General features: G+C 39.9%; 1 long non-coding RNA gene and 1 pseudogene across 1 annotated transcript; one reads left to right on the top strand and one right to left on the bottom strand.

Moving 5' to 3' along the window:
• Positions 1 to 2,613: 2,613 nt before the first annotated feature.
• Positions 2,614 to 18,586, bottom strand: LOC140846821 (uncharacterized). The gene is made up of 4 exons (XR_012126264.1): positions 18,448 to 18,586; positions 14,709 to 14,857; positions 11,119 to 11,243; positions 2,614 to 3,910 (listed from the first exon to the last, which is right to left on the bottom strand). It is a non-coding gene; the product is annotated as an uncharacterized lncRNA (long non-coding RNA).
• On the top strand, positions 7,566 to 11,110 carry LOC140846862 (interleukin-17 receptor B pseudogene; annotated as a pseudogene).
• Positions 18,587 to 60,948: the final 42,362 nt, after the last annotated feature.

Here is a 60,948-nt window from a genome sequence, read left to right as displayed (position 1 = left end):
CTAGATATAATTAATATTAATCTAATATTATTACATGATTGTGATACATATATCATGACATGTTATATCACATTAACTTTTATTAGTATGTATTTAATTATTAAGAACTAGACCACTCCAAGATCTCAGGATCAAGGATGTATTTGAGTTGGAGGTAGAATGACCACAGCTGCATTTTAACCTTGGCAGAGTCAAAAGGCGCATCAGAAATTATTCCCCTAGTTTCCATTAACTTGATGACTGGATTCTGGCGGGAAAACGTCTAGTTCTCCTACATTAGGCAAAGCTTGTGCCAGGCAGTCAACGCGAACACACTTTTGCACATTTTCAGACACCCTTGTTGGCTCCAACATTGGCAGCACATGGCTGGATTGCAGCAATAAATGTTTGGCAAGCTACCAAGCACATGTTTTCCTCAGACCCAAGAAAGGCAGAGCTTTATGATCACCAGCCATAATCTGGAGACTGTAATGTTGACACAGTATATAGTCAATTCCCCAATATGTTGGAGTGAAGCAGGTCATCTCAAAGGCATGGCTATTTGCTCCACAAGGCACTGTGTATGTGGAGGGGGACACATTCTTACTTGAGTTGTTTTAATTTTTGTTTTTTTGCAAGTTAGCCATCTCAGTTAAAGTTTGCTTGGATGAATTATAAATTTAGGCTTTGGTCCCTGGTGCTCTGGCTGAAAGATGGAAAGAGTGGCCCAAAGCTAGCCCCAAACTGATGTTAGATAAAGAGTAGAAACCAGTCCTTCTGACAACCAAGACTTGGCTATTTAATTTCCAGGCTGAGTTCTCCAAGGCAAGGGTAAGAGTTTTATTTTAAGCCCACACATGTGCCTAGGTGTCAAGCCTATCTAAGTTTTACAGGTTTGCTGAATGGTAAAACTTTCGAAATGTTTAACATTGGGATACAGGTGAGGATCGTTTGTTTAGAGTCAGCAATAGCACCACCTTTCCCCAGGATAGGCTATAGTGCGTCTCTCTCTGATGCGTCCCACAGTGGGACGAAGCAGTGGTCCCTGCCTGTGACTGGGCTGTCACTACTGTGGCAGGAAACATGATTTTTGGAAACTGACATCTTTAAAAGTAAGCATGACCCAGCAGCCGACCTTGGGACAATCATTTTTTTCTTATTTCTTTTGGCTCAATTTCTAATTGGCTCAGTATGACTGGAAATGTGCATAAATAGCACAGACCAGGTTGCAAACATACCCACTTCCCTGTCCCACCAAGTCCCATCTATTCAATACCAAACCAAAACAGAATCTAGCTAAAAAACAAATTCTATGATATTCAGTAACCAATTACTCTACCATTCTTAATTTTGTTTGTTTTGTTATTGTTTGAGCTTTAGTGGAAGAACCTCTCCCTTGAATGGCAGGTCCTTTTCCTTGGCTTCTCTGGGGGGCGCCAAAATCATTCATCTTTAACTAGTTGTTTTTTCCCCACCACTGTGGTGCTAATGCAGGGACTGTAGTGGAAGGGGCTGTAGGTGTTGATCAACCATGAGGTCTTTGGTTTATTCACTGTCCTTGGGTTGGAGCGAGAGAGGGCACTCTGGGATAGTGACTAGTGCAGACATTGTGGAAAATTGTGGGGTGACCTTTGTAATCACTCCCAGATTCTTTACAGTGGTGCATTTTGGAGATAGGAAAACAAATAAGGAAGAAATGACTATATCTGAAGAGATAATATCAGTGTCCTGGGGCTTCATGAAAACAACCTTGGGGCAAGCAGGAGCTCTGACTCTCTGGGCAAGTTCCTGTGAGCACCTGTGAGAGGTGAGAGATCTGAGCTCTCCTTCTCATTCCCTTTTAAGGCATCCCGTGCTAAAAAAGTCTTTCAGTACCTTGGTATGTTTATCCTGTTTTTCATTCCTTTTTATTGTTTTCTCCTTCAACTTTACCTTCACTTCAGTTCTGTTTGGTGAGAAACTGTTTGGAATTATGACCCCAAAATGGAGGAGCTTCCTATGTGCTTTGTTCTGGGATCAAAGAAAAACATTATGTGGCCACCACCGGGAGCGCTGGTTTGGGGTCCTCCTGCCACACTCCTTCCTTCTGTTTTCTTCTACTCCCTTCTCACATTTGTCTGAAATTCTGAAACAAGGAGCTTGCATTTCCCTATCAATTGTTCTTCTGCCTATTTCGTAAATTTCCCAAAGTCAAACCACATTATGCTACCCTTCCTTGAGGTAGTATCTGATTAAATAACTGTGCCCCTGGAAGAGCGTCCTCCTAACCTCTCTGGGTTGGCGGCCCCTGCCCTTTCACTCAGGGCCCACATCTTTTTCCTCATTAGAGAAAATGGGGAGATCCTCCTTTCTCCCCATGCACAGATGAGTCAGAAGTCTGTCACTGTTTTCACTCAGCTCCCAGTATTTGTCCAGCAGTATCCATCATGTGTGTGTGTGTGTGGTTGTGGAGGGGTGCCAGCGAGAACAGACATAATGGAAAGATATCATTGTCTTTGCCTTTCAAGAGCTTATGATTTAATGGGGGCAGACAAGGTGGCTACATGAAAACTGACAGGGAAAAGCTGAAATGGAAGAATAAGAAAAAGCACCGCAATGACAACCATGATTTGTTGAATGATTATTTATTGCCAGACACTGTTCTAAGCACCTTGCGTGCAATATCCCATTTAATTCTCTGTATGACCTTTTAAGTTAGATACAATTATTAGTCCCATTTTACAAATATGACAACAACAAAGCCTCTGAAATGTTAAGTAACATGGTCCAAATTGTACAGCTACCACTTACAGGTGCCTGTGGTGCTGGGGCCTGAGCTAGTGACCACTCTCGTGGCCTTGCTCTGTGGATGCAGTGGACTCTCAGGGCAGATACTAGTCAAACAGCACACAAGGCAGAGATTGTAGAGCTGAGCTGTTCTTTGAAAGACACCCAGTCTTCCAAGGGCAAATAAAGGGCATTTTGTGAGGCAGACAGGGGGATGAGCGAGTGTATTATGAACAGGAATAGCAGGTGCCAAGGAGGGTACGGTCAGGAGTCTGGCACAGAAGGTAGGTCAAGATGTGAGCCTCGTGTGGTAAAGGCTCCAAGCCAAAGAGACAGGGGCTCAGGAGGCCCTGGAAGCCGCGCGTGCATCATCCTGTCCAGGGCTCGTGCCCTCAGGATGAGGCATTGGGGAAAATCCCTGGTGTATTTCAATTTTTCTGTCTAGTTTTCTTTTTCGAAATACCTTTTCTTATACAATAATCTTGTTCAGTTTTGTGAGCTATGACTTTGAAATAATGACTCAGAAAGGTCAGAGAGAGAGCCGTGTGGAGGGGGACGTCTGCCAGCAGAACCAGGGACAGAGCTGACACGGAGAAGGGGAGAATCAAAGGCTTCCCGGAGGCCGTGCTCTGGGTGTCTGGAAGTGTGGTTCTACCGACAGAAGAGGAAGAGGAGCCAGTTTGGGGGAGGATGACCTCAGTTTTGGATCATTTGAATCTGAGGTGACATCAGAAAAGCCAAGTGGAGCTGTCCAGTCAGCAGCCGGGGTACAGGAAGAGGTCAAGCGTGGGGATGCAGACTTGTTCTTTTCTTTCTTTTCATTTCCAAGAAGTCCCATATTTCCACCCGCATGCCTTGTTTTGTTTTTCTGTTGGATATGGCTACCACATTTTTCCAGAGACATCCAGGCCCTGGGAGACTCCCAGCACACTTGTAGCCCTGCCTGCTCAGCCCTGTTTCCTCCACAAGTTTAAAACTGTCCTGCTAGGAAAATGCTGCTGATCCCTTGCCAGAATGTCTCTCCGTGGCAGCTGCTGGCGGCCTTCATGGTTTGGAAACATGTCTCCGCTGGATGGTCCGTCCGAACACGGCTCTCTGCAGCGGGACCCTGCCTGCTGCTATGTCTGCAGGGATGCACCGTTCCGCCAGCCACGGCTGCCAAAACCTGAGCAGAAATAGACGGTGACTGTTACCACTCACAGATGATCTTGCTGACTGGAAATGTGGGTTCTGTCAGGCACACTGAACTCACTCTAAAAACACGGCCACAATGTCTTGCTGCCCAGTTCTGCCAGAGGCTGGGCCTCAGTCCCTGAGGTGGTGGGAGCAGTGAACACACTGACCAGAATGGGGGCCTTGTCACAAACACATAATCCTTCAACAAACCCGCCAAGGCCTGGAAGACTCTGAAAGGGTACAGCCCTGCTCCGCATTTTCCCTGGACTCAGAACCGGAGAGCCCATAAATAAGTGTATCCTGTGTTCAGGGCTACCCGCTGTCCTCTGCAGCTGGGTGAAAACTGGGAGTCTTCTCCCTAGAATGGGTTAGGAAAGCATGGCGGATTTTATGGGGTGACCTGGAGTTGGAGTTTCGGGTAAGCGAGGCCTCTGTGGGTGACCCCTAAAGACCTAGACAGGGTGAGGCTGCCTGGAGAATATAAACTAAAAAATAGACTAAAAAAAATTAACAGACGTTTATACATCTGGGGACTAAAATAAAAAATATAACATTTGTGTCATCAGAGAAGATAAAGAGAGCAGGGATCAATAACTAAAATCAATATCAAAAATAATGGCTAAAAATTCCCCAAATTTGAAAAAATACATAAACTGAGATTCAAGATTCTCTGCAAATGCCTCACTGGGTAAACCCAAAGAAATCAAGACATATATCATAGCCAACTTTTGAAAATTTAAGGCAAAGAAAAAAATCGTGAAAGCAGGAAGAGAAATGACATCTTATCTATGGAGAAATAATAATAATAATAAATAACAATAAATCATTCAAATGTCAGCAGATTTCTCATCAGAATCCACAAAGGCCAGAAGGAAGTGGCACATTTTTTAAGTGATTAAATAAAAAAGCTCATCAGCCCAGAATTATATGTCAAGTAAAAATTCCTTGCAGGTATGAAGAAGAAATTAAGATATTCTCAGATGAAGGAAAATGAAGAAAATTTGCCACTGTCAGACCTTCCCTAAGAGAATAGCTAATGGAACTTCCTTATTAAGTAAGGAACAGGAAAGGAATCTTGAAACATCATGACAGAAGGAAGAACAAGAGAAAGAGTAAAATATGGGTACATATAAAACACTTTCTTTCTCTTGAGTTTCTAAATTATGTTTGATGATTAACATAGTTCTAAATGTATTTAGAAGAAATGTTTAAGACAATTATAAGTGGGGGAAGGTAAGGGGACATAAAAGGAAGGAAAGTCTCCATACCTCACTTAAACTGGGGCAAAATATTGATACCCACAAAGATATACACTCAAAACATAGGTAAACTGAAATGGAATTCTAAAAAATGTTCAAGTAACCCTACAAGAAAGCAGGAAAAAAAATGTAAATAGAAAAAAACACAAAACATAAAAACAACAACAAAAAAAACAAATAAGATGGTAGACTTAAGCCCTAACATATCACAAATTACAGTAAATATAAATGTTCTAAATATGTCTATTAAAAGATAAAGATTGGTGGATTGAATTTTTTTAATTATTATGCGTGTTTTCTAAAAGAAGCTAACTTCAAATATAACAGTGGAGGCAGATTGAGAATAAAATGGGAAAATATTTCATGTAAACATTAATCAAAGGAACTTAGGTGTGGTTATATTAATATCAGATAAAGTAGATTTCCAAGAAAATAAAATTACTAGACACAGAGAGGGACATTACATAATGATAAAAAGATCAATTCACCAAGGAGATATTGCAATTTTAATGTATGCACCAAAAAACAGAGCTGCTAAATATGTGAAGGATAGAACAAATAGAATGAGAATATAAATTGAAAAAGTCCACAATTATAGTTGGAGGCTTCAACAATACTTCTTTCTATAGTTGATACAGCTAGACAGAAAATCATCAAGGATACAGAAACCTTGATAACACTATAAACCAAGATCTAATTGACATTTATAGAACACTCTTCCCAACCAAAGCATCCAAAGAAACATACCAAGATATTGTAGGTCATAAAACAAAACTCAAAAAAAAATTTTAAATGCAGAGCATATTTCTGACCATAATGGAAGCAAACTAGAAATCAATAGCAGAAAGATAACCGAAAAATCTCTAAATATTGGAAACTAAGCAATAAGCTTCTAAATAATCCATAGGTAATAGAGGATGTCTCAAGGGAAATTTAAAAAAATATTGAGCTCAATGAAAATGAAAGTAAAACATAGCAAAATTTGTGGGGCACAGCTAAAGCAGTGCTAATGGAAATTTATATCACTAAATGCTTAAATTAGAAAAAGTCTCAAATCAATAATATAAGCTCACACCTCAAGAATATAGGAAAAAAGTACAAAATAAACACAAAATAAGCAGGTGGGAGAAATAATAAAAAGAATATCAATCAAGAAAATTTTTAAAAGATAGAGAAAATGAAACAAAAAGCTGGTTCTTTGAAAAGATTAATGAAGCCCTACAAAGATCAACGAAGAAAAAAGAAAGAAAACATAAACTATACCAGCATTTGAAATGATATGAATTATCACTAGAGATCCTACAGATGTCCAGAGGAAAATGAGATGATACTAAAATACATACAGTTGACAACTTAGATGGAATGGAGAAATTGTTGAAAAGCACAAGCTACCACACCTCAGATACCAAACAGATAATGTGAATAGTCCTACAACTACAAGGAAATTTAATTAAAAATTCTCCAAAGTGAAATCTCTCACCCCACATGGTTTCATTGGAGAATTTTGTCAAATGTCTATAGAACTAATGCTAATTCTATGTAATCTCTTCCAAAAGATAGAATACGAGGGAATACTTCCCCAAGTCATTTTGTGCAGCTAGTATTATCCTGATACCAAATTTAGAAAAAGAGTAAATAAAATAAAAATACTGATCAATATCTTTCATGAATATACATGAAAAAATCCCTAACAAAATATTAACAAACAAAATTCATCAGTATATAAAAACAATTATATGTTATGATCAATAGAGTTTATTCTAGTGATACAAAGCTGATTAAATATTTAAAAATCAATGTAATACACTATGTTAACATGTTGAAGAAATAAAATTATATGATTAAGTCAATCAGTGACAAAAAAAGCATTTGACGAAATCCAAAACTCATTCATGATAAAAATTCTCAGAAAAGTAGAAGAGCTTCTTCAACTTCATAAAGAGAATGTGCAAAAACCATACAGCTAACATTATACCTAGTGGTGAAAGATGGAAAGTTTTCCTTCTAAGAGCAGCAAGGAAAGAATGTCTTCTCTCTCAGCTCTTAGTCAACACAGCATTGGAAGTCCAAGTCAGTGTAATAAGGCCAGAAAATAAAATAAAAGGCATACAGATCATTGGAGAATACACAAGGTTAATAAAATTCCTATCAAAATTCCAGCCAGATTTCTTTCAGATATACATAGGTTTATTATAAATTCATATGAAGAGGCAAAGCAATTAGAGTAACTCAAAATTATTTCTAAAATAAAAATAAAGTGAAAGGAATAAATCTACTTATTTCGAGACTCCTTCTATAGCTATTGTAATCAAGACTTTGTGGTGTTGGGGGGATAAGCACCTAAATCAATGGAATAGAATAGAGACACAGAAATGATACTCATAAATGACCCGACTTATTTTTGACAAAGGTGTAAAAGCAATTAATGGTAGGATAGCCTTTTAAAAAATAGTGCTCGAGCAAGTGGCCATAGGCAAAAAGATGAACCTTAATCTAAATCTCACATTTTATACAAAAAATTAACTCAAAGTAAATGGGTCCAACTTCATCTGATGCAAAGGAGCTGTTGTGCTTTGCCCACAGGCAGGTCTCCCTCTGGAAAATAGCAGTACCATGTTGGGTGGCTGGCGGCTTCTCCTCTTTATTGCTCTGCTGGTGACTACAGGGATGCTGGCAGTTGGAATCTAGTTAAAGTGGAGGCATGAAAGGATGAAGGCTTCCTCTGCTACTACCACATCACTGCCCACCATTAAAGTTCTTGTGCTTTACCCATCTGAAATATGTTTCCATCACACAGTTTGTTATTTCACCACATGTCTTCAAAACCACTGCAGCAATGAGGTTATCCTTGCAGAATGGCAGAAAAAAAATAGCAAATATGGGCCCAGCACAGTGGCTTGTCACTCAGAAGGAAGCAGTGGATAAACTCATTTCCTTCTTTCCAATGATGTCAACACTGTGTGATGGTACCTGTGGCAACTGCAAGAGTGGCCCCTGTGAGGACTCCCACGGCCTGTTCTCCCTTGCCTTTAACCTCTTCTGCAGTGACCTGAGGAACCAGATTCATCCACACAAATACATGATAGTCTATTTTAGAGAAGCTGATACCAAAGATGGTCACAAAGCACTCAATTAATGTCTGCCCCAACTACGTCCTCATGAAGGATGCTACTACTTTCTGCACAGAACTTCTCCATGTAAGGCAGCATGTGTTGGTGGGAAAAAGGATCCAAGCTTGCCACAACAGCTGCTCATCCTTGTAGCCCACCCATAAGAAGTGAGAGACTTTGAAGCCTTCCTACACCTCCAACTGGGTAAAAAGCATCTGTGATCATTATTGGATGGTCTACTTATAGGGAGGATTCTTTTATATGCATATACGCAGCTGCTTTAGCAATAGGAATAGGGAGGATTCATAAGTGAATACATATGCCATAGACTACTAATTTTTATGCCAATAAAATTACTACAAATATTACTAATGACTGTGGCACTACCAGAAAATGGAAACTAAATTTAATTATAACGCTAAATTAATTTCATACATAAAACACAAGAATAGTTATAATGCAAAACTAACTATTCTGATAATGCAATGATAAGTCATCATCCAGTCTTCAATAGTCCATGCAATGCATACAGGCAGAACTGGTTAGCTCTGGAACATTCTAAGTTTAATGAACACCAAAGTTAAAAAGCCCTTGCTAATTTACTCAGTAACTTCATAGGTTGAAAACTCTTTATTACACACACATCTTTATTTTTATGAAAACAAAAATAGGAAATAACAAGCTGAACCCATCTTTGTTGACCAGATGACCTAGAAAAAATATGGGCTTAATGTAAAATTATTAAACATTTAGGAAAAAGCATAGGAGAAATTCTTGAAGAAATAGGGCTAGACAAGGTTCTTAGACTTGACACTAAAAGCATGATTAATAAAAGACAAAAATGTTAAACTGGACTTTATCAAAATGAAAACCTTTTGTATGTGAAAAGACAAGTTTTAGCCTGGGAGGAAATATTTGAAAACCACATATTTGTCAAAGGACAAGTATCTATAAAGAACTCTCAAACCACAACAGTAACAAAAATAAACAATCCAATTATAAAGTGGACAAAAGTCATGAACATTTCACTGAAGAGGATATAGATGGCAAATAAGCTCATGAAAAGATGTTCAACATCACGAGCCATTAGAGAGATGCAAATTAAAATCATAATGAAACATTACCATAGGTCTATCAGAATAGCTAAAATAAAACAAATCACTCATACATTGCTGGTGGTAATATAAAAGGTAACATAAATGATAAAGACATTCTGGAAGACTGTTTGGCAATTTCTTTAAAAAACTAACCATGCAGTTGCCATACAATCCTGCAGTTGCTCTCCTGGGCATTTATCCCAAAGAAATGAAAACTTGTATTCACACAAAAAACCATTGATGAAATGCTCATACAGCTTTATTTATAATAACCCCAAAACTGGAAACCACCTGAATGTCCTTAAATGGATGAATGATTAAATAAATTGTGGTGCATCCATACCATGAAAATACTATTCACCAATTTAAAAAAATCGATACATACAATAACCTGAATGAATCTCCAGAGAATTACAATGAGTAACAAGCTCAAAACGTTACATACCATGTGATTTCATTTACATAAAATTCTTGCAAAGACAAAGATAGAAATTGAGAAGCAGGGTAGTGATTGCCAGAGGTCAAGAGGGGTGGGGAAAGAATTGAATGTAGCTATGAAACAGCAATGTGAAGTATCTTTGTGGTGATGGAAATGTTCTGTATCTGATACTATTAATGTCAGTATCCTGGTTGTAATATTACACTATGTAGTTTTGCAAGATTTTACCATTGGGAGAAACTGGGAAAAGGTACATGGGATGTGTATTATTTTTTACAACTACATGGGAATCTATAGTTATTCCAAAATAAAAAGTTTGATTAACAAACAAAAACAAGTAAGATTTACAGTTTCAGCTCTGAGATGTAAAGACCTTGGAAGTCATCACTTCCATCAAGAAAAAGCTGAACAAACTGAATATCAGCTACTTTCTGGTAGCCATCAGAGAACTGAGGTTTCAGGGTAAACCACCACCCCAAATTCTGAAGAGATAGAGACATCTTGGGAGAACAAGCCAAGATCTGCTTATTAGAGCAAGAGCTGCTAGAGCTATGAACTAGTAAAAATGCTTATCTAAGTAATTTTGATGAATTACTTGAGGCTGAGTGTTAACCAGTATAAGAGTTGAGAACTGCCTGGGAGTCACAGTCTCACATTGGCCACCACACTTTTATGGGCTTTTTTCCAATGATCCCACCAGTTTTTCAGTAAGGATCCAAGAAATATCCCTTCATGGCTCTGGCATGGGGAGAAGAGCGATCACACTGAGATATGCCTAGAGCCTTCTCCATAATGCAGGCCTAATCTCTAGAGGAAACGAATGTGCCAGAGCCTTATCCTAGGTGGGGAAAGAAATTCCTCCCACTCAAATCTTTTTCAGCTTTCCTCTCCTTAAAGGGGGAGAAACATAGTCAACAGGGGTATAAAGAACAAATGTAATGAATACAGTACAAACAAGCATGATAGATACTGATACAACTATACCAATAATCATTTTAAATGTAAATGGTGTAAATACAGCTATTAAAAGACAGAGATTATATGTTTTGTGACCCAAAATAGAGCAATTTGGCAGTATAGAAACCTGACAAACACATTAGTTAGGTGATCAAGGTCAACATCACAGTGATAAACCAGGTTGACAACATGTACCCTGGATATGGTGTGAGGAGAATGACCCTTTGTTTTGTGGTTTTCCTTCCAAAAACACTGGAGTCATGCAGTCTAATCAGGAGAAAAATGTCAGTCAAAGCCCAGTCAAAAGGACTGCCTTGAAATAATATATAAAATACCTGACCAATATTCTTCAGAACAGTCAAGGTCTTCCAAAAGATGGAAAGTTGAGACACTGTCACCATCAAGAAGAGACTTAGGAGACATTATGACTGAAAGTAATATATGGTATCTGTATGGGATCCTGGAAGAGAGAAGGGATGTTAGGTAAAAACTAAGGAAATTTGAGTAATCTATGGCTATCAATGAATAATAATATATCAATAATGATTCATTAATAATGTACCATACTAATCTGAGTTGTTAATATAGGGGAAACTTGATGTGGGTTATATGGGAACTCTGTCCCATCTTCAGAACTTTTCTGTACATCTACTAGTCCATAATAAAAATTTTATTTAAAATTAAGAGTTAATAAGCTAGCCTAATACTTGTTTATATTAAAGTTCAACAATAAGATAGTTTTTAATGAATAGATGATTGCAAAGTTAATCATAAAGACATATCCTCTTATGCAAGTCAACCTATGTATCTGTCTTTTTTAAAATTTCTACCTTGAACTTGACCCTGAGCTCAGGCACTATTAATGCAAGAGTGAATAAGAAATTATGCCTGCCTGCAAGAAATGCAGATTCCCTTGGCTTTGCACCGAAGTTTCTAGAACTTCTGTTGTGCAGGGTTAAAAATGAGGCCTGCCTCTCTTCTTTGCAAGGCCATAGGCAGCACTTTGAGCCTAGAGTTTTGTGGGTGTTGTTTTGTTTTGCTTTGTCTTGTTTGTTTTTAATATATGGGTTGGGATTCCAAAAATTTTTAACTGCTGAGGCAGACAGCAGAAACCTAATACTGTCAGGGTATCACATTGGTCTTGGCGGTCAGTTCCCTGATGGACATCAGGCATCACAGAAGGCTGTAGAAATGTTTCCATGGTTTATAAAAGAATTTTATTAACCTAATGGGATTTTTATGTTTTAATCACTTTTCTATCTTTTTCCCATGTCTTTGGGACCTCAAGATTCAGTGCAGTAAGCCTGGCTATGCCTACCAAATTTTCACATTGGAAGTAGAAGAGTTTTAAAACCCTCTCTCGTGTCAGAACTCCTTGGAGTTCAGGGAAGAGGCTTACATTTATTTCATTTGAATAAGAGTTTGATTGAACAGCCCCTCCAGTTTTTAAGGAAGGGAAGGGACATGCACAGCTCTTAGAGTCCATCATGGCATTTCTTCTCAACTCTGCATTTAAAAGGCGTGCAAAGGAGTTGAGAATGTGTAGAAACCAAATGTCTGCCTTCTTTACAATTTGTGCCTGTAACATGGCAGGAACAGCCTGAGTAGTTCAAGGTGTCACCAAATGACCATTGTCTCTGGGCACTCAAACATATGTTTTTATTTTTGGTAAGTCTAAACTCCTATTTGAGGCTTATTTTGTAATATTTGATCCACTGCAATATAATTCGAGTAGAAAAGCATCTCGTTTTAGAACCGCAAGCTGGTACTGAAGCACATCATGCTTCCTACAGAAGGATGTGTGAGCAGGAGTTCCCACTGGTTACAACTGGACTCTCACCGCCACTGGAAGCTTGGAGCAACCTGTCCACACCCAATATAGCCCAGGAAAAGACTCTGGGAAATGTAGTCCCACGTACAGTTTCAGATTCCTGGCAACAATAATTAATTAGTGTCAAAATGGGAGCAACAAACACCCTTTGTTTGAAGCTTATTTCTTCATTCATTTTTCATGTCCCCAAATTAGGCATCACTTGTGGGTGGGAAGCACTTTTGCTTTAAGGGATTAGTTAAAAATAAAAAGATCATTTGCATACTGCAAGGACAAGCAGCCCCCCACCTCCAGTAATCAGTTCATACATTCCATTGCTGTTTGCTGGAATCTCAACAGATGATGCCAACTGGCAACCATGGCTGAGCATTTTTAACTCACTGGGGAGTGAAGCAAGGAAAACATTTTTGTAAGGCTGCTTAAAAATTATTTGCAAGGGAAACAATTAAAAAAATGTGTGGCCATTTTTCTGATGTTGAAGAAATGCTATATCCAACATCCAGTTCCAGGGAGCCAATTTTTCTCCTGCAAGATTTATGAAGCAAATGCTGCCAAGAAGACAGAAATCTAAATAGTAACATGTTTCACTTTAATAGAAGTTTAACTTAATAAGAATAATACCCCAAAATACCCTGACAGTTTTATAGCACTCTAGTCATAGTATCCCACTTTCTCTAGTCATAGTATCCCAACCCTCAGGATGATAAACACGTTCTTGCACATCACCACCAGAAGCTGTCTGCTAACCAGCTGTCAGGATGGCCCTGGCTGGGCCTTCAATCTTCCAAAATTATTTGGGAATTCCATTTCTCAACAAGCACACATATGCCCCATCTCTAGGTGGATACTATGGTTTCTGCTTGAAATCCCCACTTCTTGTTTGATAAATCTAAAGTTCATGAATAATCCCCTGTCTATACATTCTGACAAGCCACAGTTCATTTTCAAAGTCTTAGAGCAATGTGTGGGAAATCTTTATTTTTGTTTATTATTGTTCCTTGGGATAGAGTATCTAAACACAGCAGAGACCCTGTGTAGAATCACATCATGAGGGGGTCTACATGGACATCGATATTCTGATGTGTTACTGTCGCTGATTTTTCTTCTGTGCTTTTTATATATATAAATTTCTAGCACCAGCATCTGACTATTCTGATGTGTTACTGTCGCTGATTTTTCCTCTGTGCTTTTTATATATATAAATTTCTAGCACCAGTGTGCACAGATAAGAATAAAAAGAATGTTGTCACAAAGAGATTCTGCTGCACTTCACAGTTGGGGCTGAGAAAATGTACATATTGAGCTCTGCTTTAAGACTGCATTGATTCATACAAGGACCGTATCTACTTCAGGAATGGCCTGTCTGAGGCATGCATGCTGTTCCTCCCTCTACACAAGGTATCAGGGACAACCAATCAATCGCAGTATCACTTCCTGTTGAGACCAGATACAACGTCAGCATCCTTCCCAACACAGTGCTCCAGAGAGCGACCACCAATCCATTTAACACTCCCTGTTCTATACATGTTCTAAACAAACAAAGCAAACTATCCCCAAAACAACTGGCATTTGGGAAAAAGAACTTTGTGCGGTCCACTCTTTTAAAAATAAATAACTATTAAGTTCTATGCATCTCTACCGTGTCTGTGTGTTCACACTATATATGAGCTGCTAGTGTTTTGTATATCATCACACAAAAGTGTGCTGCCTTTTCTTCTAGGCTGAGTCCCTCGAATTGAGGAATTTCTAGCTCCAAATGGATGATAGGAATATTATTGATGTTGACTGGATGCTCATTGACTAGATTGAAAGCATTTAGATGAGTTCCCCAACCATAATGCAGTGTTTCTGGAAGGGAAGCTAAATGCTTTCAAGAGTCCAGGAAGCACTAATGTCATGGGACAAAACCGGGATGATGGCAAAATGCAAGAATAGGGAGGAGGGCTTCCGAATTCTTACAATTGGAACCAAGAACCAGGGTCTCAAAGTGCAGTTGCTAATTCAAGGTTTACCCAAACTAGGGGAGTGCTTTGGTCAGCAAAACTGGGCAGGAAAATCTCCTGAGAACAAGCTGTCTGACAAGATTTCCGTTACCTGCTGCTTCCAGTCAGGACTGAAAATACCTCCAGGGCAGCCTTTCCAATGGTGGTTTTGGCACTTCTTCCCCCAGATGGGGCCCACAAGTGCAGGAGTGCACAGAAATCAAATGTCCTGGGAGGAGAGTTGATTAAATGTTTTCAAACCTCAAAAAAGAAGGAAAAAAATCAGTTCAGGTAGAGTTCAAGTTTTGGGGTCAAGCTTCAGGGACCCCTGGGACTCTTTTGTAGTGAGGCCACTAATGTGTTCCTTGAAATCGTACCCCGGAGAGCTTATCAAGAGCAACAGTCAGTTCACAGCTCTGCCCTTCTTTGTTTTGTGTGGTCGGCTTGTCACAGAGTGAACCCAGAATCATGCTGTATTCTGTCTGCAGAAGGAAAATGTGAGCCAAGTCACATAAGAATTTTGCATTCATCCAGTCAGATGTCTTCTTTATTTTCCACACTTCCTTCTACTTTCTTCTTGAAATTAGAACTTCAAATGGCTGACCCTTGCACAGCTCTGCTTTTCCTGTGGAGATAGTATCATTTCAAGCTGCTTTTTCACATGAAAACCTTTAAAGACCCTTGATGACACTACCACCATCCTCCCAAGATGCTGACAGGCGGCGCTGGAAAAAACTGTCCACAGTGTCTTTGAAAACTAAGAAATTCCAAGATTTTTACCTAGTTTTGAGCACTTTCCAGGTGTTAACACGGGTGGTTGACTGTAGGGTTGGATCGCTATTTTTCTGAGGAGATCAGTCTTCATTTTCTCTTGAGTGCACGAGTAATTCATGAAAGAATTGCTGAGGAGGCTCTAACTGCTCTGTCAGCGCTGCTTCTCCCCCAGGTCCCGCCCCTCCGGTGGCAGTGTCTGGGAAGGAGCCACAGATTCTGATTACTCCTCACAAAAGGAGGCTAACAACTTTCCTGCCTTACATGGTCCATGGCAGCAGCTGAGGAAGACCGGCGGGCCCAGGAGGAAGCTGCCCAAGGCTGTGGCTGCGCGCCGGCAGGAAGGCCCACACCCATCGGAGCTCTGGGACAGCGCCTGTTCCGTGATGTGGGTCAGGGGGCCCTGAACAAAGACCCTCCCGGGCTTCTTCAAACACTGGAGTATCGCTCACTCACTAACTCATTCGCCAAGTGCTTATGGAGGGCTCAGTAAGTGTACTTTGTGAAGACTACGGAGAGGGACGTGGACCTCTCCCCCACCCTGTAGAGCCCAGCATACAAGTAAGGAAAGTAATGATATAGAGGTTAGGTCCATGTCAGAAAATGTGTCTTCATCTTGCCTAACAGGGACTAACTTAACCAAAATGGAAAGCAGATATCAATTCTTCCAAACAGTTACTATCTCCTTTGTCCTGGGAGCTCGGTGAGCCCGAAAATGGACAGAGGGCACTGTCCATAGGCCGGAGCTACACAGACCCATAGACTAGGAGGCATGTCTATTTCATTCTTACAATTTTGAACATATATGTGTATGTACAAACATATATAAATCTTACATATGAAACACCCCCCCGCACACATATATATTTATATATAAAATCACATATACATGTGTAGATGTATATATACATTTTTACCTGAAGACCACAAAATATGATTCTAGGAAGAAGGGGAAAGTACTATATAAAGAATGGGATTTTTTAATGTTTTGTCAGAGCAAACTTGTTGCCAGTAAACCATGTGGTGAAGCAGTTAAAGGATGGAACTCGGGTGTTCCTTAACTCCCGGCTCCCTGACCTTCCAACCAGAAGGGAGTTCTGCTTTCTGTATTAGAATAATTGACACTGTGTGGCTGCAACCGATTCCTCATTTTAAAAAGAGAGGGACAGTGAATTGGGCAGAGAGAAGAAATTAGAATTGTAGAAATACTGACATTTATCTTGCCATATATGGCACCACACCAGACCACAATAAGGAAACACCCGTCTGTTTCATTGTGGCTGGTCTATGCAATGCAGCTGCATGTACCATGTGGATCAGTCATGTTATAACATGAAAGGAGATGGGATTATACTCAGAGGAGCCCAGGATCTGTGGAGTAAGGAGACCCACAATGAGAAGCTGAGAAAATGAAGCTCGGGAACAGCCAAGAAGTTGTCAACAAGATTTTCCGGGGTATGAGGGCTGTTGTATTTTCAACATTCTTGTGCACATAGGAATCTGAGGCTTGAAAGGAGGGCATATTTTTACAGAGAGGAAACAAGTGAGAGCATAGGTGTAACCCCGGAGTCTCCATCAAGTTCCTTGAGTGGCTGCACCATTACCACTTTCTCAGGGGATTCTATCAGAGGGGTCTTTTATGCCCCGTGTCAGTTTGGAAAACATTATCCCTTAATTACTTCAACTGAGGGAAAACAGAATCACAATTTCACTACAGGGTTGGCACACATTTTCTGTAAATATTTTCAGCTTTGTAGTCTCTGTCACAACTACTCAACTTTGCCCTTGAGAAAGCAGCTGTAGACAATACGTAAGCAAACTGTGTGTGTGTGTGTGTGTGTGTGTGTGTGTGTGTGTGTGCTCGCAATAAAACTTTATAGGTAAAAACAGGCTGTGGCCTGGATTTGGCCATAGTTTGTCCATCCCTACTTTAGATGATTCAACTTCTGCTTACTCATTCGATTTGTAATTTTCGATAAGAAAAGCAACTGTGATGACAAGTTACAATTGCCAAGGAAGCCCATGCCATCCAGATAAAACAATAGCCGTATACAGGAGTATTCTAAGTAGGTGACCATCTGTCCTGCTGAGACTCCAACACATTGCTTCCTCACCCAGCTTGATGACATGAGTGCTATTTTCAAGACTTGACCTCTGAATCAAGGGGCAAAAGTCTAAATGTTTTTCATCTGAAGCCCTGCTACTGATCCAGCGGCCTCAAGGGAAATTTTAATTTTAATGGCTCAGACTCAGATGCCCCCCACCCAGCCTGCAATTGGATACAAAACTTCTTCCTCCCCTAAAGCTATTCAGTTGGGATATAGGACCCTATATCATACTGAGAACTACCGGTCTGAGACTCCTCCAAAGACCCATACCTGCCCTACCGGGAACCAAAATCACTGTCCCCACAAGAAGAGAAGTGACAGGAGGTCAACGAGAGGTCACCCACCCCTATTCTCCCTACATTAGAACATATGCAGAAACGACCTGATGGCCTCAGTCGCTGTCATTAGGTTAACACGTGCTCATTTAGCCCAACAGGTGAAACTGATTTATGCCAGGGTTCAAGGGCCGGGGCTGCGCTAGCACAACTCACTTTGTGTGAGAAGACCAGGATTCTTCAGCTTCAAAATTTGTGAGAAATTCAATTTGAGCATGCACCCTTTTCACCTCTGAGGCAAGCCTGAGGCCACCTGAATCAAAACCAGATGGATTCTCAAGCCTAAAGACAACAAATAGCGGTCCGAGGACCACCGGAGCAAGGGCTGTGAGGCAGCTGCCCCTTCCGCCAGCTCTGCTGATCAGTGTGAGTGAGGCCTCGGCCCTTTTGCCACCCCAACGCCCAAGAAAGTTGCAGCGTCACTCCGGGTTATTTGAGCCCCTTTCAGTGCAGCATGGAGCCCCTGCCCCGCTGCCCACCCCTTCAGTGCCTCTAGCAGAGGCTGGTTTTTTTGGTGAGGCGTGCAGGTGCCCTCCCCGCGCTGAGATCTGAGCTCCGTCAGGAGTGTCAGCAGTGACCCGAAGTCCTGGGTGGTCGCCTTCACACCCTCACTTCCCCTGTCAGCTGATACACCTACCACCCACACACTGGAAGGTTCCGGCCAGCTCGGAGATTCCAGGAGGAGGGCGCGCTGACCTCCTCTGCTCCTCGCCACCCCCAGCGGGGCCCTCTGGAAGAGCCAGGGCACGCCTGGGAATGTCGGGCTCTGCTTTTTCATAAACAGTGACGGAGGTGAGCATTTAAACATGTGGCCTGTGAAACATTAGCTTCCAACTGATAATGGAAATTGGACCTTGTAAACAAATGAAGGCTTGGATGTCCAAAAGTCCCTCTAAAACTGCCTTTGAAAGGAGAAAAGGGATCAGGGAGTTATTTTTCAGAGACTGGGTTTGTTTGTGGACCCCAGTCACATGGGTGCCACCGGCGTGGACTTCTTTCTCCATACTCCGTCATAAATTCCTACGCACCCTGCGGAGGCCAGGAGACCCCTAGCTGACACTGCACTTGCCAAGCCTATCTCCACACCAGGAAAACCAAGCCTGAGAAGTCCCAGGGCTGCGGTGGGTTTGGGGTGTTCTCTCTCCTCATCTATTCCCATGGCACTTCCCAGCCTTGCCCGAGGTCCCACCTGGACTCCAGGAAGTCATCATGGAATTTCTGCCAACTACAGAGGGCACCTGGGGTAGGTGCAGGCGCTGAGCCCGGTGCAGCCCAAGCCTCCCGTGCCGGGTCTGGCCGTCTGTGTCTGCTTCTTCCAGGAGGAAGGAGGCAAGTGGAAGTGGGACTCCGTCCTGTTCACATGGCAAGAAGCCAGGTATGGGTGCCGGGGGACATCAAGAACAGGAGAGCGAGGCCTGCACTTGCCCCAGGCAGGGTTCCACGTGGGTGGTGTCTGATGCCGGGGGCTTCATGCAGCTGTAGCTGGAAGGAACTAGAGCCATTTTTCCTCGGAGTCTTGCTGAATCCCCCTCACACAGACCATTTAATCAGTGCAGGCATCAGACCTGCAACAACTCCAGTGCCTGCTGGATGACTGGGGAGGGAAGCAGGCGGAGCGCAAGGGTTCGCCTCTGGCATGCAGATGGGGATTCTTATTAATCAGCATGCTGGTCTCTCTGTGACTCACAGTTATTTAGTGCTCACTACATGCCAGGCCCACAGCTAAGCACAGAGTACACTATTTTACCTGCTTTTCTCAGCCACGCACACAGGAATAACTGAGGCTTAAAAAAAGTGACTTGCCTCCCATGGGGGAGCTGGTCAGTGTGGAGGGTGGCATGGACCCTAGAGACCCTGCTTCCCACAGCTGCCTAGGCGGCGGCAGCAATGCTGTAGGCACCACGTTTGCTGATGGACTTTAGTCTGCAAGCGGTTAATGATCCAGGAGGCTGAGATAGGGGTGGGGGGGCCCAAGATGCTTATTTAGGAGGGACACAGGTATAGTGACTAAGGAGGACAATAGACTCCCAGAAGTGAGAGCACGAGTGTCAGAGCTCATACATGCACACACACACACACCCCGACCTCCCACCCCCAACCCCCTCACACAGCGCACACCCACACACACATCAACCCTCCCACATCACACACACACACACCACACCCCCACACACTACAAACACCACACACACACCTCACTCCCACAGACACACCTTCATGCACACCCACTGACCACTTTAACAGCTGGAGGGGTCAGTAATGAGGGAGGGGGCACCTGCTGAAACAATGTCTTCTGGCTATTTTCTTCCTCCTTTGACACATCCCACCTTGAGCCAGAGCCTGGGGATGGAGCTGTGGGTCATGTGAGGGTGGAGCAAATGCCCTGAAATGCTTTCTCACAGGGCTGGTGGATTTAAAATCAAAAGTAGGGGGACCTTGCTAGTGCTTGCAGGCCCAGGCCCAGGCCCAGGAGGGGTGTGTTATGTGTGCAGCTTTCAGGGGCTCCCTGCCCTCCGTGGGTCTGCAGGGGTACAAAAGGCATGAGGGGCAGGTGGCGCACATGGTGGGTGCAGGGCTCAGGGTGACCCTGGCTCAGGGTGACCTGTGTCACCACCTGGCTGCCCCAGGGACACCTTTGGGCTCCCGTAACAACGGCCAGTGTGTGAAACCCAGAGTCAGATGTGAGAGTCGCACCTCTAGGGGGATGCATTCAAGCTCAGAGCTGGAAGCTTCTCTGTAACGTGGGCTCTTAGGCGGTGGGATCATGAGGAGCTAAAATGTAGGTGAGAAGAGAAATGAAGGTGAGAAATTGCCAGCTGCTCCTCATGATGGTGCAGAAAAGGTTGAGGCCCAGGCCCAAATCCTGCACCTCAGAACCTCCCAGGGGGCCGCAGTTTAGAGCCTCCACCCACGACATCCCATTGTGCCATGGGAGAGTGTGGGATTGATCGCCTCGGTCCTATAGTGACTGCCGGCAGCAAGAGCCACAGGCCAGCCTTAGGGTGAGGGGCCCGTGGAGGAAAGTCTGATGGAGGAAATCAGAGCAGACCTGTTCAGTATGTGTTTGTGAAATATCCCCCAAACTATATGTATGTATACACACACACATATGTAAATATATATACACATACATATACCTATATATTGCTTGGGGGATATTTAATTCTTTGTATTGTAAATATACACATTATAGTGTATAGTATAATTTTATTGCATATATGCATGTTATAGTGTATAGTGTGTGCATATAATATATATGTATAGTTTATTTGAGGGATTATTTAGTTCCCTTTATTGACCAAAATTAAAATTGGTTTCCCTGTTTATTAGCGGGAGGCATTAGCAGAATTAGGTAAGCACCCCACCTCAGTTACAGAAGGCACTAGTGATCCTGTAGCAAAATGCAGAGACAAAAGGGTCACTTAGAGATCAACTACGTTTTACTTTAAAAGAAAGAAAAGGAAGGGAGGGAGGGAGGGAGGGAGAAAGAATCCCCTTCCAGAAATTTAAACCGAGGCACATCTGGAAAACCACCAGCTTCATGAACAGTTAGCTCCGGCACTGGCCACATGCCTTCTTTCCCCCAGAAAGCCTCTGAGAAAACTGCCTGGAGTCATGCTTCCAGCGCAGCAAGATTCAGTCAAGAACTTGCAGGGAAGCTGGTCCCTGTCTGTCCTGTGAGCTTGCAGTGATCAGGGGGTGGCCAGTCTGTTGCCGACTTGATGGCTAAGAAGCCAAATTTGTCATGACATTATTTGAGACTTGTGTATCAGGTGTTGCTTGGAGAGGTTACATCTGTAGAAATTGCTCTATATTAACTTTTAAAAAATATCTGTACTTGCAGCTTTACAGTTGCCAGACTCTGTGGTGGTTGAGTCAGAGATAGAACTGGCAATTTGTAGACATCATCTGTGTTGTCATCACCCATCATGAAGCATTTACATTGCACTTTACATTTGCAGTGGGTTTCATGCTGTATTAATTTTCTCCAAGATACACTATTTAAAAGGATTTTGCTGGGTAAGATTACAGAAGTAATTTAACAACATGGTCTCATATAAACTATCCACATTCTGAATAACAGCCCATAAAATATGCTTGCTTCTTTGTTACAGATAACAAAATTGAAGTCCAGGAAAATTAAACTTTTCACTGTGTCTGCACATATTATTTTGTGATGTGGACTTTGGGAACTTTGGTACCTGAGTTTGTACTTCTTTATATTCTCATCTGTGGTGACTTCGTCCTCCTTCCCATGCCTGGCAAGCCAGTGTCGTTTTACTTTTCTACCTTATTATTTCACACTTTTATCTATGTGTAGCATCTTGGTATTCTCTTACGCTACTTTGATCTTTGAAGTGTCATTGATGACAAGAAAATTTTTAATTCTGATGTTATCTCAGAGTTTGAACATGCAGTGTGTAATAAAGAAATAGTAGAGATTCTGTAATTTTAATTTTCAAATCTTCTTTTTCTTTCTTCAGTGAAACAATTGTTGCCCAAAATGTGGGTATCAACCACCTTTAATCCTTTCTGTAAAAAGGAGGTACACATGTTTGTGTGTGTGTCTATGTGTTTGTCTACTCAGTTTTTGGACTATTTTTTTATTGAGGTATCATTGATACACAATCTTATGCTCAGGTTTCACATGAGCAACACTGTAGTTACTACATTCCTCCTGTTACCAATTCCCCACCATACACCCCGTTACAGTCACTGTCCATCAGTGTAATAAGATGCTATAGAGTCACTACTTTTCTTCTCTGTGCTATACTTCCTTCCCTGTGCCCCACCCCCACATTATGTGTGCTAATCATAATGCCCCCCTTTGCCCCTTACCCCTTCCTTCCCACCCATCCTCCCCAGTCCCTTTCCCTTTGGTAAGTGTAGGCCCACTCTTGGGTACTGTGAGTCTGCTGCTGTTTTGTTCCTTCAGTTTTTTCTTTGTTCTTATACTCCACAGATGAGTGAAATCATTTGGTACGTGTCTTTCTCCGCCTGGCTTATTTCACTGAGCATAATACCCTCTAGCTCCATCCATGTTGTTGCAAATGGTAGGATTTGTTTTCTCCTTATGGAGGAGTAATATTCCACTGTGTATATGTACCACCTCTTCTTTAGCCATTCATCTACTGATGGACACTTAGGTTGCATCCATACTTTGGCAATTGTAAATAGTGCTGCGATAAACATGTCTTTTTCAAACTGGGCTGCTGCATTCTCAGGGTAAATTCCTAGGAGTGGAATTCCTGGGTCAAATGGTATTTCTATTTTGAGTTTTTTGAGGAACCTCCATACTGCTTTCCACAATGGTTGAACTAATTTACATTCCCACCAGCACTGTAGGAGGGTTCCCCTTTCTCTGCATCTTCGCCAGCATTTCTTGTTGTTTGTCTTTTGGATGGTGGCCATCCTAACTGGTGTTAGGTGATATCTCATTGTGGTTTTAATTTGCATTTCTCTGATGATTAGCGATGTGGAGCATCTTTACATGTCCCTGTTGGCCATCTGAATTTCTTCTTTGGAGAAGTGTGTGTTCAGATCCTCTGCCCATTTTTTAATTGGGTTAATTTGCTTTTTGGTTGTTGAGGCACATGAGCTCGTAATATGTTTTGTATGTCAACCCCTTATCAAATATGTCATTTATGAAAATATTCTCCCATACTGTAGGATGCCTTTTTGTTCTACTGATGGTGTCCTTTGCTGTACAGAAGCTTTTTAGTTTGATATAGTCCAACTTGTTCATTTTTTGCTTTTGTTTCCCTTGTGAAAGGAGGTATGTTCATGAAAAAGTTGCTCCTGTTTATATTCAAGAAAGTTTTACCTATGTTTTCTTCTAAGAGTTTTATGGTTTCATGACTTACATTCAGGTCTTTGATCCATTTTGAGTTTGCTTTTGTGTATGGAGTTAGACAGCAATTCAGTTTCATTCTCTTATATGTAGCTGTCCAGTTTTGCCAACACCATCTGTTGAAGAGGCTGTCATTTCCCCATTGTATGTCCATGACTCCTTTATCATATATTAATAGGCCATATATGTGTGGGCTTATATCTGGACACTCTATTCTGTTCCATTGATCTATGGGTCTATTCTTGTGCCAGTACCAAATTGTCTTGATTACTGTGCCTTTGTAGTAGAGCCTTGATGTTGGGGAGTATAATCCCCCCAGCTTTATTCTTCCTTCTCAGTATTGCTTTGGCTATTCATGGTCTTTTATGGTTCCATATGAATTTTAAAGCTATTCCTTCCAGGTTGTTCAAGCATGCTGTTGGTATTTTGATATGGATTGCATTGAATCTGTAGATTGCTTTAGGTAGGATGGTCATTTTGACAATATTAATTCTTCCTACCCAAAAGCATGGGATGAATTTCCATTTGTTAGTGTTCTCCTTAATTTGGCTTAAGAGTGTCTTGTAGTTTTCAGGGAATAGGTCTTTCACTTACTTGGTTAGGTTTATTCCTAGGTATTTTATTCTTTCTGATGCAATTGTGAATGGAATTGTTTTCCTGATTTCTCTTTCTGCTAGTTCATAGTTAGTCTATATGAATGCAACAGATTTTTGTGTATTAATTTTGTGTCCTGCAACTTTGCTGAATTCAGTTATTAGTTCTAGTAGTTTTAGGGTAGATTCTTTATGGTGTTTTATGTACAATATCATGTCATCTGCAAACAGGGACATTTTAAGTTATTCCTTACCAATCTTCCTTTTATTTCTTTGTGTTGTCTGATTGCCATGTCTAGGACCTCTAGTACTATGCTGTATAAAAGTGGGGAGAGTGGGAATCCTTGTCTTGGTCCCGATCTTAGAGGAAAAACTTTCAGCTTTTCACTGTTAAGTATAATGTTGGCTGTGGGTTTGTCATATATGGCCTTTATTATGTTGAGTTACCTTCCCTCTATACCCATTTGGTTGAGTTTTTATCATGGATGAGTGTTGAATTTTGTCAAGTTATTTTTTCAGCATCTGTGGAGATGATCATGTCATTTTTGTCCTTCTTTTTATTGATATAGTGGATAATGTTGATGGATTTTTTAATGTTTTTCCACCCTTGCATTCCTGGAATAAATCCTACTTGATCATGATGTATGATACTCTTGATGTATTTTTGAATTTGGTTTGCTAATATTGCTGATTTTGGGTGTAGAGTTCTATTGATGTCTGTTAGGTCCATCTGTTCTAATGTGTTGTTCAGTGCCTCTGTCTCCTTACTTATTTTCTGTCAGGTTGATCTGTCCTTTGTAGTGAATTGGGGTGTTTAAGTCTCCTAGAATGAATGTACTGCATTCAGTTTCCCCCTTTAATTCTGTTATAATTTGTTTCACATATGTAGGTGCTCCTTTGTTGGGTGCATAGGTATTTATAATGGTTATTTCCTTTTGTTTGACTGACTCATTTATCATTATGTAATGTCCTTCTTTGTCTCTTGTTACTTTATTTGTTTTGAAGTCTATTTTGTTTGATACAAGTACTGCAACTCCTGCCCTTTTCTTCCTATTGTTTACAGGAAATACCTTTTTCAATCCCTTCATTTTTAGTCTGTATATGTCTTTGGGTTTGAATTGAGTCTCTTGTAGCAGCAATAGATGGCTCTTAATTTCTTATCCATTCTGTAACTCTGTGTCTTTTGTGTGGTGCATTCAGTCCATTTACATTTAGGGTGATTATTGATAGATATGTACTTATTACCATTGCAGGCTTGGATTCATGGTTACCAAAGGTTCAAGGGCAGCCTCTTTACTATCTAGCAGTCTACTTTAATTCACTTATTATACTATTATAAACACAATCTTTATATATTAGGTATCATATTCTGTACTCTTTTTCTATTCCTTGATTGACTTTGGGGTAGTTGATTTAATTTTGTGTTTGCTTAGTAATTAACCATTCTACTTTCTTTACTGTGGTTTTATTACCTCTGGTGACAGTTATTAAACCTTAGGAACACTTCCATCTATAGCAGTGCCTCCAAAACACACTGTAGAGATGGTTTGTGGGACGTAAATTCTCTCAGCTTTTGCTTATCTGGAAATTATTTAATCTCTCCTTCAAATTTAAATGATAATCTTACCCAATAAAGTATTCTTGGTTCCAGGCCCTTCTGCTTCATGGCATTAAATACATCATGCCACTCCCTTCTGGCCTGTAAGGTTTCTGCTGAGAAGTCTGATGATAGCCTGATGGGCTTTCCTTTGTATGTGATCTTATTTCTCTCTCTGGCTGATTTTAATACTCTGTCCTTATCCTTGATCTTTGCCATTTTAATTATTATATGTCTTGGTGTTGTCTTCCTTGGGTCCCTTGTGTTGGGAGATCTGTGTACCTCCATGACCTGAGAGACTATCTCCTTCCCCAGATTGGTGAAGTTTTCAGGAATTACCTCCTCAAAGACACTTTCTATCCCTTTTTCTCTCTTCTTCTTCATCTGGTACCCCTATAATATGAATATTGTTCCATTTGGTTTGGTCACACAGTTCTCTTAATATTCTTTCATTCCTAGGGATCCTTCTCTCTCTCTCTGCCTCAGCTTCTTTGTATTCCTGTTCTCTAATTTCTATTCCATTTACTGTCTTGTCTACCTTATCTAATCTCCTTTTAAATCCCTCCATTGTTTGTTTTATTTCAGTAACTTTATTTTTTAAATTGTCTCTCTCCCTCCTGAATCATCCCCTAGCTCTTGAATATTTTTCTGTAGCTCCATTAGCATGCTTATGACTTTTATTTTGAATTATTTTTCAGGAAGATTGGTGGTTTCATCTCACTGAGCCCTCTTTCTGGTGTTTGAGGGATTTTGGATTGAACAAGTTTCTTCTGCCTTTTCATAGTCCTGGACCAATGGGAGTGGTCACAGGTGAGTGGTGTGGGTGTCAGCTGGGAGGACCAAGTCCCTTCCTGCTTTCCAGTCACAGTGCCTGTCTCCACTGCCTGGGCCCGTTAACCCCACGCAGAGCACAGCCTCTGGATTAATCCCTTAAACCGATGTGGGCGGGGCTGCCCTCCTGCTGGCCTAGGCAATGGCGGAGGTTGCTGGTGAGTGGCATGGACATTTGCAGGGAGGGCAAGGCCCTTTCATGCTTTCTGGTTGCTGTGCCTGTCTCCACTATCTGTGCTGGTTAAGCACACACAGGGAGCAGCCTCTGGATTAACCCCCTAAACTGACATGCGCGGGACAGCCCTTGGGATGGTCTAGGGTGATGGCAGGGGTCATTGGCAAGTGGCGCTGCTGTTTGCAGGGAGGGCAAAGCCCTTTTGTGCTTCCCCATCACCATGCCTGTCTCCACTGTCTGGGCCCATTATCCACATGCAGGGAGAACCCTCTACGTTAAACTGTGTAGTTGCTGTAAGCAGGGCTGCCATTTGGCTGGTCTGTAGCAATGGTGGGAACAGCGGGTTTGCACGCATGTGCCGGTGGGGAGGAAGGAGCAGCAAGCTGCTTATTGTAGTGAGGGACCTCAGGCCTGTGTTGCCAACCAGGGAATAGGGCACCTGAAGCTCTTGGAAGTTCTCAACCTGCTGGGCTAAGTGTGCCCATATGATTTTGTCCACCTGTTCCTTCTTCAAAAACCCTTTCCCCTTTAACAGCTTTCTGACTATTGAGTAGTCTTTTAAAGTGCCTGCTTTTCTTTTGTTGCAGGGCAGCTGGTTGTGGGAACCTGTTCACAGTCTTGGTCTCTGACTTTTGTTTTCAGCCCCTGTAATCTCCACAGCACCATGCAATGTGGGTCTGTGCTCCTGGGGGTAGATTTCTAGGACTGGGTATTTAGCAATGTTATGCTTCCACTCCCTCCCCACTTTGTTTCTCTTTATCCTGCCATGAGCTGGGGTGGGGGGAGTTCTCAGGGCCTGCCAGGTCATGGCTTTTTACTTTCCCCTTTTCTGTGAGATGTTCACTTCTCCCAGATGAAGACTGGCCAGTGTACTCTTATTTCTGGTCACTCTTTTAGGAATAGTTGTATTTGCTGTATTTTCAAAATATATGTGGTTTTGGGGGGAGATTTCTGCCACACTTCTCATGCCACCATCTTTTCTCCTCAGGTTTTGGACTAATTTATTTGTCTTCATCATATCTCTACAAGGAGTGGAGAAAGAGTCACCTCTGTGTTCTGCTAGATGAAATTGAAACCATGACTGATTAATCAGTTACCAAGTTCATGAAGGATTTTAGGGGAGCTGTGTAGCATCAAGAAGGTGGTGGGGAAGGGGGGTGGGGAGGTGGGAATTATGGGGGTGTCTAGTAATCAGTGAGCCAGGCAGGTGACCTTGGACAATTTACTGAACATCAAGCCTCTTATATTCACCAGCAAACTGAAATAATAAGTACCATGGTCAAGGTACTATTTTTAAGTTATGCGTATTAAAAGAGATCATGTTTGGAAAATGTTAACTGTCAATTACTATGTACTTGTGAGTGTAACTATACATTATTATATATGTACATTTGTATATGTATTATGTCATATACATACAAACATAAGCAATACATTATTATTAAAATTGGGATTGAAATAATTTCATTTCAGAAAAGGCAGATACATTTTCTAAATTTGATAAAAGCAAACTTTTGCTCTAGACCCCATGATACACTATAACTGATTTTTAAAATAATTTTGAAACAAGATTATTATTTAAATAAGAACTATTTATAATTTATAACAATCCTCAAATACCGCCAACAAAAGTTGTAAAGAAAAAGCACATTGTATGAACTTGAATAGACTTCAGATTAACACTAGTCCTTCAGAGGTGTGTGGGATGAGATCACGTGGCTGAAAAATATACTACCTTCTCTTTCAAGGAATAATATACTTTCTTCTCCTTTTTACTTAGCTGCTAGGGTAAATATTGGAAACATTCCCTCATCTTTGGAAGCCAGGAAATTTAAGAGCCTCTCAAAAGTAAGCTCAAGAATTTGATGGTCCTGAGCCAAGGCCTCTGGGTCCCTAGGAAGCCCAAGGCATGGTAGAATTATGTCATTCAAAGGCACACTGAAATGATGCCCAGCCACAGATTTTCTCCAGCTTCACCTGACATTATGAGGGTGCTGCTATTCTTTTGAAAACCTTTTCTACTTTCTAGGAAACTACCCCAAGAAAATAATCAGAAATATGAACAAGATTTGCATACAATGATAGATCTGAGTGTTGTTTAGAGTATCAACATTAAAAGAATGTTTAAATGTATTTCGGGTTTGTATTTGTGCAGTGATCGATAAAGTATTTTCTAAGAATGATTATTAATATTGGAAAATACAACAAAGTTAGGTAAAAAGGATAAAGTATCCAATCATAAATGCAGTGATTCCAATTTTATAAATGTATATGTGCATTGAAAAAGAAGATTGAAAGAAAACATTTCCTAATAATGACCGTAGCTCTCCCAGTGACAAGTATGAGTAAAATTAATTTTCTCTTATACTTTGCTATATTTTATACATTTTCTATAATTACATAATCAGAAAAAAAGTTTATTTTTATCAAGAAAGTCTTTTCTAAGGATGTGACCTCTTCTGACTCGGCAATAAGTCTTGTAGAATAAGAACTTAGTTTTTCAACTTCTGGTTGCCTTCAATAAAGTGGCCCTTCCTTTGAGAAAATGATCCAGTTACCAGTTGTGACTTCTTCCAGACTATGCCTTGTGTCTACAACTAGCCCGGCAGGGCGGTATCATGCCAGAACAGCAGGATGCAACTTCACAATGGAGACAAGTAAAGGATTTGAAAGGATAATTTCACTTGTTTGCTGGCTCAAAAAATACTTACATGTTTTCTGCTCTGCCATGAACATTTTTAGGCATTTTACATGCAGGAAGTCAGTATGATAGGCCTGGAAGTTGAGATCTAGAGCCATGAAATGAGGTTTCTTTCCTTTTGGAATTGTGTACAGTTACACATTTCTCGAATATGTCAGCTCTTCTCTGGACAGATTAGCAAAACACTGAGTTATTAAATTTAAAAAGTTTGTAATGAGCATGTTCTCTGTGTCAGATGTGGCAAGGAAGTGCTGAATGATCCCTACCTTTTGAGGGAAGGCAGCAATACTTTCCTATCGCTTTGACCGCCTGACGTGGCCATCGCGAGCCGTTGCTGTTCATGGTGTAGATGTGCTGTGGCAACATGATTTGGCTCTTCCACTGGATGCTTCAAACTTTGCTACTATGATTTTTCCATTCTGTCAGTTATACTTGATATTCAAGTACCCCCCCTTCCTAACTTTGGGTAAACTTTAAATGCACCCTGAAAAATAACAACAGCACTTTCCCCCTCTTCATTAATCCTGTAGAGTCTATGTGAACAACAGACCATCAGAACCTAGTCTTCTGGCTGTTATAAATAATTAAGTTTATATTATTCATTTAGTTCATATTATTATTCTGACTATATTACATTAGATTAATCAAGATCACCCAGGAATTATAGTATTGGTCTCAAATGATATGCAAAAATAGTTCACAATTTTGTCTAATACTCCCTCTTACTGACACTCCCTGAGACCCAGTCACTGATTTGGGGGCTTCAGAATTAACCCTTTATAATATTAGAGGTGAGTGACAGTCAATAACAAAAAATCTCTCCCCAACTTACTGCATGTAGAATATTTGTTAGCATTTAGTATGTTAACAAAGCTAACAAACAACATCTATGGTATGCATTCTTATGACAAACACTACATTTACCAACAAAATCTAAAACATAATTTCTGTGTATGCTAAATGGTTTTTGTGTATGTAGAATCATCATAACAGAGATTCTAACCTTTAATGAGCACACAGATCCTCTGGGACCATGTTTAGATGTGGGTCTTGTATCTGCAGGGGTCGGGTGGGGCCTGAGAGTCTACATTTTAATGAGACCTCAAGCGATCCTGATGCTGCAAGGTCCGTGGACCACACTTGAGTAGCAAGGATCTTTAGATGTATTTCATGGGGAGAAGGTGAGCATTGGAGGAAAATTCTGAGCTATCAAAAATAAATCAGAGCAAGATAATACACTTCAGGAAATTCTTTGAGGTGTGAGTCTTCGGGACATTTCCTTTGGAAGGCCTTATGTGGTGGAGTCACTGTTATGGCCGGAGTCTTGCAGGTGGGAGTTGCAGGGAGGGAGGGAGGACTTGGCAGCCCACAGCCTGCAGGTGGGCTCTGGGAGCAGTTTGTCTTCAGACACATAGAGCTGACTGAGATATGAAGTATGGAAGTGCTTTGAAAAGTACTAAATAAATGTCAGATGATATCATCATCATTATTTTGCACAATGTGCAGGGTCCTGAGGCACAGTCACTGCACAGGACTGAAAATCTTGCCTGAAGGTCTCTCGAGGTGAAGGCCGGGACCCCGGCACGGGCAGCTCCTGCTGACTCTCCTTCTTCCATATTTGTGGAGAAGCGCATTTCTCCGTTCACTCCAACCTCTGTCTGTGCTGCTCTTCTCGCTCAGGACCCCCGAGCTCAGCGAGTTGGCCAAAGGAGCCGGAATGAGCTGTTTGACCTCTCTGCGCACTCAGACTCTCTCTGCAGCTTTCCACCAGCCTTACCCAAATATTCTCCCTCCCAGTTCATCACGGAACACAGGTACAGAGCAAATTTGCTTATCTCATCATCAGGCTTAAAAAAAAAAAACCAACAAGCTGTCTTCCTCTAATTTGTTTTCTATCTGTCTATCCACCCATGGACATGTGTGTATATAAATATATATTCTCAAATTTCTCAGTCCTTGTTGCTACGTGCAGTTCATGATGTTTTGTATTTTATTTTTTCTTTTATTTGTATTGTGGGTTGATCTTGAACAGTCAGCAGTAACTCGGCACCCTGCTTGTTGGCTGACTTTGATGCTGACCAGTCTCTATGCTTGTGGACCTGCTCTCCATACAAACAGTGTTTGCTCATGAGTGGGAACTGTTTGGTTTTTATTTGTTTGTTGGTTTGAGTCTTTGGTGGATGGAAGTAACTTGCTCTTGACAGCAACCTGGTCATAGATATTCCATGATGATCTGATTTGATGTTCTGGGGAGAACTGGGCTTCAAAGTTGAAGTTGTGCTCAGTGGAGTCTCAGCTAGAACCAAAACGAATGGAGACTTCTTCATCAAGCGCTTAACAGCAGCTGGCCATAAGAGGTTTATACTCTTGGTTCCTCATTACTATCTCACTCTCCTGTTTAAAATCTTTCCATCATTTCTTCACTAGCTACTCTTGTGATTACTTATTGCTGCATAACAAACTATCCCAAAGTTAGTAACTTAAAACAACAATTTTTTATTTTTCTCATGGTTCTGTGAATTAACTGGATTTTCTTATCTGGTTCTCTCTTGGACTTTTTCATGCCGATAATGGCTGAGATGCAGTCATCTGAATTGGACCTCAGAGTGGTCACACACATGGGTGGTAACTGATGCTGACTATTGGCTGAGAGCTCAGGTGAACCCATTAACTAAAGTGTCAACGCAGGGCCTTTATATTCTCTGGGGTCTGGGCCTCTATAGCATGGAGGTGTCAGGATATTAGGCATCTTTCATTGTTGGTTAGGGCTTCCACTGCTATTTATTGACCACCTTCTCTGAGTTATAGTGCAAAACTAGACACAGTATTGGCCCTAATGGTACTCATAGCCTGTGTGTATGCATGTGCTGGCATGCGTGTCTGAATAGGCAATTTTGTCCCAGTAGACATATATGTTTGGGTGAAATGGTCTAAGTGTGTGTGTGTGTGTGTGTGTGAACAGGGAGAGTAGTTATCAGGCAGACAGATAAACAGACTTCTTCAAATGATATGTCAGAGAAAAGTAGAGGTGAGCCCAGAGCACCATGGGGTCTCATCCCAGGAGAGTCTCTTGACCAACATCATGGAGGTTAAAGGAAGACTGCCCTGTAGAGCGACACCTCAGCTGAGACTTGACGGATGAGTAGGATCACCCAGGCCAAGTGTAGAAGGCGCAAAGGTATTTCAGTAAGAGGAAAAGGTGCATCAAAGGCTGAGAGTGAGACTATTTTGGCCTGTTGGTGTGGGACAGGAGGGCCCAAGAGAGTCGAGGTAGGGGAGGTAAGCAGAGACCAAACCGTACCTCCCACATACAAGTATGAGATAGAAACCCTACCCCATATCTCTACTACCCACCATCTGCTAGAAGAACAATCCCTGCAATATTTCTCTATGGATTTCTCACTGGTAAAACTGGAGAATCCCTGAACTGCCTCCACCCTAGTTCTTCTGCTCCATGTAACCCTTGAGCAATACACAAAAAGACCTAATTGTGGTGGATGTGGGAGAGAAAGGAGAAGGCATGGCTTCTCTCTCCACTGAAGCTGTAGCTCTTTGTGAACAAGGAGTGCTTCTACCTCCCACCTATAAAACATTCATGCACAGTCAAACTTCCCCACAAGCATTTTAATAAATGCCACGCTCTACTCTCCTGTGTCAATGCAGGAACACTAAGGCCTATTTCCTGCAGCCAGTGGTTTAGATTCCAGATTTAGGCAAGTTGATGTAAAAGGCCTGATGGGCCTTCCTGGATTGTTATCCAAATAAGCAATTTCTCATGGACCTGGAACACAGTGGTGGGGAGACCCAGTATGATGAGAGAAGCCCAAGATAGCATTAGAAATACCTAATGGAGGAGAAACTGGGGCAGAGGTGATCAGCATCCCAACTTTGGCTAAATTTAACATGACAAGCCAAGTAAAAGAAGTTATTATTGAGAAAATGTGGAAGTCCAGCCAAGAGTTTGGGTGATGGAAAATCAACTATACTTGAGATATAAAAGTTTACAATGTAGGGACTGTAGAATGATTGGATGTCTTTCGTATTTTAAGAATGCAGTTCAATTGACCATCTATTAGCATTATCCTGAAAGCTTATATTTTGATTAAAACCATAAAATCTATCTTAGAGATCCAGGAAAGAGTATGCATACCTTAAACCCAAACATTCTACCAGCTGGATTTTCCTTCTATCTTTAATTTAATTAAAGGGGTTGTGGCCAAACTAAAGTTCTTTTATGTGAACTTTGTGTAAAAAATTCAAAGAAACTAGAGATTTTAAAAGATTGTTTAAGAGTTTACACATTGCATCTTTTTCAAGGAACAAAACTTAGCCATGGCTTTGGGAAAATGACCAATGAGGAGGCCTTGATGTGGCCTACCTGGATGGGCTGGGGGTTGACTGGGGACAGGCTCCAGCACAGCCCATGTGCATAGGCCATGTGCTGATTTGGAGCGGAGTGATGGTCAAGGAGAGAGGAGGCCAGCTGAAGACAGGCTCTATTTGAGTCTTGGCTGTGGTCCTCTCCAGTGTCAGTCTGTTCATTTCTACCTTGTCTGCTTCACTTACATTCACTTTCCTGACTCAGTCAGACTCTCAAGTACTCATGTACTTGCACTGAGCTAGATGATGAGAGAGAGTGCTGAAGCTTGGAATTACTAAACGCTAAGATCTGTCACACTGGAGAGCATTGTGTACTGTGAATAAGAAACCCAGAGGAATAAAAAAGTAAGAAAATAATAACTGTGGTTATGAGGTATTTAGCAAATCAAGATTTCCATGATATGCAAATAAAAATGCTTCTCAAGGAGCATCCTAATAGGAAAGAATCACATGGTCTTAAATCAGTTGAGTTCAGTTCAATGAGCCACTGACGTTCTCTTATAATGGGAATAAAAAGATGAATCACATATGGGCACATTAGTGACAATTCTGTCCTATCCTATCTCCAACATAAATGGAATGGGAACATACCTAAAGAAAGAGAAAACAGCCCTGATTACCAGCTCTGGGCCAGGCCCTGTGCTAGACTGAAGCTGTAAAGTTTATTCAGACCAACTTCTTATCATTAGCAACTCGTAGACTGCATGGCTATTGCCTTTTTTTCCTGTTGTTTTATCAAGAACAGAAACTTTCAGGATCAAAGGAGTCATCATTCGGTACAGGAATAAAACTATGAAAGATGCTCAAATTTGGTCTAGCTATTTGGGAAAGCAGATCAGAGGAGAAGATGAGGCTTCCAGCAAAGGGAAAGGGACAGACAAGAAAGAGGAAAATCTCTGTCATTTCCTTAGCATTGAACTCTATGTTACGACATATATATTCTGTTATAGCACATGTTCACCTTTTGCAGCTCTTTTATTCCCATGTATTTGAAATAGAGCTACAAGGTTGAACAAGTAAAACTGCAGGAAATGCAGTTAATTTTCAAGTTAAGATTGAGTTTCAAAAAAGTTATTCATTCTTTATCTGAAATTCAAATTTATCTTAATTTAAAATTTATCCCAAATTTTACGTGGTGAGCTAGTTAGAAGTTAGCTTTGTATTTATAGAGATTATGTACCGGGTTCTGCTGAGGAGTACCTATTTTTAAGCCCAAGCAAGCTCTGTGCTTGAAGTTGTCTCTGGTTATCTGAATTAACTTAATCTTGTCATTTAAAGCTTGTTTTGTGTCTATCAATATTTGATTTAAGCCAAAAATCTTTGTTTCTTTGAAGGATTTTATTAGCTCTTTTGAACTTTTACCTAGCTAGCTATCTCTCATTGTTTTTAGATTTTCATTTTGTCTCTGTCAGATTAATAATTCCATTCTTGGTTTTATTTTCTAACAACTACTGATACACACCATCCATACCAAAGTGCCACACAGGAAATTGGTGAATCTAACCAGATGATGCATTGCAGGGTACCTCCTGCAGAGATGACCTATTATTGGCCCAAATTTTTCTGCAAGAAGGGGAAAAGGTGGCAGGAAGAACAATACCAGAATTTGTCCTGCTAAGTATGTGAACCCAATGAGAGCAGCATTCCTTATACAAGACATTTTGTTCGAAATACATAATATCCTTGGTCAAATTCAGATTAAATTCATTTACTCATTCACAGATATTTGAATTGGAAGGCACAATGCCAGACATGGTGGTTAGAGAAAGACTGGCATCAGCCCTTGGGGAGCCAGCAGTTCCAGATGTGCACCCAACACAGCGGTGGCCAGCATTTGTGGCTACCTGAATTTAAATTTAAATTAAGAAAAATCGCATGAGGCATTAGCTATATTTCAAGTGCTCAATAGCCACATGTGACTAGTGATGACTGTGTTAGCACAATTATAGACCATTTCCAACAGTGCTAAAAGTTCTGTTAGACAGTGAGGGTCTATGGGGAAAACAGATATTGAATGATTAATTTCACAATTTATTATTTATAGTAGTTACAGTTACATTATGTGACATGAAATAGACATTCAAAGAGTTGTATGATCACATAATGGGAATCCCCTCTGAGGAAGGGATGTATTGAGGTGAAATGGAAAGAATGGGTAAAAACTAAAACACACATAACTAAGAGGTGAAGAGAGCTATCCAGGTGGAAGGGCCAGTGCGTGCAAAGTCCTGAGGTGGCAGGAACAAGCAGCATTTAAAGAATAAACAGAAAGCACAAAGGAAGAAGAGGAGAGAGGCACAAGAGGGACTTGGCGAAGCAGGGAGAAGCCTGGAGGATCGCAGTGAGGATCTGGGTCTTCATCTGGAAAATCACTAAAGGATCACAAGCTGAAGGATGATATATTGAGATGCACACTTAAAATCATTGCTCTGGTTGCTGGGCAGCTAAGTAACTGCTGAGAAACCAGGTGTATGCTATTGTAATAACCCAGAGAAGACAGAGTATGGTGTCTGGATAAGTGTATTAGTTTGCTAGAGCTGCATAACAAATACCACAGACTGGGTGACTTAAACAACAGGAATGTGTTGTCTCATTCTGTTCTTGAGGCTGGAAGTCCAAGATCAAGGTGTCAGCAGGGTTGGTTCCTTTGGAGGCCTCTCTCCCTGGTCGTTTAATGTCGATGTGTGCAGAAAGGAGCCGACCCTGCATTGCTCAGAAAACTGGGTTATATCCTTTCTAGAAAGCATTTGTCAAAAAGAGAACAAAACCACAATTTGCCTTCTAAGAATCAATGCCAAAAAGTAGTCGAAAACTCAGAGAAAGCATTGCTTAAAACACAGAATTAGCTTGCAAAGGTGTAATAGTAATTAATTCTTATATAATGTTATGTAATTCAGACTAAAAATTGTCTATATATAGCAATACCCTGATTTTGTGAAGCATGTATACATAGGCCAAGAAAAAAATGATTGGAAAAAGCTCATGAAATGCTAATAATGGCTCCTCTGAGTCCTGCCTTTAGTAGTGATTTGCATTTTTTCTTTAAAATATTCCGTTTCCACATTTTCTGTAATGAGCATGTGTGATTTTTATATTAAAACATTAATTTTTAAAAGGTGACATAATGAATTTATGCTGTTACAGAAATAATTCCTTTACTTTTTAATCATTAAAAGAAATAATAAAGGAAAAGAGAAAAGTAATAAGGAAGCTATGAAAAAAGAAAATATTTGAAGAATATGTAACAGAGTTCATTAATTGATGATGAACCATAGAATTTGTAATAGTGAAAAAATGGAAATAGTTTGTATGTCCAGTGATAGAGTAATCATTATATTAATCATATGAGTCCATACATGTTTTTAAATAACTCACAATCTAAGACACAGAATGTGTCCTCAAAAGCCCAAAATATTTGCTATCTGGCCCTTCATGGAAAAAGTTGGCTGACTCTTGCTATAAAATATTATGTACACAGTAAATTAATAAAGAAAAGTTCCTTAGGAATCTCAAAATGTATACATAAAATCATATTCTATGAAATATCACAAAATGAGTGGGCACATAAAAATTGGAAGAGAGCAAAATCTGTTTTGATCACTATGTTCTTAGTCATTCATCCACTGTCGTATATTTTTGGACCACTGTGTGCTAGACCCTGTTTCGGCACATAAGAAACATCCACACACAAAACACACAAAAATCTGTGCCCCGTGGTGCTCACATTCCTTCCGTAGCGGGAGGAAGGCAGACTGTAAACGGGAGCTGGTATGCCTGCAGGTGAGCACTTCCTCACCTGAAGATGGCATATGGAGTGGGCAAAGCACAGCTTCTTGAGAAGGTGATGGTTGATTAAAACCTGGAGGGAGGCAGAGGCGTTGGCGGCATGGACTGTGGGTAGAGGAGCGTTCCAGGCATAGACCCTGAGGACGGAGTGTGCCTGGAATGCGGAGGGGAGGCAAAAAGTCCATCTCGCTGGACCTGTTGAGGTCAGTGGAATCAGGAGGAGAGAAGTGGGAGAGGTAGTGGGGTGGGGTCAGAGCAGAGAGGGTTTCAAAGACCTGGGCAAGGACTGGGAACAAAGGTTTAAGCAGAGGAGTGGAGTGATGTGAGTTACATATTGACAGAGTGGCTATGGCTGCTGTAATGGTCATTGTCTCTAGGAGCAAGGGTGACAGCAGGGACAGCAGGTAGGAAGCTAAATGTAGAAGTCCAGAGAAGAAAGCATTGGTGCTGGTTTAGGTGGCGAAGAATGGTCAGATTCTGGACATATACTAAAAGGAACTTATTAACAAAATGATTTCTTACAAGTGTGTGGGTCAGGAGAGTCAAGAATGACACCCAAGTTTTTGAGGGTTGCTAGTTAACTAGATGGGGAAGCTTCGCTGTGGGGGTCAGCTTCTGATGTACCAAATTTGGCCTATCTACTAGAAATTCAGGCAGCGGGATTAGATACAGGAGTCTGGAGTTAAGGGGGAGAGCGGGCTGGAGATCCACATCTGGGATTTCCCAGCATGTAGACAGGACCCAGGTCATCGGAGGAGACCAAGGGTCAAGCCCCAGATGCTAAAGTGTTGAGAGTCCCAAAGGGTGGGAGGACCCTGCAAAGGAGACTGAGAAAGCAGCCAGTTAATTCAGCAGGAAGCCAGGAGCACCCTGGAAGTTCAGGACAAGAAGGACGTCAGAGGAGTCATCAGCAGGGTCAAAGGAGGAGTCAGGTATTTGCCGCTGGACTCAGCGTCGCAAACATTGTCATCATCATGGGAGCAGGTCTAGCTGAGTGGCGGCGACAAAAGCTCAACAGGAGGAGCTGAAGAGAGAATGAGGGGGAAGCGGAAACAAGCACAGATGGCATTTCTGAGAAGTTTTCTTACAAAAGAGAAAAGAAATGTATAACCATAGCTGGCAGAAGTGGAGTCCTGAGAGACCTTTTATTGTTGTCAGAAGAAATAAGGGCATCTTTGTGAGCGGATCTGCATGGTCCTTAGGGGAAGAGCATTTGATGCTATAGAAAAAGGGGGCAGGGAGCCGGGGTGATTCCCTCAAGGAGGGCAGAGGAGATGAACCGGTGCCCAGAGCAGGGCCACTTAGCTCGTCTGCACACACACTGAATTCGCCTGCTTAAATTTCTCACTTAATCCTTGCAACAACCTTATGGTGGAGGAACTATTATACTATTTTACAGATGAGGAGATGGTCTTTAAAAGTGTAAGTAATCTAATAAATGGCACAGTCCTCAGGCCCAGGTCTGACTCAATGCCCTTACTTCTTTTTGTTTGAAAGAAAGAATTGTGGTAAACTACATGTAACATAAAATTTACCATTTTAGCCATTTTTATATACAATCCTGTGGCACTGAGTACATTCACATTGCTGTGCAACCATCACTACCATCGTTCTCTAGAAATTCTCCGTCTTCCCAAACTGAAACTCTGTACCCATTAGACACTAACTCACCAATGTAATTCTCTTAAACATACAAGTAACATTTATAAAAATGAACTAGGCTGCCTTTACTAACTCTAGTTATTACATTAAAAAGAAGAGATTAACAATTTTAACATTGTTAAGTAAAAGATAATTTATTTTAAAAACTTAACAAAAAACTATACTCAAGGAGAACCGCCCTTACATCTTAGTTGCTGAGATAAGGTAAGGGAAATCGTTGCTAGGAAAACTAGTTGTGTCCCATCCAGACATCTGAGGCACCCATGTTCCTTCATGGGTGTATACCAGAGATCCAAACACAAGACTCAGGAGTCCAAACAACCACCCCCATTTTCAGGATAGTGAGAGGCAAGCTGCACCTACTACACACAGGAGGTCACCACAGCTTGGGACCAGGGGGTCAGTCCCACTCTCCCAGCCACAGCTCATCCGTTAAGAGCTTAGAGGGAATACTGGTTCCAGAAGGGCTTCGGCTTTGCCCTAGCCCTGAGCTCATCTCTGTTCCACTTGAAGAAGGCTGAGTCACCTTCCCAAGAGACCAACCAGCCTTCTCTCCTTAGAGGCCAGCAGAACACTTGACTGAGTCTTTAGGGGGTTCCTGTAAGGGGCTGGGGAAATGAGGAATCCTCCCAGATAACCCTGGGTTAGCAACAGATATCAGGAGTATGGAAAGCAACAAGATCTGGATGAGTTCCAGCCTAATGACCTTGACCGCAAGGGTACTTAGAACACCACCCGCAACCCTCCAATACTGGTATTAGAAAGCTTTGGACTGTGGCTACCACATTTGAAAAGAAAAAAAAAGCATAAAACAGGAAGAGTACAAATATAACACACAGCTTCCTTCTGATATATAGAACACATTTGGGGACTCAAGGTTTTGAAGTGAAATATAAGAAAACAATAACTGGAGGTGTTTTCCTACATTTCAGAAGAACGTGGTGAGTATGAGAGCTGCCTGTTGACATGCCGCCCTGAACCAGACACTACATAATGAAACTTGGGAACCATACTGGACGAAACAGGAAAAAAATCTCACTTGGCTTCAAATATCTTGGTAATCACTACTTTCTCTTTGGAAATGCTCACATTTTAAAAACTATTTGATGATTTTTCAGTAAGGTCAGTATATAAGACATTTAATGTTGTTTATCTCCTTGAATATTTCTACACCAAATGAAGCAGCCAGTAATAGGTTTAATTTAGTAAACACTAACTCTGTCAGGCATTATTCTAAGATTTTTACATGTGTTAACTCATTTATCTTAATAACAATTCTATAGAATAAATATTACTATTACCCATTATGCCAGTATTTAAGCTATTAGAAACATGAACTATGAAAAAAATCAAGAACCTTGAAAATATTATGCTAAGTGAAGAAAATCCAGCCACAAAGACCACATATTGTTTTATTTCATTTATATGAAATATGAAATTTTATAATAGGCAAATCGATAAGAGACAGAAAGAGGTTCCTGATTGCCAGAAATGGGGTGGGTGCCGTGGGATGGGGAGTGTCTGCTAGCAGGTACAGCATTTCTTTTTGGGGTGACAAAAATAATTAGGTGGTGGTTGTAAAATTGAATATACTGAACACTATGAATGTACACTTTATATGGGTGAATTTAGGATATGTGAATTATATAGCAATGGAGATGCTTGAAATACATCAACTGTGGTCTATTGTCAGTTACAGAAGGAGAGATGGTAACAGCTGTACATATCTTCTCGTATATTTAGATGGTGTGTGTATACTGATTTTTCTTCCTCTTGTCCCTCCTGCTGCTTATTATTTTGTACAACTTTTCACGTGAAAATCCAGTCTTCGAATGACCCAACCTTAGATGGGATTGTTTCTCAATTTGAGGACTAAGGAGCACAGCCTAGAGACGGATAGCGTGCCTGCCTCCCTGACATAGATGCAATGGCTGTTGCGTTTCCTCATTTTTCAGAGACAGTAGGACCATCTGTGTCCCAAGGGTGGTTGCACCTTTCATAGCTGTTCTGATATTGAAACACAGAGTTGTATGGAAATTCAATTAGCAGGATGTGTGGGTGGTGAGGGAGCAAAGGGTGGACTGTCCTTTCGGATCCCGCCGGGGAGCCCCCTCTGTTGTCGGCTCTGTGGTGCTGCCTGCAGCTCTGCCAACCACTTCTTGCCTTCCCTGCTCACTCCCAGCCAGCCTGGAAGGAAAGGGCAGGCTGGGGCTTTGCTCCCTGCCACTGGCTTCCTGCCTGCGTGCCGTTCTTTTGAGTGGCAACCCAAACCACATCTTCAATCCAGGAGCTGCGTTTCTTCCTGAAGCAGTGGCCGAAACAAGTCTGAGGTCTATTCAGCACTTGCAGAGTCAGCATGACCGCATCCCCTCTGAGCCGCCAGCCCCAGCCAGCTGGGGCCCCAGTGGGGGTGTGGATTCCAGGCCGAGGGACATTCCTCTGAGCTCAGATGTACCAGCACCAGCCAGGCAGCACATCCTCCTCGGAGGTCTGTTTTTGACTGAACAGGGCTTGTTGTGGGTTGAATTGTGTCTCCCCAAACATTCACATGTTGAAGTCTAACCCTCCAGTAACTCAGAATGTGATTTTATGTAGAAATAGGGTCACAGCAGATGTAATTAGGTAAGATGAGGCAGGTTAAACCAATATAACTAATGTCCTTATAAGAAGGGGAAATTTGGACACAGAAATGAACATGTGAGAGCGGAGAACACCAGGGAGGACGAAGCCAGAGATCAGGGTGATGCTTCTACAGGCCATGGGGCCCCAAAGATGGCCACCCAAGAGGCCAGGGGGGAGCCTGGAGCAGATTCTCTCTCCCAGCCTGAGAAGGAACCAGTCCTGCTGACACCTTGCTCTTGGACTTCCATCCTCCAAAGCTGTGAGACAATGTTTCTTTTGCTTAAGTTACGCAGTGTGTGGTATTCGTCATGGTGGCCCTCGCTGACTAATACAGGGTGCTTCCTCCAAACTCCTCAATTTCATAATTGCGATCCTTGCCCTTTATTCCCCCAGTCCTGGGGATGATAAACGCTTCCTGACATTATGACTTCCAGGAAACCTTATTGTTCTCGTTTTGTCTTTTGAGTTACATAGTTAACCTTATACCAAGATAAAGATTCTTTATTTGAAATTCTACCTGTTGAAATACTTTGTATACTTCCTACCTCCTGACCGCACTTTGGCTGATACGCCTGCTTTTCCTACACAGAAACCAAAAAAGAGGCATTGACCAACTCACCCAAAGTTAAAGACACACCAGTTTTGGAAGTTTTGTTCTTGACTGCATCTCCACAAACTAAAAATCTGACTCAGTTGGTGACTATACATGAATAAGACAAGATAATACCCTTTCTTTTCAAAGCTGAAGACTGACTGACTTAATTAACTAAATTCTTGTCTGAAGATGTCTGTAACCTGTCTCAGCTCCTTTAAGAAGCAAAGAAATTCTGTCAGGCTGGTGAGTCTTTGAGTAAGTTTCCCATTGGAAGGATCCCATGTCTGGCAGGATCAGGCCAGCTTTAACACTGCCATTATGCTCAGTCCCTGGCTGGGGGTAATCTGGGGGAAATGTGCCTTGATGTGACATGACATCACATGACATGACAGCCATGGTGGGTCCAAAGGGACTGTGGCTTGAGGTTGTTTGTCAGCTATGCCTCCTGCAGCAGATTCTCTTGAAGGAGATCTAACGAATACACCACCATGGCTGCCACACAGATCCACTTCTGCATGCTTATCTAGGGAGCAGTTGCCCCATGGTTCCTGTTGGGCTATTTCTGAAAGGAAATTCAGAAGAGAGAAGCCATTTGGGTGAACTACAAACCCACCACATTAGTCGGTTGCTGGACCCAGACTGATACTCAGCATCCCTTCTCCTGTACCCATCCCAGATTCCTCTCTCTTGGCTATCACATTGGTCATGGGGGCCCTGGGGGCCTTGTTGGCTTGGTGGTGTGGCCCAAATCTTCATTTCTAAGGAGACAGAGTCCTTAGTAACTATACCCTTTCAGGTCAGGGTTGCTGCACATTTCCATTCCCAGTTAGCAGTTGGATACCCCGGTGGACCCCCTGAGTACCCCATATGTTTTCTTCCTGCCCCCATTGGGCAACAGTAGCCCTACCTCCTCTGGCTGGGGCAGTACAATATAAGGGTTGCTGATTTAGTAAGTACACTGTGTCCTGAAGCACGGCACCTCATCTTTTAGTGTTTTCTCCTTGCTGGTGTTTCTGCTCAGCCTTCTGAGGCTATTCCAGTGCTCTGTGAGGCCAGCTGCTGCTTCAGGGCAAGTCAAGATACAGCCAGTGGGTCCCATGGTCACCGGCCCACACCCACACTGCCTTTGCTCTAAGGTGGGTCACCTGGTTAAATATGTACTATATGGGGCCCCATCCTGCTGAATCAGGCATTCTGCAAACACCAGGCTTGTGGTGCTGGCTGAGGTGCTGAAGGCAGGAAAAGCAGCCTATGTCTGGAAAAGGCGTCTCTCTGTATTAGACAGACTGCCAGCTCTTCTAGGATGAAGCGGGTCCAGTGCAGTAGACTCTACCACCAAGCAGCTCCTTCATCTCTGTGTCATACTGAAGGCTCAGTATAGGTCTCTATTGCTGACAGGTTGGGGGTTCAGAGGCGCTGTAGTTAGACTGGCCTTGTTAAGTAAGAATTTAAGTACCTGAGCCAACTGTGGCCATTGTACTAGCTTTAAGGAGGCCAGTGAAGAATGCTGGTCAATATGAACTGGCTGAGCCATCTGTCTACTTCTGTGTGTATGAATCATGGTAGTTATCAGCATGTGCCCTGACGTCCCAGTTCTTCATGCATGCTCCCCAGCAGCGTGCCCCTGCTCCAGACCTGCTTATCTTTGATCTTGCCTTTCTTCTCTGCCCCTGACCAGTCAGGGAAACCACCTGTTACTGCCCAGAAAACTACATGTTGCCACTTCAGGCCACTTTTCCTCCCATCTAAAGAGGATGAACAGGTGCACCACTCACAACTCTGTCCCCTGAGAAGCTTTCCAAGCTTTTCTCAGCTTTTCAGGGCCACCCCTGATGTGACTGCAATGCAGCCAGTGTCCATTTTCAGCTTGTTCCCACAAACCAAGAGGAGCATTCATAAGGATGCTCAGACTCCTTCTTCCTCCCTCAACTGGTTACCAAGAATCCCTATCAGCCATATGCATGAGCTAAGGGAAAGATACAGACAGCTGTAGTTGATGACATGAGAGTATGGACTACCTGGTCGTGCGGCTTGCTGGACTCTCTGGTCCTGCTCGGGTTCCATCCCTGATGTACCATCTCCATTTGATGATTCACTTCTGCTGGGCCCATCAAACATTATGACTTGGTTGGTCTGATAAATTCAGCTCGTTATGTGCAGTTGCCCCATGCTCAAATGTTCCATCTCCATCAGAGTCCAATAACTCCAGAAACGATTTCTCAAAAAGTATGCAACTTTGCATGGCAGATGAAATTGGCATGGCCCCATTCCAGAACTCCAGAGACAACTTCCTAATTCCTCCCCTGTGGTTTAACACAAATTCACACAGCACCCAGCACCACAGACACCTCATGTTGTAGGGTCTGCCATATTGTATGGCAGTACTGAAGGGAGCATGACTCACTGCAGAGCTCTTTCCTGCTCCAGGCTTCACTCAAAGTTAGCAGCTTCCCATGCCGTCTGATACATGGGCCAGCACATGTCCTAGGTGTGCAATGTGGCCTGAAGAACCCAAAGGGACTCACTACACAAACTACTTCCTTCTTTGTGGTAGGGAAGCAAGATACAGCAGTTTAGCCATTACTTTGGAAGGGATGTCTGAGCACCCACTGACCACTGGAACCCTAAAAACTTTACTTAAAAAGCAGCCTCCTGAATTTATTTCTGTATGTTTATCCCCACCTTTGGAAGCATATGTTTCTTACCAAGATCTCCAACGTACTATCCACCACTTGTTTGTCCTGTATAATCAGTATGATGTCACAAATTTAATGAATCAATGTGACATTTTGTAGGATGTCCACTAATCTGTATTTCTTTGGATTGGTACAGAGGACAAGAAAGCTAACATAATTCTGGGGCAAAATTATAAATGAAGCTGTCTCTCCCACATGAACACACACAAACTGTTTCTGATCATTTTTTCTAATGGAAATAGAAAAGAACACATTCACCAAATCAACAGAATCTGCCTCCAGCGTTTGCAAATGGAGCTGATACTTGTTTGAGCTTGGGCAGTCTACACAGATGCAGAAAAGACAGGAAATGTAACACAAGTTCATGTAGAAAACTGCAGGACCAGGAATGGACATAGAATCTTACTCTAAAACACCGTTCTTTCCAATATGGGAAAGTGTGCAAGATTAGCAATTATTTGGAAAGAAAAGCATGCAGAGATGCTTGTAGATGATAATGTCCTAACCCCATTCCTCTTTTCACCCTTGGTTTGGGGCCTTTCTTTATATCCTATTGAGGAGATTTCTCCATCGAGACTTCCTGCTCTGACAATTGCCAATCAGTTTTCGCTTTGCCTTTTTAAAAGGAACATCTGCCATGTGCATGTCCACCCACAAGTTGCCTTGATAAAAATCATATGAAAATACCGTGAAGTCAAAGGACAATATAGTTACTTAGAACATGCTTTATTTAAAACTCTGTTTTTTAACATTTTTGAAAATATCTATTCCTGAAGCTTACTCTCTCAACACAGACTATTTGATCCAATTCCATTCTTTGACTGTCATTTGATTATCAATCACAACATAAAAAAGGAGAAAGGTGACAAACTTAGATCAGGTGACTTCTGGGGTCCGATTAGCACCAACCCAGAGGGAGTCTGGCGTCAGGAAGCCTCCACGTTTGCAGGAAGGGTACATAGCCTTTATGTACCTGCAGCTTTAATTAAACAGAGGCCATGAGAGATGTTAGAGCTGCCTTACATTTTCATCCTCCCATTTTTCTATCACAATTTATGGGTAACTTCCTGCCACCCAACTGCCTACTTATTTCCTTCTGCCAAGGAGAAAATTATTAGGTGCTGGCACATTCAATAGATGGTTATTCAGTTGCACTTGAAAATATTCATTTACTGTAATAGGCTCATTATTTTAGGAATGTAATTGGAACTCAGACTGTTATGACCGCAGGAAATAAAATGTAACAAAGCTATGCAGAAATATTAACTTTGCCCCAAAGCAGGGCAGCCTTTTCCTTGGGGAAAGTAGAGGAATCTATCACTTCACCTTCCTATTCTCTCACAAAATCAGATGGTTGTGTCTTTGGGAATTTTAGAGGACTCTAATAAAAAATCCTTAACTGACCCAAAGGGAAAACTGAAGCCTATCAGCTGAAAAAAAACAATTTACTATCCTAGATAATTTTTGCTGGTGACTACTAAAATTTGAAGTAGCTGGGAACTAAGAAAGAATCTGTATATGTTTAGGTTTGTGTAACAACATGCAACATGGAAGCTGGTGGACCTATCTGATGACAATATTGCGATAAACACTAAAGGCATATTAAAGGGTGAAGAAAAATAAAGAGGGAGGGTTGAAAATAAAAGCCCAAATTAATGGCTCATGTCAAACGAGGGGATCAGACAAGATGAGTCAAGTTCTAGCATTCTATTTCATGATGTCTGTCATGCTTTAAAAAATTGTTAATAAAATGTAGTTTAATATAAATGCACTGTAAACCATCCAAATAGCCAGTGCAGGAATCCGGTTTGATATTAATGGTTTGGACTGGAAACTGTTCAACAAATGAGCTTAACATGATTAGAAATGTTATCCCCCTCAGTGTGAGCAATACTTAGACTAATCTGAGACCTTATTTTTAAGCCTCAGAGTCACTTTATTCCAGAAACCTCATTTGAGTTTCATTCCCTTTTTTGGAGTGAAATTTTATGGCCTCATGTGTGTTAGTAAGAAGGGCATCATTATGTGCACACATACATACATATGAGCCATGTTTGAAATTTCTAATTTCAGCCTCTGAACAAAGAAACTATTTTGTAGTATAATAAGACATATTTATTAGCATTAAAATGGTGGGCTTATTGTAAGTTTTACAACATTAAAAATGCAAGGGATTTTTTAGACCCAAGCTAATTATAGAGCTTAACATTTCTCAGTTGGGTTAAAAACACAGAGCCAAGACCAACAATCCCATAGAAAAAGGGCAAAGGTTAGGAACAGACAACCCACAGTAGAGGAAAAACAATTGTTTTTCAAGTGTATGAGAAGATGTGCACTGTACTTAATATAAGGGAAATGCAAATTAAAACTATACTGAGATATCATATTTTAATCTATCACCTTGGTAGAAATCCAAATGTTGTTGATAATTTCTATTGGTGAGGTGGCAGGACAGTAGGCTCTCTCACAGGTTACCAGTGGAGTGTAAATTGCTACAGCCCAGTGATGGTTTATTTGGCAATAGCTATCAAAATTATAAATATGTATTATTCTTTAACTTATTAATTCCCTTCTGTAACTTTACCTAACAGATATACTGGGACAAGTAAAAAATGACATTTAGACAAGGCTTTCCATTGCAGCATTATTTATAAAAACAAAAGACTGGAAACTTCCCAAATTTTCACTGGTAGGAACTACTTAAATGAAGTTTGGAAAAGGTAGTTATTGGAGAAAAAAATGAGAAGCTGTCAATATACTGATATAGAAAAATCCCCACATCAGTGAAAGAAGGTGAAAAAGATGAATGTATAGTATGTTCCTTTTGTGTAACAATAAAAGGAAAGATAAGAATATATACTTGTCTTTGCTAGTATTTACATTTTAAAAGTCTGGAAAGATGTACAAGAAACACAAGTTGTACGAGAATGGGACAGATTGCAGATAGAGGGAGGAGGAAGATTTTTACTATTTTGTACCTTCTCATTTCTTTTTTTCTTCCAGCTTTATTGAGATATAATTGAGATACAACACTGTGTAAGCTTAAGGGGTAAAATGAAATTATTTGAAATACGCATATATTGTAAAATGATTACCACTATAATATGGTCAGTAAGCACAACTATGGGGGTCACATAGTTACTTTTTTTGTTGTGTGTGTGATGAGAACTTTTTAAATCTACTCTTAGTATTGTTAAATATGGTCACTGTGCTGTACATTACATCCCCAGAATTTATTCATCTTACAACTGGAAGTTTGTACTTTTCAGAGCCTTCACCCATTTCCTCCACTCCCCACCCTCCACCTCTGGCAACCACCAGTCTGTTTGTGTTTCTATGAGCTTGGATTCCACAGTGATTCCACATATAAGTGAGATCATATAGTATCTGTCTTTGTTTGCCTCGGAATAACATATATTGTCCTTGAGATTCATCCATGTGGTCACAAATGGCAAGATTTCCTTCTTTTTTATGGCTGAATAATATTTCACTGTGTATATATACCACATTTCTTTACCATTCATCCATCAATAAACACACTTATGTTGTTTCCATGTTGTGACTGTTATAAATAATGCTGCAGTGAACATGGGGGTGCAGATAATCTCTTCAAGATAGTGATTTTGTTTCCTTGGATCATATGGTAATTGTATTTTTAATTTTTAAAGAACCTCCATACTGTTTTCCATAGTGGCTGTACCAATTTACACTCCCACCCACAGTGCACAAGGGTTCTTTTCTCAATATCCTCACCAGCACTTGCTGCCTTTTGTCTTTTTGATAATAGCCATTCTAACAAGTGTGAGATGGTATCTCATTGTGGTTTAGATTTGCATTTTCTGATGATTAATGATTTTGAGCATCTTTTCATGTGTCTGATAGCTATCTGTATGTCTTTTTCAGAAAAATGTCCATTTAGGTTCTTTGCTATTTTTAGATTGGATTATTTGTTTTATTGCTATTGAGTTGCATGAGTTCCTTATAAATTTTGGTTATTAACCCCTTATCATATATGTGATCTGCAAGTATTTTCTTCCATTCCATAAGTTGTTTTTCATTTTGTTGACTATTTCTTTAGTAGTACAGAAACTTTTTAGTTTGATGTAGTCCCACATTTATATTTTATTTTTTCCCATCTTTTCATTTCTTTGTCTTACTTTTGAAAATTGCATAAATTTGTTATTGACCAAATGGCTACATAATGTTAAAGATAGAGACATTAAGGAATTACTCTGTCAAAAAAATTAAACTCTGCATTTCATTCAGTTTGAGTGTATATTACAATATAATTATAATCACCTATTAGAAAAATCAGCTTGTATTTCATGGATTTGATTTAAATTTTCTTTTAAAAAATATTCTTTATTCCTTATTTAGACCTAGAGTTAGCAGAAATAGACTTAGCTGTCATAATAGTCACAATAAGAATAACTTCATTATATAATATTTAAGCAACAATCTACACCCTTATTGCAATAGTATTGCAATAGCCTCCTAATGAACTTTACCTTGCCTTCCTTCAGTCCATTCCCCATCCAGCAGTCAGAATTATCCTGCTAAAAGCATGTAAGATCATGCCATTCTTCTGCTCAAAACTCTCCATTAGACTTAATGCTTAGGTTGTTAAAATGTCTGTATTTTCCAAAGTAATCTACAGATTCAATTCAGTCCCTATCAAAATGCCAATGGTGTGTCATTCAAATAGAAAAAGAATCACCCTAAAATTGACAGAGAATCTCAAGGGATTCCAAATATCCAAATTAATCTTGAAAAGAACAAATTTGAAGGCATCATAAATCCTGGCTTGAAAACATATTATAAAACTACAGTGATCAAAACAGTGTGGTATTGGCATTAAGACAGTCCACAAGACCACATAATGGGAAATAGATAATTTCTTCAACAAACAGTATTAGGAAAATTGGATATCTGCATACAAAAGAATGCAGTTAGACTCTTATCTTACGCCATATGAAAAATTAACTCAAAATAGATCAAATACCTAGTCATCAGAGCTAAAACTATAAAACTCCTAAAAATAAAAAAGGGTTGAGGAAAACTTCAGACACTAAATTTGGCAATGATTTCTTGGATGTGATACCAAAGACACAGGCGGCAAAAGCAAAACAGACAAACAGGACTATGTCAAACTTGAAAACTTCCACATGTCAATGGAAACAATAGAGTGAAAAGGAAATCTGTGGAATGGGAGAAATATATCTGATAAGAGGCTAATGTTTAGACTGTATAATGAACTCCTGCAACTCAACAACAACAAAATAAACAACTCAATTAAAAAATGGGTAAAGGTCTTGAATAGACATTTCTCCAAAGAAGACAGACAAATGACCAACAAGCATGTAAAAAAAGTGCTCAACACCACTAACCCTTAGGGAAATGCAAATCAAACCCCAAATGAGATAATACTCCACACTCATTAGGATAGTCACGGCTAAAAAACAGCAGAAAACAAGTGTTGGTGAGAATGTGGAGAAACCGGAACCCTTGCGTACTCTTTGTAAGAATATAAAATGGTGCAGCTGCTTTAGAAAACAATATGGAGTTTCCTCAAAAAATTAAAAATAGAACTACCATATGATCCAGCAATTCCACTTCTGATCATATATTCAAAAACACTGAACACAGGATCTCCAAGAGATATTTGTACATTCTTGTGCACAGCAACATTATTCACAATAGCCAAGAGGTAGAAGCAACCCAAATGTCCATCAACAGATAAATAGATAAACAAAATATGGTATATACATACAGTGGAATCTTATTCAGCCTCAAAAAAGAGAGAAATTCACACAATATGGATTGATCTTGAGGACATGATGTTAAGTAAAATAAGCCAGTCACCAAAAGAAATAAACTATATGACTCCTCTTATTTAAACTAGTCAAAGTCATAGAGACAGAAATTAAAATATGGTTGCTAGGGACTAGGGGGCGAACAGTAATGGGAATTTGCTCAATGAGTATTGAGTCAGTTTTGCAAGATGAAAAAGTTCTAGAGATCTGTTGCACAACAATGTGTATATATTTAACACTATTGAACTGTACAGTTAAAAATGGTTAAGATGGTAAAAAAAAGAAAGAATATGAGGTCAATATATGATTAGGATATTTGATTTGGGGGGAGAGGAAATGAGATTCTAAACAAACATGACAAAATATCTCAATCATGAAGATACGGCAACATTAAAAAAAAAACTATAGTTATTTCCCCTGACAGAAAATTGACTAACCCTCATCTCACCTACTATTTCCCCTGTCATTTATTCTACTGATCTCCTTTCTGCTCCTCAAATTAGCAGACACATTCCCACCTCAGGATGTTTATACTCGCTTCCCTTGCCTGAAATGCTCCTCCCATATAGCTCCTTCTGGTCTTTGCTGAAATCTCACTTTCCCAGTGGGATCCTTCCTTGATACTCTATTTAATATAAAAACCCCGTTCCCCATAACTATCTTCTTTCCTAGCTTCATTCTTAGTCTAGTGCCAATTACTATCTGATGTCCTATATATATTTTTTGTATTTATTTTGTTTATTGCCCATGAAATAAGCTTTATGATATGTTTCAAGAGAACAGGAATTCATTCATTCATTCACTTACAGTATTCTGTTTACTGCTGATTCCCCCAAACCTACATACATACCTAGTACAAATTAAGAACTCAATAAATAGTTGTTGAAATGGTAAATTAACTTGTGAATGAAATAATAACCTTTCAAGGCCACAGCAGAGTATGAGTGGCTCTGAATCCAGTTGATCTGATTCCAGAACCTGCACTTTTATTTTTTTTGTTTTTCTTCTTTCCAATTGCAGTAGACACTTAGGTAGTGGGTTAGGCTGTCTCTTCTAGTTGACAAGTGGCATTACCAGTATTACTTAGGCAAAAATATTTAACAAGTTTTGGAATCATCTATCTTTCTCATTCTGGTTAGGCATTGACAGTTATCAACAGAAAGAGTTGCAATGTTTTGAGGCAATTCTGACATGAGGAGCTCCCGCTTTGTCCCCATCTACAAATTCTTTGCTTCAACCCCAACAGAAAAAGAACTGATGGGGTTTGCTCTTCCCATGGGTGACCCCTATCGGAACATATTAATTCACTGACCTGTTTTAGAATGTTGCTGGGATTGAATTTAAGCTTACAGGTTCATGATTTCCAAAATTCAGCCTTTACACTAAAACAAGTAAACAAACAGACCTCTGTTCTCCCTCTTCCTCTGGCACCACTGCCATGACTCTCCACAGTTACAAGAAAATGAATCAAATCACATTTCCAAGTCTTTTCAAAAATATTCGAGATGTTCACCATTCTTAATGTAATAGCTTGCTAAAATTTCTGAAATAGAAATTCCATATGTAATGTCCTATAATAAAATACTAAAACATCTGCAATCCTCAATTACTTGTGTGTGTGTGTTTAAAGGTAATTTTCCTTATAAGTGCATTTGTAACCAAATAATTGTAAACTCCAAGATACTGATTTTGCTCAAAATCCATGGTGACCCAGCCTGATCTGGGGCAACCCAGAGCTATTCTGGGCTCTTGCTCTAGTATTTACGTGCTTTGATGAATCCATCTCCATCAAACGGGAAGGCAAAAATAAGACTGATACCAGCCAGTGGCACCTGGCCTTTCCTGGTCACTTGACGCACTGTGTAGGTAAGTGTTCTGAGGTTTTGTTTTGATACATGTTCACCATACAAGAAAATTCAACCACTGGGTCCCAAGCCAAAGATGTGTTAATCTAAGTTATATCAAAAGTGATAACATATCATTTTTCTTTATTTCCAAATTTCCCCCATTTATGCTTTCAAAGAGTGGCCTTGTGCCTCTATATAACATGTCAGGGCCTAGAAGTTGCTCTGAGCTCAACTGACCTGAAGAAGTCACATGACTTGTCAGACTTGGATTTTGTTGCTTTTGCAAAATGCATGTATAGGAATGAGTGGCACGAAAAGCAAATTTTTTTAGTAAGTGAAAGACTTGGAAGGGTGAAAAGTTGAACATTTGAAGAGGCGGTGTTTAAAGAGCTCATGCCTAATATTTGGCTCTTTTCCGCTTCTGGTGCTCACACCAAAGATCAGTGGATTCAGTGGCATTAGTCCAACAGGGTCCCAGGTTCCAAATGGCTATTAGCTGAAAGAGAGCAGGGGCCAGAGGACATCTTCCTCCAAAAGAACGTATTCCTTCAAGGTGTATATGTTGGGAACAGAGAGGTATAAGGTAGAATGGGTGAGGTTTGAGAGGAAAAGGGGAGAGGCTGGAAGAAGGAAGGAAGGAAATGAGGTTCTGGCTGCAGCTTGACGATCAGCTATGAGTAACACACTTTTTAAATCCTTTTGCTTTATTTTGTTCTGTTTTGTTTTATTGAAGAGGTTCAAGCATTCAGAAATAAATTTTTTTCTAAAAGATAATGATACATAGACTGAAGTCGTTTTCTGAGACCTGGTGAAGCACACTTTTTTATAACAGGATTTTAGTTCTATCATCATACATTCAAAAGAATCAAGGTGTGGTCTCTACTTGGCCTTGGTGGGCCTGTGATTGCAGAACAGATGTGACTAAAAATACGCACTCAAACATGTGCTTTAAGTGGTAGAATCACAGAGTTCACAAAAAAACACACTTTCAATGATTGCGTTCGTGATCCCCAATAGCTATGAATGTGCACTAGTTGGTACAGTGCTAACGGCCATAGCATAAAACCCATAGGAAATGCAAGAAGAAATATGCAGAAATTTAGTGATAGTAGAAGACTCAGTTTATGTTAGATAAAAAAAAAATACACACAAAAATAGAAGACATAAAGGAGATAATGAGGTAATTGGTATATATAAAATTTTATACCCTAAAATCAGAGAATAACTCTTTTTTCAAATGACCTAGTAATAGTCACAAAAACTGACTCTAGTCAACCAGAAAGAAGACCTTAATATGTATTTTTAAATTAAAAAGTAAAAATATATTTCCTGGTTATAATGCAGTAAAAACAAATTAATAATAAAAGTAGAAACTAGAACACAAACCTACTATCTAGAAATATTTTTAAAACTTTTCTTAGTTCTTCAGTCACTGAGAAATCAAAATCAAAATAGCAGAATATTTAGAAAACATGTACTAAAACCTATAGGCACAATTAAAGCAGTACTCAGAGGGAAAGAGTAGCTTTAGACACTTACAGTATTAAAAAGAAAATACGGAAAATGAGAAAATTAGGCATACAGTGTAAGAACTTGGGAGAAAAACAACCAAATGAATTTAAGGGAAGTAGAAAGAATTAAAAGAATTACTACAAAGAAAACTAGAAAAGAATAAATTTAAAAATAGTAATGTCAATAAATCCAAGTGTTGGGTTTAGTAATACTCATATCAAAAAATATGGCATGATGAAGGGAGAACTACAAATAAGACAAATTAGAAATGATAGTGCAAATACAGAGTACATTTTTTCAGTTATAAGAGGCCAATTTTAAAACTTCATACAAATAAATGTGCATTAATGATCAAAATTGACCTCCAAATCAAAGAATCCATTCAAATCGATTAACATAATAGAAATAAATTATTAAAGATTTGCTCCCTAAAATGCACCATGTCTTGACAGTGTTACATTGTAACTGTAAATTAAGTAGATTTCTACCAAATCTATTTAATCTGTTTTAGAGCTTTCATATTCTTTTTATTCAAGTAGCATAATATTGATAACAAAGCTTCCCAAATATTATCATACAAAAGAAAAACTATAGGCCTGTATCATTCCTGAATACAAATGGAGAAAACACATACAAAGTTGGGCAAACAGGGCAAATGGCTATACTGGGCCTGGGTGCATTGGGGGTCACTGAGAGAGGCAGCATCTGTGGGAATGGGTGGTCCCTTGTCCATCATACTCTGAAGCACCACTGGCACTCTGACAGAGCAAGATGTCACTCCAGAGGAGGGATCCTGCCTCCTGGGCTGAAGGGCTTTTATGCCACATAAAAGCATCACAGGCATCAGCCCCTTGCCTGCTGTCAGAGACCAAGATACAATACCAGCATGGTGCAATGGAACCTTGGCTTCATTCCTATCCTACCAACCCAAGGTTCAGGACTAGGGAGGGAAAGCATCAGATACCCTCTGGTGAGAAAAGAATTGGAGTTCAGACCTTGCAGCTAGAGCTATATGAAGGAGCCAGGTAACAGTAATATTTGTAATATCAGCATCTAGGTTGAGGAAATCCCAGTCTCTATCCTAGTATGATCAGGAGCTGGGATCCCAGCCTTGCCGTTGACCAGAATTGATGTTTTATGTACTGGACTGTAGCCACTTTCTATGTAGCTTCAAAGAACAGTTCCTTATCTGGAGGCAAGTTTACAGAGATCTTGAACAGATCAACCTTTACTTCTCAATTAGTAAACAGAATTCAGAAAAACATTGAAAGAATTATGTGTCACAACCAAGTGGGTTAATCTCAAGAATTCAAGAGTGGTTCAATATTAGAACATCTATTAATATTACTCATCATGTAATTTTTTTCTTTTGACATTTTTGTCGAAAGAAATCCATTCTTGATTTTAAAAATAATCAACTATGAGGTGACAAATTCTTTGCTAAGATGATTCCTTTTAAATTTAGAAACAAATAATAGATGCCCTTTATCATCATTATTATCTAGAGTTGTTCTACAGACACTAGAAATTCAATTAGACAAGAAGAAGATACACAGGCATAAAAACTGGAAAATGGAAAGTAGAGTCATAATTTGCAGATGATATTGTTATTTTAATAGGAAACCAAACAAAATCAATCTAAAACTATTACAAACAATAATAAAATTCAACAAAACAGCTAAGTAGGAAATTTCTATAATAATTCTATAATTTCTAAATTTCTAAAACAATTTTTAAAAATGGTGAAAGACTTCATTTGTGAAAGTAATAAGATATACCAAGAACATCATAAGACCAAGTTCTAAATGCTACTGAAGGGCAGAAAAAAAGACTTAAACAAAAAGACATTTTCCCAAATTAATCTATAAATTTAACATGATCTCAATAAAAATACCAAGATACCTTGATATAAATAAATTTTAAACTTAATGTGAAAAACATAGTCAAGAGTTTTATAAGAACTAGACTATTTGACACTGAAACACATTAATTATAACATGACTCACAGACACACAGATTAGTGAAACAGAACAGAGTATCCAAATATAAACAAATATAAAGAAATATAGTTTGAAAAATGTAGCATTTTTAATCAGAAAAGATGAATTATTCATTAACAGAACAAGTTGATAATCATTTGTTAAATTAATAAACTTAGACAACATCTTATACATTAGGCCAAAATAATTTTCAGATAAATTAAAGATTTAAACGTGAAAAATAGAAACCAAAAATACTAGAAAAAAAGTACAGGATAAAAAAATTTTTTTTATTATCTCAGAGTAAGGATGCTCTTTTTAAGAAACATACAAACTCAGAAACCAAGAAAGAAAAGATTGATAAGTTTTACAAAGTACAAAATTTTAAATTATGCCCAGGAAGCAAACTTCCATAAACATAATGAAAATGTTGAAGAACAATTTGGTTGTAAATATTTGCAACTCATAACACAAAGGACTAATCTGCCTAATATATGAAGAGTTCCCACAAAGCAATTAAAAAAAAACAGTCAACAGACTAATGTAAAAGTGGACAAAGACTATTAATACAGAAATCATCAAAAATGGATATATAAATGGCTCTTGAACACACAAAAAGATGCCCACTCAATCTTGCTTTTCAAAATAAGATAAATGAAAATTAAAACTGCATCAAGATTCATAATTTCACTTATGAAGGTGGCAAAGATAAAAAAGTATAGATAACATGGGGAAAGAGGGATTCTCATATATTGCTGCTGTTAATACCAGTTCATAGAGACAGATCTTCTGGGGGGAAATATGGCTTATCTGCCTCATTTCCTATAGCTTCCACAAAGGCCTGTGAGTTCATTAATCAATGACATATTCAATGCAATGAAACAGAAGGGCCTCGAACCAAGAATACACTACCCAGAAAAATTATCATTTAAATTTGAAGGAGAGATTAAACAATAGCCATATAAGTAAAAATTGAGGGAATTTAACTCCCACAAACCATATCTTCAGAGTATTTTAAAAGGACTGCTCTAGATGGAAGTGTGCCCAAGACTAAAGAGTTGTAACCAGAGAAAAATAAAACTACAGCAAAGGAAGTAGACCAACTAAACACTAACCAAATGCAAAATTAAACCAGCTACCCACAAAATCAGTCAAGGGATGCAAAACGAGTACAGAATATGATACTTAATATAAAGAGTGGAGGAGGAAGAAAAAGAAGGGAGAGAAAAAAGAATCATCAGACTGTGCTTATAGTAGCATAATAAGTAAGTGAAGGTAGACTGCTAGTGTGTAAAGAAGCTGCCCTTGAACCTTTGGTAACCACAAATCCAAAGCCTGCAATGGCAATAAGTACATATCTACCGATAATCACCCTAAATGTAAATGGGCTGAATGCACCAATAAAAAGACATAGAGTTACAGAATGGATAGAAATTAAGAGCCATCTATATGCTGCCTATAAGAGACTAATGTCAAACCCAAAGATATACACAGACTAAAAGTGAAGGGATTGAAAAAGATATTTCATGCAAACAATGGGGAGAAAAAAGCCAGAGTTGTAGTATTTGTATCAGACAAAATTGAGTTCAAATCAAAGAAAGTAACAAGAGACGAAGAAGGACATTACATAATGATAAAAGTGGCAGTCCAACAAGAGGATATAACCATTATAAATATCTATGCACCCAACAAACAGCACCTACATATGTGAAACAAATACTAACAGAATTAAAGGGGAAAATAGAATGCAGTACATTCATTTTAGGAGACTTCAACACACCACTCACTCCAATGGACAGATCAACCTGACAGAAAATAAGTAAGGAGATAGAGGCATTGAACAACTCATTAGAACAGATGGACCTAACAGACATATATAGAACACTCCACCCAAAAATACCAGGATACACATTATTTGCAACTACACATGGAACATTTTCTAGAATATACCACAAACTAGGCTACAAAAAGAGCCACAGCAAATTTAAAAAGATTGAAATTCTACCAACCAACTTCTCAGATCACAAAGGTATGAATCTAGAAATAAATTGTACAAAGAAAACAGACAGGCTCACAAACACATGGTGGCTTAACACCATGATCCTAAATAATCAATGGCTCACTGACCAAATTAAAAAAGAGATCAAGCAATATATGGAGACAAATGACAGCAACAGCACAATGCCCCAACTTCTGTGGGATGCAGCGAAGGCATTTCTAAGAGGAAAGTATATAGCAGTCCATGCCCATTTAAAGAAGGAAGAACAATCCCAAATGAATAGTCTAAATTCACAATTATTGAAATTGGAAAAAGAAGAACAAATGAGGCCCAAAGTCAGTAGAAGGAGGGACATAATAAAGATCAGAGAAGAAATAAATAAAATTGAGAAGACTAAAACAATAGGAAAAATTAATGAAACCAAGAGCTGGTTCTTTGAAAAAATAAACAAAATACATAAACCCCTAGCCAGACTTATCAGAAAAAAAGAATCTACACACATAAACAGAATCAGAAATGAGAAAGGAAAATTCACTATGGACACCACAGAAATACAAAGAATTATAAGAGAATACTGTAAAAAATCATATGCTAACAAACTGGATAACCTAGAAGAAATGGACAACTTTCTAGAAAAATACAACCTTCCAAGACTGACCCAGGAAAAAGCAGAAAATCTGAAGAGACTGATAACCAACAATAAAATTGAATCTGTAATCAAAAAACTACCCAAGAAGAAAACCCCTGGACCAGATGGATTCACTGCTGAATTTTATCAGACATTTAGAGAAGACATAATAGCCATTCTCCTTAAAGTTTTACAAAAAATAGAAGAGGAAGGAATACTTCCAAACTCATTCTATGAAGCCAGTATCACTCTAATACCAAAACCAGGCAAAGACACCCACAAAAAAAAGAAAACTACAGACCAATATACCTGATGAACATAAATGCAAAAATACTCAACAAAATATTAGCACATCAAATTCAATAATACATCAAGAGTATCATACATCATGATCAAGTGGGATTCATCCCAGGGATGCAAGGATGGAAAAACACTCAAAAATTCATCAACATCATCCATTATATCAATAAAAAGAAGGATAGAAACTGCATGATCATCTCCAGAGATGCTGAAAAGACATTTGACAAAATTCAGCACCCATTCATGATAAAAACTGTCAACAAAATAGTTATACAGGGCAAGTACCTCCACATAATAAAGGCCATATATGACAAACCCACAGCCAACATCATACTGAATAGTGAAAAGCTGAAAGCTTTTCCCCTGAGATCAGGAACAAGACAAGGATGCCCACTCTCCCCACTTTTATACAGCATAGTACTAGAGGTCCTAGACATGGCAATCAGACAACACAAAGAACTAAAAGGCATTCAGATTGGTAAGCAATAACTTAAACTGTCACTGTTTGCAGATGACATGATATTATAAATAAAAATCTCTAAAGATTCTACCCCAAAACTACTAGAACTAATAACTGAATTCAGCAAAGTTGCAGGATACAAAATTAATACACAGAAATCTGTTGCATTCCTATAGACTAACCATGAACTAGCAGAAAGAGAAATCAGGAAAACAATTCCATTCACAATTGCATCAAAAAGAATAAAATACCTAGGAATAAACCTAACCAAGGAAGTGAAAGACCTATACCTTGAAAACTACAAGACACTCTTGAGAGAAATTAAAAAGGGCACTAATAAATGGAAATTCATCCCATGCTCTTGGCTAGGAAGAATTAATATTGCCAAAATGGCCATCGTGCCTAAAGCAACATAAGATTCAATGCAATCCCTATAAAAATACCGACAGTATTCTTCAACAAACTGGAATGATAGTTCTAAAATTCATATGGAACCACAAAAGAGCCCAAATAGCCAAAGCAATCCTGAGAAGGAAGAATAAAGCAGAGGGGATTACACTCCCCAACTTCAAGCTCTACTACAAAGTCACAGTAATCAAGACAATTTCTTACTAGACAAGAACAGACCCATAGATCAATGGAACAGAATAGAGTGTCCAGATATAAACCCACACACATATGGCCTATTAATATATGATAAAAGAGCCATGGATATACAATGGGGAAATGACAGCCTCTTCAACAGATGGTGCAGGCAAAACTGGACAGCTACATGTAAGAGAATGAAACTGGATTATTACCTAACTCCATACACAAAAATAAACTCGAAATGGATCACAGACCTGAATGTAAGTCATGAAACCATAAAACTCTTAGAAGAAAACATAGGCAAACTCTCTTGAATATAAACATGAGCAACTTTTAAAGGAACATATCTCCTTGCACAAGGGAAACAAAAGCAAAAAATGAACAAGTTGGACTATATCAAACTAAAAAGCTTCTGTACAAAAAAGGACACCACCAAAAGAACAAAAAGGCATCCTACAGTATGGGAGAATATATTCATAAATGACATATTTGATAAGGGGTTGACATAAAAAATATATAAAGA

Source organism: Manis javanica, chromosome 16 (assembly GCF_040802235.1).
Source record: "Manis javanica isolate MJ-LG chromosome 16, MJ_LKY, whole genome shotgun sequence".
In the NCBI taxonomy this organism is placed as follows: Eukaryota; Metazoa; Chordata; class Mammalia; order Pholidota; family Manidae; genus Manis; species Manis javanica.
Note: the sequence above shows the minus strand (reverse complement) of the source record. Positions and strands in the feature narration are given on the sequence as shown.